Below are 72,089 nucleotides of genomic sequence, written 5' to 3' on the forward strand. Positions count from 1 at the left end.
CCTTTTTGGAAAGAGCATTCCAACTGGCAAGATTACCATAATGGTAATATATGGATTGGGATGACTGGAGATGAGCCTGGGAATATGTATAGGGAGGGGTTTGTGTGTGTGTGTGTGTGTGTGTGTGTGTGTGTGTGTGTGATTGTATGTATGTATGTTTATATGAACATTTTCTGAACCCAAGGCATAGGTGTAGGAACACTTTGTTGCCTTTAGTGGTTCAGCCTATGAAAAAGTTGTATAATACCACCTAAGTATGAACAGAGAGATATATAGCAGGATCAGAAGTTAGAGGTGGTGAAGACTGCAGTTGCTCATCCATTAGTGAACTGGAGGAGTCTGGGGGATTGATCCTTTTGAAAGAGACATCATGTCTTCCGAAGAGCCAACTCAATTTTAGAACAACCTGTCTGATTTTGTGATGATGTCTAGTGAGAAGTCATTTCATTGACTTGAGTGATATACCTGGTCCAGACTTGCAACATCCATGCCATGCCAGATAATGCCACCCTGGTAGGCAATCTATCTGTCCAGGCCAGCAGCAGACCACCTAAGTAGTCAAGATCAGCCCAACTCAGAAGTGGATCAACCCATTCAAGAGAGAGAGATGCTGTGCTCTTTGAGAAAAGTACAGATGAACTACTTCTCTGTGTGGAAATAGTCTAGCTGAGCTATGGAGATCCTTAATGAGTTCAAAGAAGACTCTGAGGAAAGAATGTACACTGAGGCCCCCCAGTTTCCAAGCTGAGCGTTGTTTTTACCTACATCCTTTTACATACTTGAACCTGGAGCTGTATTCAACATTTCTGGTTCTTGCAACTGCTCCATATGTGATACTGTCCTCTTTCCCTCTCTTTTATCATTTAAAGTTGTACTTCTTACATGTGTACCTCATTACCATTTCTATATTATATAACATCACAATATATAAAACTTATATAAAATATATAAAATTATATAACATCACAATTATAAAACATTAAACATCACATATAATAGAATTCTGTCTTACTATACATCACTTCATGTCCACTGTCAAACCCAAAAAATAAAGGACCCTTTAAAGAATTACAGAAGTTCTGAAACAACTGTTAACTCTGAAAATATCAGAGCTCACAGAAATTAGAATAAAATAAAACCAAAGAGCTAACACTGATTATAAAGAATAAGTCTTTTTTTTATTCTTTTGAAGGAGAGAAACTATCTACTTGTATCAGTGTCTGTTCTAGAACCCACAGCACTGAGTCTAAGCCTTGAGACATACAGTATAGCTAGACAAAGAACCAAGCGGTGAGGTGTAGCTTTGGCAAGGAGGGCTAAGAGCAACAATGGGACAAGTTTGATTTATATCAGGATTTCATGACCAGAACATGGTTCCTATAGATGCTTGTCCAAGCTCAGGGACCATTGGGATTAATGTGAACCAATTCTGTGATTTAACTGCAGCAGAGTTCACCCAGAAGGTAAGCCCAAAGGATTGGACTTGGCTTACTTGTTGGGCTTTACCTCTGGAAAAAAAGTATGTCTACTGATATTAAAAAAGAGAGGAGCAAAAAGAGAGTTTTCTTTTTTTGTGGGATTGTCTTATTGATGACAGAAAATTGATGAAGAAATTATGGTTTTTTTCCCCCACACTGACATTTATTATTTAGGACTAAATTTAGTTGCCATTTTAAATTTGAATTCTTTCTTCAAGTATTCTCAATTGACTATAAAATTTATGGTGTTGTGCTTAATAAATTATATAATTAACATTTCCGACTTTCTAAGTTTGTTCATGAAATTTTTTTTATCCTAGAATATTCCACTCATATGCAGAATACAACATCTGAAATGCCAGGCTGGATGAATCAAGAGCCAGAATTAAGGTTGCAGGAGAAATATAAACAATCTCAGATATGCAGATGATATCTTTCTGAAGGCAAAAAGGGAAGAAAAAATAAGAAGTACCTTGATGTGAAAGAGGAGAGTGTAAAAAGCGGACTGAAGCTTAACATTAAAAATACTGAGATCATAGCAATTAGTTCCATCACATCCTGGCAAATAGAGAGAAAAGAAATGAAAGCTGTGGCAGATTTTATATTCTTGGGCTCAAAAAATCACTGCAGATGGCAATTGCAGTCATCAAATTAAAATACACTTGCTCCTTGGAAAGAAACCTATGACAAATTTTGACAGCATATGAAAAAGTAGATATATCACCTTACCGGCAAAGATCCATATAGTCAGAGTTATGGTCTTTCGAATATTGAATTCCTTAGAATATTTTCAAGAATCCCTTGGTCAGTAAGGAGATCAAATCAGTCAATACCTAAAGAAATTAATTCAGACTCTTCAATGGAAGAACAAATATGAAAGCTGAAATTGAAATTTGGTCATGTAATGAAAAGACAGGATTCCTGGAAAAGACTCTGATGTTAGGGAAGATTGAAGGCAAAAACTAGAAAGGCAATGATTGAGGATGACATGGATAGATATTATCATGGAAGCAATGAAGATGAGCTTGGTTGGCCTTCAGGAGATAGTGGAGAGTAGAAGGCATGGTGTGCTATAATCTATGGGGTCATAAAGAGTCATATGTAATTGACTGAACAACAATAAGAGGATATGATCAATTCTGATAATGTGACATGCACTACCAAAAAAAATGTAAACTCTGTTTTGTTTCATTATTTACTAGGGAGTTTTGCTATCTAACTTTTGTTAAATCCTATCCAGATTCTTAACTTTTTTCTTTTTTTGTTAGATTTTTCTGGATCTGAAAAGGTTATATTGAAGTCTCCATTTATGATATTTTTATTATTTCTCCCTTAAATGTAATTAACTTCCGAAAAGGTTATATTGAAGTCTCCATTTATGATATTTTTATTATTTCTCCCTTAAATGTAATTAACTTCCGAAAAGGTTATATTGAAGTCTCCATTTATGATATTTTTATTATTTCTCCCTTAAATGTAATTAACTTCCTTTAAGCATTTAGATACTTCATTTAAGCATTTAGATCAATAAATAGATACTTTCTTTATCTTGTTTAATGGTTTAGTGGCTCCAAGCATCATGTAATTTTCCTGTTTTTCCTCTTAGACCTATTTTTCTCTTTTAATTTATTTTTAGTTGCTGTAATTTCTGAGATCAGATTGCTACCCATGCTTTTTAAAAAAAAGTTTATATATATATGTATATATATACATATATATACATATATATATATATACTTTTTCTTTTTCTTTGTCCTTTACTCCTCTTTATAAAAAGAAAAAGATGTCCTCCCTAAGTCCTGTTTTATCTACTTTATCTCCTTTATCATCTTCAATTGTGAAAATTAGTAACTTCCATCCTTTTTTTCCCCCGTTTTCTTTTGCTCTGTTCTTTTCTTCTCTTAAGATCATCAGAAAAGAACAAAAACATGCTTATCGCCTTTCTTTATCTTGTTTAGCTCCCCGTGTCCCTTGAAGTCATAATGATTCTGAATGGATGCATGCTTTCTTTTCCTTTTAGAATGTAAACTCTTCATCATCATTTAGTCCCTTTCTAGTTGTGCAATGATAGTATATTTATCTTAGTAGTTTCCTTTTAACTCCTATGTTGCATTTCAGACTCTTTTTTATTCTATTCTGGTATTTTCATCAGGGATGTTTGAAAGTCTTTTATTTCATTAAAACTTAATCTACACCCCCCCCATACCCCAATCAAATGATACTCAGTGTTGCAGCTAAGTCTTTTGGTTCTGTGGATTATCAAATTCTAAAATTTTCTCTTTTATAGTTGATGATAAGTTTTGTGTGGTCCCTATATGAAGTTCTTTCATGCTTGAACCCTTTATTTATGACTGCTTGCAATATTTTTTTACATGATCGTACTAAATATTGTTTATGCTATTCTTTTACATTTTTATTTTGAGGTATATTTCAGGAGGCAATCTGTGGATTCTTTCTATTTTTTGCTTTGTCTTTTGGTTCTAATGAATCTGTGCAAGTTGGTTTCATTTATGATTTCTTGAAATATATCATCCATTTTCTTTTCTTTTTTTAATTTTTAAAATAAATTTACTTATTTATTTTTGAATTTTACAATTTTCCCCCAAATATCACTTCCCTCACCCTACCCCCCCACAGAAGGCAGTCTGTTAGTCTTTACATTGTTTCCAGGCTACACATTGATCTAAATTGAATGTGTTGAGAGAGAAATCATATCCTTAAGAAATAAAATAAAATATAAGAGATAACAAGATTATATAATAAGATAATGGTTTTTAAAAAAAATAAATGTAATAGTCTTTGATCTTTGTTCAAACTCCACAATTCTTTCTCTGGATACAGATGATATTCTCCATCGCAGATACCCCCAAATTGTCCGTGATCATTGCACTTTATGAAATGAGCAAGTCCATTAAAGTTGATCATCAACCCATGTTGTTGTTAGGGTGTACAATGTACTTCTGATCCTGCTCATCTCATATAGCATCCATTTTCAAGGAATTCAATAATTTTGATTTTTTCCTATTTATACTATTTTTAAAATTGAGTTATGAATTTTCCTGATTAAGAATCATTTGTTTTCTCTCTTACCATCTCCTCCCATCAGTTCCACAGAAGGAAGCAAACCCTTGCAACAAATATAGTTAAGCAAAAAAAAAACTGAGTATATTGAACATATCCAAAAAACATTTGTCTCAGTCTGCATATTTAATTGATTATCTTTCTATTAATAGGTAAGTAGCATTCTTTACCATTGATCTTCTGGGGAAAATGGTTGATTTTTATAAGGTTGTGGTAAAATATTCCACTTCTTTTCATTTCACTAAACACCAGTTAACAAAAGTGTTCCCAGGTTTTTCTGAAACCATACCCTTCATAATTTCCTACAACAAAATAGTATTCCCTTATTTCAGAGGCAGCTAGGTGGTACAGTTGGACCAGAGTCAAGAGGACCGAAGTTTAAATTTATTCCCAGACACTAAATTAGCTATGAGGATAATATCTTGTGGGGTTGTGAGGATCAAATGAGACAGTATTTATAAAAATGTTTAATATAGTCTGGCCCATTGTAGGTTCTATGTGCTCATGCACTTTATATTTATATATCTTGAATATATAAATATTCAAAATATAAAATTTTGTTTAGTCATTCCCTAAATAATAGACACCTCCTTAGTTTTCACTTCTTTGCAACCTCAGAAAGAATTGCTACAAATAGTTTTGTGTAGCTAGGACCCTTCCCTTTTTTTGCTCTCTTTGGGATTTAGATCAAGTAGTAGGTATCACTAGATTAAAGGGTTTACCCAGTTTAGGAACATTTCCAAACTTCTTTCCAGAATAGAATTTCACATCAACCTGCCTATTCTCCCACAGGTCTTCCAAAATTTTTAATTTCCCTTTTTTTCCCCTCCTCAATTTTACCAGTTAAATGTGTATGAATTTTAATTTACATTTTTTCTAAATATTAAGGATCTGTAACATTATTTCATGCAGTTATAAATAGCTTGAATTTCTTCCCTTTCTCTCATCTATTAGTAAGGAAATGGTTCCTATTTTTATAAATTTGAATACATTTCCTTATATATCCAGAGAACTTATTTTTGACTATGTAATATGAGTGTATGCATTACAATGATTCATGGAAAAACACAAACTTTCTCAAAAATATAATAGGAGTTGTGATGTGGTGACATGATGCAACGTGATAACACCAGCAATGGCACACTATCAAGTTGTAGCCCTCTTTCATGGACCATATGATCATCAACTATAATCAAACCTGTCTTTCACCTAGTTCAGAGATAAACAACCACCACACAGTAGGTGCTCTGTTGTTTGCCTTCCAAGATATTTCCTTTCTTCTAAATTCTGTGTCACAAACTCTAGATGAACATGCTCACTCATGGTCCACACTACCCCACTTTTCTAGAATAGAATTTCTCCTATCTTTTCTATTTTTTTTGAAAAATGAAATTATCATTAAGACAAGTCAAGTAGCTATGTTTTTGTCAAAGAAAGAATTCACTATTGTATCAGGCTTCTATATCAGGTCTGTGATCTATTTCTCAAACTCCTCATCTTTTTTTCTTTATATTTAGGATCTATAGTAATATTTCAATGACAAAAACATTTCTATTTCTTCCTCCACTGATCTTCATTCAGATACTTTCTACCATGCTTCTTTCTTCTGGTCCCTGAATTTCCTACACACACACACACACACACACACACACACACACACACACACACACACACAAACAACCATATACTTTTTGTAAAAATAGCTTTTTAAAAAAAATTTAAGGTAATGGGGTTAAGTGACTTGCCCAAGGTCACACAGCCAGGCAATTATTTAGTGTCTGAGGCTGGATTTGAACTCAGGTCCTCCTGACTCCAGGGCCAGTGCTCTATCCACTGTGCCACCTAGCTGCCCCCAAACAGTTTTTTATTGGCATATTTTGTGTCTATATCATTAACCTTTCCTTTTATATTTTTAGAATTTATTTTGTCATTCATCACCATTTCCTACCTGATGGGCACCTTTTTTGTTTCTTTACCTGACAATGCTTTCCCACTCCCTTATAACTATATCTATCCTTTTTCTTTTGAATTAAAGTATTTCCATCCAGATGCAGATTATAAATTTTGTCCCTACAAGCTTTTGTCAGAACCCTTAGCTGCTTTTGCTTGTTGACAAAATTTGGGTTATTTTTATATGGACATTTGAGACCTTGGCTTTTATTATTGTCTCTTTTCTTGTATTTTGCCTTCTGTCAACATCTGGGGAACTCAGCTGCCAGTCCTCTTCCTTCATTGTAATTATTCTCTATGACATCCAACTAAGGGTGATATACACAGTCAGTTTCTTACTTTCTCGTATTTTTTAATTTGAAACTCTTTTTTGATCAGACTTGCAAAATACCTGGCAAATCCAATCTTATCAATCTTTGTTAAGTATATTGCACCGCTGGCCAGGAATCAGTCTTCCCTATATTTTAAGGTCCAGAAATGCAAGCCCAATTCTCAGATCATACTTCTTAGTCATCTCTTTATTTCCCTAATTAATTATGTTTCAGCTCCTGCCCAATGGATAATAATAAGGATAACAAAAAACTTGTCTCTCCATCACCTTTAATTTCTTGGCCAAGATTCCTTCTGGCAAGAAATACCATAGTCCTTGCCTACAAGTACTTTACATTTCTCCTAGGAGAAAGGTGCTCCGTTTATTACCTCCGATTTACAGATGAGGAAATGAGACTGATGGCGATTAAGTGATAGGCTGAAGGTCATATAACTTGGCTCAGAGATAATATTTAAATCCATCTCCAAGTTCTTGGTGTATACCACAATGTTTTTCACCAATAGATCATACGCTCCTTGAGTTTCATTCGAGGAAAGAGTTCTTTTTTTTCCTTTGTACTTCCAATATCTAACACATAATAATAAATTCTTGTAAATTTATTGATAGCCAAGTCACTGATGCTAAGCTACTTTAAATAATCTGAAGTATGTAGCTAAAAATTCAAGAATTTGTTGACATCAATATTCTCTCTTCTTCTCAGATAGCATGAATTTCTGATCATATGTAAGCTAAGGTATTCATTTTCCCTGCTCCTTTTCTCAGAACTACTTTGGAATTTTCTCTGGTTGGTTGCTCCATGCTGAAGCTTGCATCCCAGAATGACCTCAGGTGATTACAAAGTGTGCTCTGTGGTTACCTTTCAGGAAATTACTCCAGTTCCACTTTGCCTAGCTTCTTCTGATATGCATTGACTCAGGGAACAACGAGAGACAAACTGCTAAATAAAAACATCTGGCCACAGTCTCTGTTCCCCTGAGACCAAGAGATGCTCTTTTTACCCTCAGTTTTATAAAAATATGCCTGTTGGTTTACAAACACAGCTGACTGTTAATAAAGAGGCATGTACAAAAAGTCCCCATGCTCCAACCAACGTGGTCTGTGTCTTTTTCTTATTTTCCTGTTCGGAGCTTTTGGTTGCTGCCTCTCATAACTTTTTACTTGTGTGACATTGGGCAAGTGACTTAACCCTTGTAGGTCTCATTTGTCCTTAGCTGAAGATTGCCTGATTTATCCTTTGACAGCTAAATCCTACAATATCTTACGTTTGTTTAATTCAGCTGGAGAAGTTGTTCTGAACATTTTTTATTTGGCATCTTCAGTGCCACTTTATTGCTAAACATCTGAAAAAAATTCTCTAAAAAGTTTCTTTGATTCCCAATCTACTTAAAAGAAAAGGGAAACGAAGAGTGGTTTTGATAATAGGTTATTAAACACAGAGAAAGAAAAATATTAACTTGTTTCTCAAATGAAAAATTTTCAAGTTGAGCTGTTTCTGAGTTGTTCTACATAGACATGAAATGTGAATGGTGAGGAAGAGGAATGGAAGAAGGTTGCTGTCACTGCTGAGCTAAGAGAAGACTGAAGAGAGAGAAAAAGAAGCTCTTCAGTGCCTTTCCTGAATGGTAATGTTAAAAGGGAAATTCTACATTTGGGCTTTCACCCTCATTCAACAAGGCAAATTTAGGATGAAGAGAATTAAAGGAAGTTTATTCTAAGTACATCACAGCAGCAGTAGGTTTTGATGGACTAATCACTGGAGATCAGAGATTCCTTCAAGGTGGGACTAATTTTTACTGGTAACTTTTTAAAAAGATAAAGACAATTTAAATAGGTCCATGTCAATAAAAGAAGTTGGGTCCTTGAGTCTCAGTTCTTCCCCAAGGGAGAGATAAACACGGGGTGACTTGACTATGTGATAAATATCAGGTAACTGGATTCCCTGAATGCTGATGGATAAGCAGATCTGGGAACAATGGATCACTGAGTCAACATAGCTCATAATAATTCTCTCACTTGGTGATACATACATAAACCATACATATCCATATATCCATATATATATGTATATACACACACACACACACATATATATTATATATATATATGAAAATGAATTAACAACAAATCAAAATTTATATGGTTCAGCAACACATTCAGTCTTAGGTCAAATCCTTATTCTCAAATACATCAATCTGATCTCTGTACTCTGGTCAAATCAATTTGAGCAGGCATCAGTGGCTATAAACTAGGGGATTTAAACTCAAAACAGGAAATAAGTGTACTGTGGATGACTAATTATAGCCCCAAGTTTCTATCAGTGTTATAAAGTTGAATAAACTAAGAAATAGAGTCATAATCTCATGTAACCTGTGTGAAGTAGGTCTTGTATGTAAACTAAGGCATGGTACAGATCAAACCAGTTAGAGGGCATATCATGAACAAATTTTAGAGAGGAGATGTACATAAACCTCTGCTCTCAGAAGTGCTTTGAAAAATAGGAACATCTCTAAGTTTGCATGCATTTTAGGACATACTATATACACAGATTTTGATCCCAGATTAAATAAAACCCAGATTACTCAGATTTCTCATTAAGGTAATATAAGATAACTCATAAATTACTCTCCAATAAGCTAACTGATTGCACTCAACATCTGTTCTTTAAAGCAAAACCAGAAAAGATTCCTGACTTTAATCTCACAAATCAATAAATTTATATTTTTCTTTCATAGGTTCCTTCATCTTTGCCTAATTATACTCCTATCATTTTTTTTTAGTTTTTTTGCAAGGCAAATGGGGTTAAGTGGCTTGCCTAAGCCACACAGCTAGGTAATTATTAAGTGTCTGAGGCTGGATTTGAACTCAGGTCCACCTGACTCCAGGGCCAGTGCTCTATCCACTGTGGCACCTAGCCACCCCCCAAGAATGAGATACTTTAGGAATTTAATTTTATCCTTGTTTAAGTCACAGAATGACAACATCTTCAGATTGAAAACTGAAAGAGCAATCTTTCACTATTGCAATGACAAACTTTCACTGTTCACCTTCTCTGATAATAGAAATTTGAGATGAGAGGAAGAAGCAGGGAAATGATTATAATAGCATTAAGACTGGTTCCATCCTAAGGGTTCAGAATGACTAAACACAGCTATACCAGCATAAACATCCTTAGTTCTGTTTTAATGCAAGTAAAAGTCATAGTTAAGGTTCTGGCAAGGTTCCACTTCATTTATAGGGTGCCAAAATTAGGCTTAAGGTTTTAGCAGGTGGGAAAAATTCCTGTTCAAACAACAGGGAAACCGAGTCAAGAGGCTCTTACCTTAGAGCATTCCAAGGTCATCTTTTCAACTTTCCCAGGCAAATATATCTCACCTGTAATAGTTCCCACATTTTACTCTGTCTGGGAGCGAATGGCATCCCCCACCTTGAATACCAGATTAAAGTCCCTATCTATTTCTCTCATGGTGTCGCAATGACAAAAGTTTACCACACCTTTAACGATTTACTCAATAGTCTTTTCTTCCTTTTCTTTTTCTTCTTCTCTTAGAGTCTAAACTTATACTGGTATAAACATCTACCAATAGAAATGAGGAATATAATGATGTTTTGGAATGCCACATAGATAATGAATATATAACAGTTTACTCAAAACCCTAGAAAAAGAACACTGACCAGTTGCTGCAAACCTCCAGACTAACAGATATCCCTCTTTAAAGTTATTGCATCTTCACCCTTTAAAACAAAACTAAATTTTTAAGATTGGAATGTGTTAAAAACTAAGTTGGTTTAAGATTTAACTGAAATATATACTATTCCAGGTTTATCTTCATAACCTTTATAAGTGATAACAAATAAACCTTAGGTGAAACTATAAGCAAGTTTGAAAATTTCACCATTTTATGTAAAGTGTTTGTATCTTATTTATTTAATAGGAAATTTGCAACACAGCAAGCTGTTGCGCAATTTAGGACCAGATGTAAGATAAGACTGATAAGCTCTTGCCGTGCGACCCTCGGACCGGCAGGTCGTGCTTCTGGAAAAGACTCAGAGGCCCAGAGGGTTAAAGTGATGTGGCCAAACACAGCCATTAAGTAGTCCCCGACCCTACCTGCAGTCGAGTAAATTTCGTGTATTATCCCAGATTTAGTGTAGCCATGGTTCGTGGTCCCAAGAAACATCTGAAACGTGTAGCAGCTCCAAAGCACTGGATGCTGGATAAGTTAACAGGAGTATTTGCTCCAAGACCATCTACAGGTCCCCCCAAGTTGAGAGAATGTCTCCCCCTCATCATCTTCCTGAGAAACAGGCTCAAGTATGCCCTTACTGGAGATGAAGCAAAGAAGATCTGCATGCAGCGATTCATCAAGATCGATGGCAAGGTCCGCAATGATATCACATATCCTGCGGGTTTTACGGATGTCATTAGCATTGAGAAGACAGGAGAACATTTCCATTTGGTATGTGACACAAAGGGACGCTTTGCTGTTCATCGTATCACAGCTGAGGAGGCTAAATATGAGTTATGCAAAGTGAGAAAAATCTTTGTGGGTACAAAGGGTATTCCCCATCTGGTGACCCATGATGCCCATACTATCCGTTATCCAGATCCCCTCATCAAAGTGAATGATACAGTTCAGATTGATTTAGAAGCTGGCAAAAATCACTGATTTCATCAAGTTTGATACTGGAAAGCTATGTATGGTGACCGGTGGAGCCAACTTGGGTCGAATTGGTGTGATTACAAATAGGGAGAAACATCCTGGCTCTTTTGATGTTGTTCATGTAAAAGATGCCAATGGCAATAGTTTTGCTACTAGGCTTTCAAACGTTTTTGTTATTGGCAAAGGTAATAAGCCTTGGATCTCTCTTCCCAGAGGAAAGGGTGTCCATCTTACAATTGCTGAGGAGAGAGATAAGAGATTGGCAGCTAAGCAGAGCAGTGGCTAAATGATTGTAAATCATGAGAGAATTTGTAGGTTTTCAATCAAAGTAAGATTTTAAATTCAGTTTTTAAAATGATTATCCTACGAATATATAAATTACACCAAAAAAATAAGAATCTTAAACAGCTCATTTTTATAAAGCAAAATTGAACAAGCCATAATGCTTTTCTCTTCTTTCCTTGAATTACAGTACTTTGCGTATGACTGTTGCATAAAATGGCGTGGAAGATGTACCTCTATTGGTTTTGCTTAACTTCTTTGTTACATGGGAAGTCTCATTGTGATTGGAGGATGGGGAGAGGAATATTGCAAAATGGCTGATGTTAAAACAAAAGATATTAATAAAACTTAAAGAAAAAAAAAAGATAGAGTTTATGATGGTGCCAAGCAACCTTGTAAGTTTACAAATAATGAGATTTTACAAGGTCTTTGTACCTTTTCCTGCAGAATAATCAATGATCAATTTTCCCTTTTAAAATATGCTTATGGAAATACATGATAAGTCTTTAACATTATGATAATTGCCTCAAATAACTTAATCAACAATTTCATAATTCTCTTAAGTGATAGTCAAATAGTTTTAGGTGAAACTTCCTCTTACTGGCAAACCTGGAAATTTCTACTTTCTTAACGATATTGTGAATTTGAAACAAAACCAAACCAATTAGTAGTCAAATAGCCTCAATTCAGTTGAATGTATTTCCAAATTTCCTTACACAGAAGATCATTCATTTTATCACTATTGTTACTGATCACATAGAAAACCGTGAATTAAGCCAGCAAGTATGTAGCAATTCCATATAATTAATAAATAATAATAAAAACAGTTTACATTTATAGAGTACTTGTCATATGCCAGATCCTGTGAAAAATACTTTACAATTCTCTGGTCCTCACAGAAGTCCCCCCTTGAAATGCAGGTGTACTCACATAGCTATTAAATTTCCATTACTGTTTTTAATTTTATTTCCTTGCTTTTTTTTTTTTTTGTTGCAAGACAATGGGTTTAAGGGACTTGCCCAAGGCCACACAGCTAGGTAATTATTAAGTGTCTGAGACCTGATTTGAGCTCAGGTCCTCCTGACTTCATGGTGGTTCTCTATCCACTGCACCACCTAGCTACTCCTAACACTATATTTCAATTTGGTTTCTCTGATCTATGTATTTTCCAGCAGTTTCATGCTTTAATTCCAAAGAGCAAATGTATTTCTGCATTGCATTCTACTTTATCACAATTATCCTAATAGAGAAGTACTCTTCCCCCCCCCCCCGACTTTGACAATTTCTTTATTACATAAATATTTTATTTTCTTTCCAATTATATACATTAGTTGTTTCTATCTATCATTTTTTGGTAAGGTTTTGAATTTTACACATTTCCCCTCCCCTCCTTTCCCTCCCCACCAGAAGGCAGTCTGATAATCTTTACATTGTTTCCATGCTATACATTGATCAAAATTGAATGTGTTGAGAGAAAAATCATATCTTTGAGCAAAAATAAAATATCAGGGATAGCAAAATTATGTAGTACACAAGACAACTTTTTTTTTTTTTTAAGATTGAAGGTCTTTGATCTTTGTTTAAACTCCACAGTTGTTTCTCTGGATACGGATAGTATTCTCCATTGCAGTTACCCTAAAATTACCACTGATCGCTGCACTGATGGAATGAGCAAGTCCATTAAGGCTGATCATCGCCCCCATGTTGCTGTTAAGGGTGTACAATGTTCTTGTGGTTCTGAACATTAGAGGAGCACTCAGCATTTTGATTTAGTTCAGGACAGATTTCAATGAAATCAAATCAGGATTTATAATCATTAAAGGTTAACATTTATCCATGGACCATTTACTATTAGCACTTCAAAAAAGAGCACATTTTTATCTGGAAACTCATTAAAAAAGACTCAAGGTAGTAGCATTCCCAGTTTCCTATAATCTTTTTCCCAATTTCCTCCAAGAACTGGATCAGGATAGTGATCAGCCTCATTTATATCTCTCTAGTTTTCCAGCTAAGGATAAGCAGCAGCTTCCCATTCCCATCTCCCAGCATAGGAGTCTAGGAATTTCAAGCTGCATATCACAAAGAATAATCATATAAAATTTCCCCTATCCAAATTTACCAAAACCATTTACTCAGATTATACAACTTTCTTTAAAATATTCATTTCCCCTTTTTTCTGACTCCCTTAAATAGTTCTTGCTTTCTTTGAGACAGCTAATTCTTTACCCTACCCACTCAAAGAAAATAGTTAACTATATCCATCTTGTTTCTTTAACATCCTGATTGGATAGTTCCCTTCCCAGTCACATGCTAGATTATTCCTTACTGCATGCACTGAATTCCTCAGTTCTTAGTTACCTCCCCTCCCTCCTCATTATTCACAAAGGGGTTAGGCAATGGTGGGGGTGGGATGGGTTGGATCCCCTAGGAAATTTCAAATTTTCCTTTTCATTCCTTCTGTTTTCACCCTGTGTAATACTGAAGAACACTGGGGAATGAGTGAAATGGAACATAAATGACCATTAGGCAAATGAGGGGGGGGCAAGGTAGTCACTGTTATATTTGTATTTCCAGACCTTAGTAAATGAATAGCTCATTGTTGCTGTTCAGTTTGACTCTGCATGACCCCATAGACATAGCAAACCAGTAGGCCTTTCTATCCTCCACTCTTTTGAAATCTGTCCAAGTTCATGTTTATTGTTTCCATGACACTATCTTTCCATCTCTTCCTCTACCACTTCTTTTCCTTCTACCATCAATTTTTTCCCAGCATCAGGGCCTTTTCAATAGTTCTGTCTTCTCATTAAATCGCCATAGTATTTAAGCTTTGGCTTCAATATTTGACCCTTCAGTGAATAACTTGAATTAACTTTTTTTTTAACCTTTAAATTTATTTATTTTGAATTTTACAATTTTTCACCTAATCTCACTTCCCTCCCCCCCCCATCTACCACCCCCACAGAAGTCAGTCTGTTAGTCTTTACATTGTTTCCATGGTATACATTGATCCCAGTTGAATGTGATGAGAGAGAAATTATATTTTTTTATAGGGTTTTTTTTGGGTGAGGCAATGGGGTTAAGTGACTTGCCCAAGGCCACACAGCTAGGTAATTATTAAATGTCTGAGGCTGGATTTGAACCCAGGTACTCCTGACTCCACGGCTGGTGCTCTATCCACTGTACCACCTAGCCACCCTGAGAAATATTCTTTTTTTAAAAAGAGTTTTAACAGTTTATTTACGCTTTGATGAAAAATTCAAATCATCTTCACAGATAAACATCCACAGTGTCTTTTAGTCCTTTTTACCAGCACCAACATTTGCCTTTGCAGTGCCCCTCACTTTCTTCATTCTGTTCTTGCGTCCCTTTCGCTGCTTTCTTGATGTCTTTTTCTTCTCGTGAAGATTATGCCTTGCAAATCTGTACTTTGGCTCATTTTTCTTTGCATAGTCAAGGGAATCATAAATCATGCCAAAGCCTGTTGTTTTGCCACCACCAAAATGGGCTCTGAATCCAAAGACAAAAATGACATCTGGAGTTGTCTTATACATCTTGGCCAGTTTTTCTCGAATTTCAGTCTTAGGTACGGTGGCCTTGCCAGGATGAAGGACATCTACAATCACCTGTTTTTGCTGAAGTCTGTTTGTCATGAACTTCCTTGTTCTGATGATTACTGTGTCATTCATGGTAGTGGCCAGCTCCTCGAGCAGCAGGAGAGGGCCCTGAGAAATATTTTTAAGGAAGAAAAATAAAGTATAAGAGATAGCAAAATTACATAATAAGATAATGGTTTTTTTTTTTTTTAATTAAAGGTAAGGGGCTGCTAGGTGGTGTAGTGGATAGAGCACCGGCCTTGGATTCAGGAGTGCCTGGGTTCAAATCCATCCTCAGACACTTAATAATTACCTAGCTGTGTGGCCTTGGGCAAGCCACTTAACCCCATTTGCCTTGCAAAAAAAAACCCTAAAAAAAAATTAAAGGTAACAGTCTTTGGTCTTTGTTCAAACTCCACAATTCTTTCTCTGGATACAGATGATATTCTCCATCGCAGATACCCCCAAATTGTGCCTGATTGTTGCTCTGATGGAATGAGTGAGTCCATGATCATCGCCCCCATGTTGTTGTTAGGGTGTACTTGAATTAACTGTTTAAAGTTATTTGTCCTTTGTTCTTGAAGAGGAGCAATGACATCAGGAGGGTGATGTCTTGACTAGCAAGTGAATTGGATTTAAGTGAAACAGAGTTGTGTAAGGTGACCAGTCCCATTCTCACCTCCAGAATTAGGAGAGTCCAGTGGCAAGACCCAAGTCAAGATGACTGGTGATGGCCCCAATTTCTCGATCTCCTTGCTTTCCAAAGAGCTCTCAAAACTCTTCTCTAAAACCACAATTCAAAAGTGTCGATTCTGTAGTTCTGTTTTTCTTATAGTCCAACTCTCCCAAGTAGGCATTGCTATTGGAAAACCATAGTTTTGATTGGGTGGATATTTGCTGGTAAGATGTTTCTGCGCTTTAGCATGCTGTCTGGGTTTGCCAAAACTTTACTTCCAAGGATTAATTGTTGTTTATTCATTAAAAGTAAATTATTCAGTCTTGTCTTACTCTTCTTGGCCCTGTGAACCTTACTGATCATGGGATTTTCTTGCCAAAGATAGTGGAGTAGTTTTCCATTTCCTTCTCCAGTGGTTAAGACAAACAGAAGTAAAGTGATTTGCCCAGGCCCACACAGCTAATAAGGGTCTGAGGCCTACTTTGAATTCAAGTCTTCCTGACTCCAAGTCTAATACTCTATCCATTGAGCATCTAGCTACTCCTGTATACTACTTTAGCAAGAATTTAATAAACACCTTTGGACTTTGTGACAATGGACTAAGTTGTTAATTTTCTTTTCAAGTTTCTCTTCCATAGCTCTTATTTATTTTCCAATTCTTTCTTCTAGCACTATCATTTATTATATAGTAGCACCTACATAAAAAAAAAATCTTCTTGGAACTCTAATGTTTGTTATGACTAAGCTATGATTTTCTTGCAGACTTTGCTTGTATGTGTTTTGGAATTATTTTCATCTTCTGGGTTTGTGTTTTGGGAATCCCTGGCACTATAATAGAAAATGTTTTGTCTATCCATTCTTCCAGTCTAAGTGGAAGATTGTGATTTTGTGTTAGGGCAGGCTCTGAACATTTGTGTAAACTCTAAGTGATCTTATATGTCCTGGCCTGCTTTACCTGGTTTCCTGCTGCTGGGATTAGGATGATAATGCCTGTTCTGTTTCCAAAACACCTTCTACTAAAATATCTTTGAGATGGTGATTGGGGGATTTTTTTTTCCTAATTCTGTTTGGCCTTCTTGTTCTAGAACTTCAGAGCAATTTTCCTTGATAATTTCTTGTAATATTCTATCAAGAGTCTTTTTAAAAATTTATTGTAATTTTCAGATAGTTCAAATATTATCATATTATTTTTCCTCAATCTGTTCTCAAGATCAGTTGTTTTTCTGATGAGATGTTTCACTCTTTTTATCTTTTCTTTTTGATTTTGTTTTTTATGATTTCTTGATATCTTAGAATATCACTAGCCTTCCATCGCCTAATTCTAGTTTTCAAAGAATTATTTTCTCCCCTAAGTTTTTGATTCTCTAATTCAAGTTGGTTGACTCTTTTCATAATTTTCTTGCTCTTATTTTTTTCTAATTTTCCCTCAATCTCTCTTATTTGATTTTTAAAGTCCTTTTAAAGTTCTTCTAAAAACTCTTTTTGTACTTGGGATCATTTGACATATCTCACCAAAATTGGAGGCTAGGGACCCTAGTCACCTTGTCCCACAAATGATTTTGCTACTTTCAGTCTCTTTGGTGGCTGCACACTACAGCTGTTCTCTTTGCTCTGGAACTAAAACTAAATACTCTGTTCTACCACAAGTGTCCAATGCCAATAGGGTCCCTGAGCTTCTGACTTATGGACTTTGCCACTGTAACTCAGCTGCTCAATAACCTTGGAACTTCCCTTAGGGCTTGGGCCCTTTCCACCCTGCAATGCCCTTCTGCCATGCTGACCCCCTCCTCCCACTGGTGAGTTCTTTTGGGAACCTCCATTTTTGGAGTGAGCCCCTGGATGGCCATATTTTATTCCCCTCTTGGCTATACTTCTGACTTTAAGGACTTTGACATCATCCCCCAGCACCCCAGAGGTGCTCCATATTCCATTCTTCTCTTCCCCCACTAAGGTAGGTGATAGGGAGTCACTGTATTTTTATGACTAGGGGCATGATATGGTCACTCTTGGAAGACCACTTTGACATCTAAATGAAGAATGAAGTGGAGTGGGAAGAGATTTGTGGCATGGACCCTAATCATTGGGCTATTGCAATAGCGTAGGTATGACATGGCAATAGCCTACACCAGGGCATCAGAGGAGAATTGTCATCCAACTCACCTATGGCTCCAAGAAGATATAGCATGTGCAGCAGCCAGACTCAGTAAAACCTTTTCAGCAGAACTCACCAGTGGGAGGAGGGAGTCAACCTAGCAGAAGGGCATTGCAGGGTGAAAAGGCCCCAGACACTGAGAGAATTTCCAAGGACACTGAGCAGCTGAATCATGGTGGTGAAGTCCACAGAGTCAGAAGCTCATCCTGAAAGATAATGAAAAATGGATTACCTAAAAAGTTCTAGCCCCGCCCCCCCAAATTCTTGCTTGGGTAGTAGATGACAATTTCTCTTTTAAAATTTTAAATATTTTATTTTATTTTCCCTATCACATATATCACACATACATTAATTTTTAAAACTTTGAGGACTAAATTCTCTCCTCTTCCCACCCCCATTGAGAAAGCAAGTTATTTGATGTAACATATATAATGATAAATATATATATGATATATAAGTTAAAAATGTGTAGTCATGCAAAACTTTACTATACTAGTCATACAATGAAAGTAAATATAGCACTCCCTCCCAAAAGAAACCTCAAGAAAAATAAAACTTAAAAAAGGATGCTTCAATCTGTATTCAGACATCATTAGTTGTCTTTGGAATGTGTAGTATTCTCTATCATAAGTCATTCAGAGTTGTCTTGAATCACAGAATTGCTGAGAAAAGGCAAGTCAATCCCAGTCAATCAGTCTACAATATTGCTGTTACTTTGTATATGGTATATTTTCCATTGGATCTTCTCATGTTGTCTTTCCAGGTTTTACTGAGAGCATCCCGCTCATCATTTCTTATAGCAGAATAGCATTCTATCATAACCATATAACACAATTTGTTCAATCATTCCCCAACTGATGGATATCCCCTTAATTTCCAGTTTCTTGTCACCACAAAAGAAATATCCTTATACATATAGATCCTGTTTCTTCCATCTCATCTGGAATATAGATCTGGTAGAGTCATGGATGAGTATTTCTAAGTAATTATTATTGTTGCAATATCAATAGGACTTATGATCTATAATTAATGAATTCCTATATATGCAATCCTGTGTTTATAAGTTATTTAATTAAATGATTGCATAAACTTTCACAAAATCATAAAATGATATACCATGAATAGTATATATATAATGATCTCTTTATAGCTTAGTCTCTTTCAGATGGACAGCAAAATGACTTTTCTATGAATAACAAAGTCCTTTGACCTGTTTTGCTTCCTTTTTAATGATTTGACTGCCACAACAAAAAAACTTTATATTTTGAAGTTATTTCTTTTATATTTTTCTGAAGACCATCAACATCAACAGTTGGTTTTTGGGTAGACGGTTTTGTTTTTTATTTTTTGGTGTATGGTTCATGCCTTATTGTTCCTTTAGAACAGAAAGACTTCTCTACACAACTATTTATAGCTTTTCTAAGGTCCCTCAGGCAGAGTCAGTGCCACTGATTGAATTATAGCACAGTAACTTAAATATCCACCTCAGGAATGATAGGGGTCTTAAATAGACAGTCATATTTACTTCAGAAACCTAGAGTTTTCTTAGATTGCCATCCCTAACAGGAAAAGAAATGTTGGGGTGATAGAGCTTAAGTGGTGCTCTGGGTGCTGTGCCGTGCTGATTCTCTATACTTAAGATACTAAACCGGCCTGGTAGGAGCTATTTAATTAAGTAAAAGTTAGTCTAGTCACTTTGTAACCAAGGATTTCAGGGAGCAAATATATAGCAGTATGTGGGAAGTTAATAGGAGCCTCATGGTCACAGCCACACCTCACAACTTTATAACAGGTGGGCTTCCAGATGGTGATTGGTGGACATAATTGTCAAACAGAGTTTAAATTTCAGTAGCTACACAACAGTCATACAAAAATACAGTACAACACCTCATTACCACTGTTCTTCAAAGAAAAAGATCAATTCTGGATTTTCAAAGTTCCTTTGAAGACTGTCAAGGTAAGACCAGAAATGTTCCTAATATTGAACAATAGCATTTCAAAGATAATTTGCATTTCAGTCAAAGAGCAAATTTGAAGTTTAGACATGTTTTAAACTTTGGGGTATTCTTCCCCTAGTATAAAATAACTTATCAAATAAGAGAACATAATGGAAAAATCATGCAAAACTCTTGGAGAATGAATGCTAAATTTATCTAGGTACCTTAAAAAACTCTAGTGTCTTGATTAAGCATAGTTAGAGATGAATTTGTGACGAATCAATAAAGATGACTGGTGCTTCCAGAAATCTGAGAAAATAATCCTTCTCTGTTCAATAGATTGGTATTCTCATGTAGATGAAGCTAGGATAGTAAATAGATTTTCTATCACATCTAGCATCTTTTATGTCATTAGAATTTAAGAGTTCAATAAAGTTGAAAAGCCCTTTTAGTGTTAATAACAAAACGATGAGGTAAATACCTAACTCTATTGATTTTATCAGTATTTGATACAACTAAACTCATAGAGGAATCATGACTAAGATATAATTGGATTTCATGATTTTGGAGGTACAGATAGGATGGGGTGAGGGAATTCAGAATCTTTTCTTTCTTCTGTTCATAGTAATTTTTGTGGGACCTTGTTCTCTACACATCACACCGGAAATGTGCTGCAGGGTAATACAATACAAAGAACATTGTGAGCTCCTTTTGCCTTTTTTGGGGGGGTATTCCCAGTGTCTGGCACACAGAAGGGTTTAATAAAGATTACCTGATCAACTTACTGACAGACTGGAAATGGATATCAGAAAAACTGGGTTCAAATACAACTTCTGTCACTTAACCACATGTGGGACTTCAGGAAAACCATGAATTCCTTTAGCCTATTTCCACATCTTTTAAATCTTAGATTAGATGATCTTTAATCAGCTAACATACATTTACATACATACTGTGTTTCATAATCACATTAGTATCTAGACTTTTCTAGAAATCTGTTTTACAAATTTCAGTGAGGCCAATTTCTCTCTTAGTATAAGCAAACAGATAGGTATTTTGGTTCTAAGTTTGGTGGATATGTCACAATCTTCCCTTGACTTCCTGACCATTTTTCCTGCCATGTTTAAAAAGCAACCAGATTAATATGAAGTTGGTTTTGTGCCCAATGAAAGTACCAAATTCTGATCAGGGTTTATGCTGCTTTATAATTAAAATTGTACTATGCTCTTTTTTTTTTTTTAAAACAGTCTACTGCTGCCAACAAAGAATATGAAGACTATCTTATTTTTCTTCATCTTGGCAACAACAGAGGCCATTCCTGTAAGTATTTTGGCCCCTCCCCAACCCTATCCCTATCAGGAAACTTCATAATAAGGTTCTTTACGTTAAAGGTTTCCTTAAAATATTCAACTCCTTTTATAGGGAAAAATAAAATCTAAACCTTTACAACTGTAAAATATTTAGTGTAGTGTTTGGCATATGTGGATCTCATTATTACCATTCAAGATATTGTAAAATATCTTGAACTACCTTTTTAATAATTGAGGATTCAAAATCATGCAATCTTAGAAGTCAGAAGCTATATCTGAATATGTAGTAATCCACTTTGCACATATTTATTATATCAGGTCTTGGTGACGATCTAATGAACCCCTCATTGCATTTCTCTTTCTGAACAGATGATCTATAAAATGCCCAAAAGACAATATGCTGTTTCTGTCTCCACTAAGTCCTTTGTTATCAAATCTTTGGTCAAATTTACCATTTTGTGTTAGGGCCTCTAGTTCATTTTAATTCTTAGCCTTAAATTGGATCCTTTGTGTATGAACACCTAGGCTATCTTCTGCAAACTGATGTGGATGGACCTAGTAGTGGAATTGCTTGGTCAAAGGGTTTGCCCTTAAGACTCAACATTCATTTTTAAAAATGTTGATTTCTTGATTCTTGTTTTGCCACACCCATTGAAAGGCATGCAATATGCTGTCATTTATAGGTATGGAGTTATTAGAAGTGCTTTCTAAGTTTTCTCAGGAAGTAATATTTATGCCTTTGTGAATTTCCAGAAGTGAGTTGCAATTATTCATTTTGACAAGTCTTGGAAAGTTTTCTGTCACACTTTAGATAAATGACCTGAGAAGAGTCAAATTATCCTTTATTGTTTTCATGTGAACAAAAGAATGTCTTAACATTTTTCATCTGGAAGTCACCAATATCATTATTTGTTTCTTCTTCTTCTGACTTTTACTGGATGACTTTTCACCTGGAATCTCCTATGAAAGTATTTGATCATTTCTGGGAGTTCAAGAAAATATTTCTGTTAGTGTTAAATATCCTCTTTGGGAAGAGGCTCATTTCTTAGTTCAAAGTATTCTATAATTTTTATTTCCCCTTTTCCTCTTTGTGACATCATTCTAGCCTCCAATCTCCTGACACAGGTCAGGATTCTCCTTTCCCTCTAGATCATGTGTGTGTGTGTGTGTGTGTGTGTGTGTGTGTGTGTGTGTGTGTGTGTGTGTGTTTTAAGGAATATTATCAATTTTTCTTGATAATCTAGTGTAAAGAGATGGTTCATAAACCTCTTTCAGCAGGGTGATCAACCAACTTTTTAAGCCAATTGATATTTAATTGTGGCAAAAACATAAATACTGCACATTCTAAGGAGGGAATAATGGTAAACTTCTTTTAGTTGCTCCCCTAAACTTAAACTAGATTCTCTCTTTTCTGCCCTTTGTATTTGTTAGAAGGTCCATCAAAATGATTCATTCCTAATCATTTGTTTGCTACTCTTGTGCCCATCCTTTGCTTTTTACTAGATAATTCAGATTGTAAAATCTGATTAAGATTCTTAACATTTATGGCAAATACAGGAAGTAATAATAGTGACAGCTGTATTTTATTCATCATCTCTTATGAAAGAAAAAAAATTGATTGCTTTAGCGAGTGAGGAGGAAAAACCCAGAGAATCTTGAAGTAGTTGACTCACAGGATTATAGGAATATAGGTTTAGACCAAGGTCCACATTTTATAGATGAAAAAACTGAAGTAAGGTGAAGTGTCCCACAGGGACATATGAGGGGAAAAGACATTTGAGCTATTTTCAGATATCTGAATATTTGAATACAGGTCCTGGGATTCCAAAGCACTCTAAGATATTTTGAATCATATCTTATTCTATCCCTGGCTACACCTTTGTGAGTCAGTATGCTTTGCTCCTATGGTGTATCATGAGGCTCAGTTGGTAACCAATGTCTTCTTCATGCTTTTATGAAACATTAAACATTTTTTTTTAATTTAAGGCAATGGGGTTAAGTGACTTGCCCAAGGTCACACAGCCAGGCAATTATTAAATGTCTGAGACCAGATTTGAACTCAGTTACTCCTGATTCCAGGACCAGTGCTCTATCCAATGTGCCACCTAGCTGCCCTTATGAAACATTTTGTACCTCTTAACCATCATGTCCCAATGAAAACACTTTTGTAACCTGTAGTGTTTTTGGGGGGAGGGACTTTGTTTCTTGTGGATGATCTAAATTTGATTGATATGCCTTAAGGCAGTGAAATGAGGACCACTATGTGGACTGGCAATCCCTGCCAAAATATTATGTAGGTTCATTTTAGAAGAATATGATCCATGAAACTGGTAAATCTTTCTCTTACTGTGTTGGTCTGCTCATCTGAAAACAATCAAAGTATCCTTGGGGGCCTCAGGGTGTACTCAGAATCTCGCCTAGATTCTATTCAACCAAAGCAATGGAATGAAGAATTCTAAACTAAATAGTGGCATTAAAAAGGAAGGTGGCTTGGTAGATAGAACACTAGGTTTGGTGTCAGGAAAATCCAAGTTCAAATTTGACCTCAGACACTTACTAAGGGATCTTGGGCAAATCACTTCATCAGTATTTGTCTTAATTTCCTCAATTGTAAAATGTGGATTAATAATAGCATCTAACAGCCAGGGATCAAATGAAATAAGATTGTAAAGAATTTAGCACAATGACTGAATGTAAGTATTATATAAATCCCAACTACTATTATTCTTATCCCTAAGACTGGAGAAGATTCTAAAGATGAAGAGAATAGCAAAGGGGAGCAGTGACATTGGAGAATACAGATAATAATAAAAAAGATTTTTTTCCTCAACTACCCATTCACTCTTCTCCACCCTGGACTATCATCAGGAAAAGACAAGGGTATGCTCTACAGAAAATAGTGTCAAAAATAGAAACAGGGACCACTAATCCTTACATAAGGATCCATTCAAAAATGTATGTTTTGCTGCATTTTTACTTATTTTGTTAAATATTTCTCAATTATATTTGAATCCAGTTTTAGCAGCACTCTGGAGAATTAGGAACCACATGGTCAAAGACCACAAATTTATCACCTCTACTTTAGAGAGTAGCTTTAGAAGAGATGGTGGTTGCATTTTTGAAGGAAGACACCATAGGGCTTCTCCTTTCTGTAGGCTTCTGCATGTCTAGGCACTATGTGGGTTTGAAAATAGAAGATCATAATGAGAAGACAATGGATGATAACATGCAGAAGACTAGGAGGGAGAGTCTTGTGAAAAATAGGGAGGAAACTTGGGTATTGAATGTCACTTTACCCAAGAATATCAGAGGAAGACAATACAACAAAGGCAAACCATGGGCTATGATAAAGTGTTATGATAGAAGGGAAGTAGAACATTGGGAAAGTGCCAGTAAACAGAGGTAAATAATGCTAAGAGTACATTCTCATTATGAGAAGATTATCACAAAAATGGGCACCAACTGTGTTTTAGATTATTGAATGACTACACTTATCTCTGGAGATGAGTAGTGAAAATACTTCCTTCTTTGTGGATGCAGGGATGAGTGTGGACTATAACGTACATGATTAATTTGTTGTTTGATCTTGGTGAAATGCTTTAAATTTTTTTTTGTAATAAAGGATAACTCACTGGGTAGGGAAAGGGGAAGGGATATAGTCAGAAATGAAGGCTGTATTAAAAATGTATCAATAATATACTATTAAAATTATCTGTTGGGGTGGCTAGGTGGCGTAGTGGATAAAGCACCGGCCTTGGAGTCAGGAGTACCTAGGTTCTAATGCGGTCTCAGACATTTAATAATTACCTAGCTGTGTGGCCTTGGGCAAGCCACTTAACCCCATTTGCCTTGCAAAAAAAAAACCCTAAAAAATTATCTGTCAATGATTTTTGGATATTTGCAAATTTGGATAACCTGAAGAGGATATTTTCCAAGGATTGTGTGTGTGTGTGTGTGTGTGTGTGTGTGTGTGTGTGTGTACTGTCCAAGAGAGATGATAAGTTCCCAGAAAACATCCCAGACCCTTTTTGTCACAGGCATTCCCAACACAAGGATTTTACTTAGTTTGAACACTATATCAATACAATTTGGAACTGTATAATTTTTCCTAAAGTTTATACCTGGTTTAAACTTTTTGTACTTGCTAATCTAAGAGAAAAATAAAATGCTTGTCTTCTATGTGTTTAACTATTGTTTTAATGTTTTTCACAAAATCATTTGAGAAAATTAAGAATATTTCAAACATAAATATTTTAATATTCTCTTTTTAATTTTACAGATTTCTCAGATCAGACCCCAAGAAAGATATGTTTTTAATAGATCAGTGGATTTAAATTGTCCAGGAAAACCAGAAGTGACCCAACAGGTATCATATCTTTAGAAAGTATTTTCTTTTTCTTTTTTAGTTCTGTGTGTATTCCACTTGAAAATTATTATTTGAAGAAGCTGAAGTTGACTCACTTTGGCCTCTCCCAAATTCCTTTTCCTACTTCCTATTTCCACCATCATCATCAATGACAGACCAGAACTATAACTAGCTATTGTACCTGGGGTAAGAAGTATCATATGAATAGATCATTGGTCCTATAGTCAGCAGGACCTGAGTTCAAATGCGACCTCAGACACTTATGAATTGCCTAGCTGTGTAATCTTGGGCAAGTCACTTAACCCCATTGCCTTAAGTAAGTAAATAAATAAATAAATAAGTCCAACAGAAAAAAAAAATAATCCAGACAGAGTAGTGTGAGCAAAGATAAAGAGGTAGGAATGTACAGAGCACATTGTGGGTTCCACATGCGTGGCTCCACATAAGGGGGCAAGATCATGTGGGTTTTGCCTTTTTTGAGAGAGGAAGTACACTTTGGGAAACCATTAGGTTTTTAAACTGATGAAAAGGACATGCTCTGAGGTGAGAGTAGCAAGGAAGGAACTGAATCCTGGGACAGGGTTATCCACATCCTCTAATTTTCCCCCTTTTTGCAAAGCTCCATCGAACCTGTCCTATTTATGGTTGTTGTTTATGTTCTCACTAATACCCATCTAGACTATATAAATAGACTCTTAATAGGCATTCTCACCTCTAATTTCCCCCCTTTCTAATACATACTTTATGTCACTGCCAGAATAATCTTTCTTTTGCATAAATGTTGTCTTTAGTGACTTTCTTTTGCTTCTGAAGTAAAATTTTAAATGCTCCTTTATCTCCTATTCAAGACCTCCACAATCTGGCAACAAATCAACGGTATTTGATATTGCTCTGCACATTCCTACCTCTTTACCTTTGCTCACATCACTCTGCCTGGATTATTTTTTTTTTCTGTTGGATTTATTTATTTACTTAAGGCAAGGGGGTTAAGTGACTTGCCCAAGGTTCCACAGCTAGGTAATTCATAAGTGTTTGAAGTGGGATTTGAACTCAGGTCCTCCTGACTATAGGACCAATGCTCTATCCACTGCATCACCTATCTGCCCCTTCTGTTGAACTTCTACCAATCATTTAAAGTTCAGATCCCATGAAGTCTTGCCGAGTCTTTGTATTGGAAGCAGCCCTCTGTCATATAATTTTTTTTATATTTCCTTTGAGTTCTTGTGTATTATTGTCCATTAGAGTTTTTATTTGTGACAATACTTTACCTCCAGAGATGAGTATAATGCTTTTTTATTCAGTAGGCTCTTAATATAAGCTTTTTAAATTCAGTTCAATTGAATTGTGGTGAAATTATCATCTATATTTTGAACTTATGCTTCTAGGTATTTGAAATACCTTTTCCACAATGAGGCACTTTTCTCCCTTGATATCTAAATAACAGTAAAAGGAAGGAAATAGGGTTTAGTTGATACCATTAACATTTCCCCTCAACTAGCTTTTTGCAAATGAATATGATCAACCATATCTACTCTGCTTCCACTGAGGTATGAGTTTTGGATAGCCAATCTGTTTCTTAGCCAAGCATAGTGATTAAATATAATACAACCAAAATGCATTTTTTGCAACTGGTTGCTTGAGTTTGTCTTTGCTTAACAGACAATGAGTTGGTGGCAGTCATGAACAGATTATTTTTTATTCATAAAATCTTAAAAGCTAATAGAAAAGTTACATGGAATCTTAAAATACATTTGGCAGTGAGAAAAATTCATTTGCTTAATTATCAAAAACCAACATGATTGTAAGTGTTATTCTAAATGAGGGAGTCAGAGGACTCAGTTTGAATTTTGACTTGACCTCTAACAACCTATGTGACCTTGGGGCTTCACTTCTCTGGAATTCACTTTCATCATTCATAAAATGAGAGATGACTTCTAAGGTGTCTTCTAGACTTACAATCCTATGACCTTGGTCAAATCATCCCTTCACTCTGGATTTCATTTTCCTCATCAATAAAGTCCAAACTATGATGGAAATTTCTTTTATTCTACATAGCCAGAAACATATAGCATGAGCACACTTTCCAAAGGAGCATATAATGCACTTGCCTTCTAAAAGGAAACTTTCTAAAACTTCTCTTAGAGCATATATACATACTAAGTATATTGCTATAAATACTTTGTATATATAAAGTATCTTTAAATGTTATTATATATTTTATAGACAATATAGCCATAATATTTGTTACCATAAAACATTCTTTAACTATTAATAGTTGCAGTAATTCAATAAGAACATATCTGTTGGGGACATTTGAATGATCTTTTAAAAGTAATTTTTTATTCCTTTAAGAAATATACTCTTTTAAAATTTTTTATAGCTGATTTGTCTACTTTAAAACCTATTTTCACATTCCCTGTAACTAATGATAGCTTTTGATTTTTTGGATAGCTTTTGATTTTAAATTAAATTTATAAAAAAAGACCAAAAAACTATAAATGTGTCTATGTGGGTATGTACACACACATATGGATATGCATACACACATACTCACAACGGATGATAACCCTCTTCCTCTATCATGTTAGAAAGCAAATGTTTTGAGAAGTGTATTCACTTACATATTTCTGATAACTTAGAATATAGAAATTTAACATAGATGTAACCTTAGAGATAATTTCAATCAGAGTTCTAATTTTGCAGATGAGGAAAATGAGGTTAAGCTAGAAGAAGTGATTTGACTAAAATAATAGGGTCATAGAATCTAGAGCTAGGAGGAAGCTTAGCATTCATTTAGTCCAATTTTATTTTATCACTCTAGTGTTTTATAGCTCCCATAACCTTCAGGATCAAATTCAAAATCCTCTCTTTGATCCTCACAGTCCATCTAAGCCTAGCTCTCTCCTTTTCAGTATTCTTATACCTTACTACCCAACATAAACTCTTTGATTCAATGACACTGGTCTCCTGGCTGTTCTATGAATAAAACATTCCATTTTTTTGGCTCCAGGCATTTTCTTTGGCATTTTTCATGCTTAGAATGCTCTCCTTTCTTAGATCTTCCAATTGCATTCTCTGATTTCCTTTAAGTCCCAAATAAAATCCAGTTCTCTACAGAACACTTTTTCTTATCTCCTCCTAATTGTAGTGCCTCCCCTCTTTTCCTATTTTATTACCTCTAAAAGAATGCAGATTTGAATAGGATGTTTAAAATTTAACTCCCTTTTGGGGGCTAATAGTCCCTAGAGAGTGGCTATTACTATTACAAGAAGAAGTACTTTATAAGCACAGTCCTGGCTGTGTTTCTCCCTTCTCCCATTGCATTCAGGGCCATCTCCTGTCATCTTGACCCATATCTGGCCACTAGACTCAGATAGCTTCAGAGGAAAAAGTGAGAATCAAGACTTTGCCTAGCCCTTTCTCACTTCTTGCATGTCATGGCATTATCTGCTTTGTGTCATAGTCCTCTTCTAGAACAAAGGATAAATAACAACAACGTTTCTACATATATGTTTTTGGTTATTTTCTCCCCCATTGTGAGTTTCTTGAGGGAAGGAACTATCTTTTACTTCTTTTTTTTGTATCCTTCCTGATTATTATAGTGTCTAGCAAATATTAAGTGTGGGGTTTTTTTTGTTTTTTGTTTTTTGCAAGCCAATGGGGTTAAGTGACTTGCCCACACAGCGAGGCAATTATTAAGTGTCTGAGGCCAGATTTGAACTCAGATCCCTCCATACTCCAGGGCCAGTGCTCTATCTACTGAGACACCTAGCTACCCCAAGTGTTTAGAAATGTTTATCAACTAACAGATGAAGAAACTGAAGCCTAAGGAAATTAAGTAACTCGCCAGTATAGCAGGTAGTAAGTGAAAGAGTCAGTATTAGAACCAAGACTCCTCTCACTTTGAAATCAATTCTCCTTCCAATACTGTGCATTGTTTCCTTCATATAGATAAATCACTGACCAAAAAAAATATTAGATTTAGAATTATTAATTACTACCTAGGATGGTAGTTGGCATAGCTCTTATTTAAATATAATCAAATGATCAAGATATTAAAATTTTTCTTATTTATTGCCCCCCCTTTAGGATCAGATAACTGTTGATGGCACAATCAAAGAAAAAAATGAAACAAATGAAGGCCTCACATATCAAGACCAGAAGGGTGTACAACTATATAATGACAGTAGCAAAGGAGAAGAGAATGCTGTTGAGAATGCAAAAACAGGAGATAAGGGGTCTTATACCAGTCTTAGATTAGCTAAAGGAGAGAGAGATTTTGGAGATAAGAATGGGCAAATAATATATCCAGAAATATTAGCAAGAGATGGGAATGGAGAAAATGACACAACAAATGGTTTTGAAGTCATCATTTACAAGGCAGGAAATGTAACAAATAATAATAATAATAATGAAACCACTAGTGGAAATGTCAAAGAAGGGAATGTTACCCACAGAAACCAAACTGAAATTATCAATGTTCAGCTAGGGAGTATAAATAAGAATAGAAGCAATGAAGATGAAGGAAATGGAAATACTGATAAAAATGAGGATGGTCTAAATGAAGAAATTCCTTTCAGAGGAGATGGAAACAGGATCAATCAAACTGAAGTTCCAACAGAAAAAAGAGAAGCTAAAAATGGCACTGGAGAAAATGAAAGTTGGAATGATATTGAAGGTGGTGCTAGTGGAAATGGGGCTGGTACTTTTGAAGACGATGGTTCGGGTGATGAAGGGGGAGAAAAAGCAGAGGAGAAAAATGAAAGCACTGTTGATAATAGGGATTCAAGCTTTCCTAGTGATGAGGTTCAGGAAAATGGAAATGAAGATGATAGTGATAACAACTCAAGCAAAAATTCAAGTAATGCCAATGAAGATGATGACAGTGGAGACAAAGATGATGTCCTCAATGGAGAAAATACTTCAAAGAGTGATGAAGATCATGATAATACAGCAGGAGCTACTATGGAGTTGCTTTCACCCCTTCAAGGTGTCCAAAATGGATTCAATGAAAAATCAGGTCTCAATGACATTAATGGAGACCAAGAAAAGGTAAGTTTTAGAAGTTTTTTTCTCTGTCTAATCAGCTTAAATAGAAACTTTTTTTCTCCATTTTTTCAAACAAATTTAAAAACCACATTCTTCTACATTAATTTTCTATACTACTTAAATAAAAAGACATAGAATCCTTGATGCATTGGTATGATGCCACTTTGGGAATTAAGACTTATAAAAGTTTACTGACAATCTCTTTAAAGCTTACCTCAAACATTAACAAGGTAGGAAATGTAACAAATAATAATAATGAAAGCACTAGTGGAAATGTCAAAGAAGGGAATATGACCCACAGAAACCAAATTGAAATTATCAATGTTCAGCAAGAGAATATAAACAAGAATAGAAGCAATGAATTTAGACAATCCATTTACCAAGGCATTGCTTGCAGAATTTCATAGAATTTAGAATTGAAGGGAGCTTAGAGTAATCCTGTCCAATGACATCAGATTTTACGAATGAAGAAAATGCAGGCAGATGAATAGCAGGTAGATCAAGTGACTTGCCCACAATTACTGAAGTCATGGCCTTAGATTTCACATCCAACTACTGTTAATCACAATTTGACTCTCTTTTGTTTCTGCCAAACTCCCTCAGAGTTCCTCTGGGGGCACAAAATTTGAAAGGCCTATTGAGGAATCCTAAGAGTGAAGATCCTTCAGGTTTAAACAAAGTAAAAATGTCACAAATAGCAACTTTTAAAACATAAGCTGACATTGTATCAGATTAATCGATGCATTCCAATTTTCATAATTTTATGATAGTGTTGCTGCTTTATTTACACTTTTTTCCCCTTTGCCATTTCATAGCAGGTAGAAAACAATGGGAGCAACAACAGCAATGATATGGAAACCACTAAAGAAGCTGAGAAAATAAAGAATGCTCTTAGAAGTAAAGGAGATGACATTATTTCTGACAAAGGATCTCATGATGCAACAGGGAAGGTTGACAATGAACCTCTTGGAAACAACCTGAAAACAAAACTTGGAGGCAAAGTTGGACCCAGCAACACTGGCAGTGAAAGCAGTAGCGATGGATATGATGAGAGCTATGATTTTGACAATGAATCTATGCAAGGAGATGACCCTAATAACGGTAATGATGATGCCAAGTCTGAAAGTGAAGATATCAGTAATAGTGAGGGCAATGATTCTAATGAACCTGATGAATCAACAAGTGATAGCAATGGTAGTGACTCACCAGAAGGAGGAGATGAGGATAGTGATAGTGTTTCAGACACTGAAGATGATGATAGTGACAGTACTCAGAATGGCAGCGATAGTGGTGATGACAGTGAGGGAAACATTTCAAATGGCAATGACAGTGACAGTAAATCTGAGAGTGATAGTGGTGATAGTGATAGCAAATCTGAAAGCAGTGATAGTAGTGACAGTAGTGATAGCAGTGATAGTAGTGACAGTGATAGCAAATCTGATAGTAGTGACAGTAGTGACAGCAGTGATAGTAGTGACAGTAGTGATAGTAGTGACAGTGATAGCAAATCTGATAGCAGTGACAGCAGTGACAGTAGTGACAGTAGTGACAGCAGTGATAGTAGCGACAGCAGTGATAGTAGTGATAGCAGTGACAGTAGTGACAGTGATAGCAAATCTGATAGCAGTGACAGCAGTGATAGTAGTGACAGTAGTGACAGCAGTGATAGTAGTGACAGTGATAGAAAATCTGATAGTAATAACAGTAGTGACAGCAGTGATAGCAGTGATAGTGATAGCAAATCTGATAGTAGTGACAGTAGTGACAGCAGTGACAGTGATAGCAAATCTGATAGTAGTGACAGCAGTGATAGTAGTGACAGTAGTGACAGCAGTGATAGTGATAACAAATCTGATAGCAGTGACAATAGTGACAGCAGTGATAGTGATAGTAAATCTGATAGTAGTGACAGTAGTGACAGCAGTGATAGTGATAGCAAATCTGATAACAGTGACAGTAGTGACAGCAGTGATAGTGATAGCAAATCTGACAGTAGTGACAGCAGTGACAGTAACGATAGCAGTGATAGCAGTGATAGTAGTGACAGCAGTGACAGTAGTGACAGCAGTGACAGTAGTGACAGCAGTGATAGTAGTGACAGTAGTGACAGCAGTGATAGTAGTGAAAGTGATAGCAAATCTGACAGCAGTGACAGCAGTGATGGTGATAGCAAATCTGACAGCAGTGACAGCAGTGATAGTAGTGACAGCAGTGACAGCAGTGATAGTAGTGACAGCAGTGATAGTAGTGACAGCAGTGACAGTAGTGAAAGTGATAGCAAATCTGATAGCAGTGACAGCAGTGAAAGTCACAGTAATGAAAACAACCATCAAGGCAAATCTAAAAATAATAGAAATCATGGAAAGGACAGTGACAGTGACAGTGACAGTGATAGTGAAGGCAGTGATAGTAACCATCTAACAAGTGATGATTAATTAGAACACAGGTCAGGAAGTGGAAAGTTCTTCCTGTGAGAAGTTCAAGTAATGTCTAAGAAGAAAAAATTTCTGTAACCAATGTGAAAATGAAATGAAAGTCAAGCATCTCCTCAGACACAACTGTAGACATTGGCAAGCTGTCAGATTTGGAGCCAAAGAAAAGCTCATCCAGCTATATTCTGATATATATCAGATACATTGATCTGTATGCATTTTAAGTTAGTAGGTGAAAATGTTACATAAATATAGATGTGTTTAACTGTATTGACATTTCTTTGTGCTTTAAACTTAAGTTCAAATGAAAAGTAAAATGTGAAACAACAGTGGAACAATACTGGTTAGGTTGACCATGCCTAAAAGGTTGAATCTTCACTGACTTGCCAAAAGGCAAGCTTGACTTCATGAATTAAATGCTCTAAAAGTTTTATAGAATGCTTTCCATAAGCAATAGCAAAGAGTTACTAACAAGTATGTGGCATTGTCATAGAAAACATGGATTCTGGGGGGCTGCACTCAGAGTTAATGAAGAATTGTTTGATGATCTTTAGCTCTGATAGTGACACCATTATTTGATATAATAAGAGCCTTCATTATTAAAGGAAAATGGAGCAAGGATTAATATCTATAAAGGATATATACAATGTGGATTATAGAGAATTACTTTGACAGGTGCTTTTGATTCTAAATATTGACAAAATTGAAGAAATCTGTTGAAAAAGAAAATTATAGCTGCAAACCACCATAAATTTAGCCTAATGTCCCTAAAGCAGACTTGATCAAGTATCTTCTATGATGCCTTGCTCATGGAGCTCAGTACTGGATTGGACTCAGGGAGACTCACATTCTAAATCTAGTGCTGTGATCTCCATGTATGACTTTTAAAATTAGTCACACTATATTATATGGACTTGAATGTTATAATGGTAACTGGTTGTGTGGATAAACATGGGATGATTTAGGATAAACTCATCTTTTAAGGTCTAAAACTCACTCAAGAATTGCATCTACTTCTTAGAAGTTTCCTTGGTCTTTAACTAAACCATTAGCAGTTTAAAAATTACCTGAAGAGTTTCTTTTTTACTTTGGGTCATTTTGCAATCAAAGGTCTCCTCTCTTTAACTGTAATTTTCAGTAATTTCAGAGTCAAGGATGTATCTACCCCCAAACCCATTCAAATTAGAGAAACACTACAGCCTCAAAAGCTCTTTAGAAGAGATAAAACCAACAGATACAATTAAAGATTTAATTATGCACTATAAAATAAAATATGGGGGGGCATCTTTTCCTTTATTTTATTTTAGATTTGGACTTGAGAATTCATCCTGATAGAGAACTCCCAATGTAGAAACTCCCTTCATTAATGTAGACCACCAACTTATTACAGACTTAGAAAGTTGCCAAGTTAGACTTGCTGATGGTCTCCCAACTGTGTCAGAGGTGATATGTGAATCTAGGTCTTCCTGATTTCAAGTCCAGTACTCTACCAACTCTACCACACTGCCTCCATTGTACAATTATTTTATTTAGCTCAGCTCTTAGATTTTTTTTTGTTCTAATGCAGACGTCTTGGAATTGTTTGTTTGATTGTTTCTATAACTCAAAGAGGTGGTTTGTTAGTTACATGCATTGAGATTTGGAGTGTGAAACAATTCTATTTTACATATGAAAAAATTGAGGCTTTTAGACAGAAAATGGCTTGGTGAGTCTTCAGTAGTGTCATAAGTATCACACCTCACATTTGAACCAGACTTTCAAAATTCATTGCCCTTGCCAATAAGCTAGGCTAACATAGAGCTGAATTTTGCCTTGTTTGTGCATTGATTTCATTTGCTTATTAAATCTAATGAAGTCTTACTCTGATGCCTTCAAGTGCTATGGAGTTGACCCTAGTTTCTCAAAGGCTATGCCAGGGAATATAAGTTTAGTCTGACCAAGCTGGAAAAATTACAGATATAGATTGGGATTTGAGAGTGCCTCAGAGTTGATATAGCTCAGTGGATGATGTGACCCTCTTCTTTAATCCAGGAAATTAGTTTTGTTTGGAGAGAGTGGGTGCTTCTGGAGGCCTTGTTCTCCAAAGAGGGATAATATTTCTTGGGACTTTTTCCTATCCAAGCAGAGAGTATCTGGGTTCTAGGGGAAGAAGCAGTATAGTCCTCAGGCAATCAATTTGATAGAGAATGAGAGAAAATTAGTTAAAGTAAATTCAATGAATAAGGAACTGGTCAGGGCAATGCAAGTGAGTGAAATGAGGGTAGAGACTATAGAAGCCAGATACAATAATCAGATTACTGAAAGTAATAGAAACTGCAAGGACTAAGTAAGAATGGATTCAATTCCCCTATAAAATAAAAGAGAATGGATTAATGAAAAAACCAAAAACCAAAACAAAACCACAATAAACTGTGTATACAAAAAACACATGTAAAACACAAAGATAGAATTTTTTATATATGTTGTCTCATCATTATCATTGTTTTTAATGCAGTTATTAATTGTTTTTAGTCATCTATAAGTCTCTATTTAGCTTTGTATTTTTTGCTTGTGCTTTTTGTATTAATTAAGATTTTTATTACATTATGGTCTCTAAAGGATATGGTTAATATTTTTGCTTTTTTGCATAATTTATAATTACTTTATGCTATATTTTGTGTCATATAATTTCTGTGCCCTATTCTCTATGTCTATTTTGAAAAAGTATCATGTGGTGCTGAGAAACATATATATATATATATATATATATATATATATATATTCTATAATATTGCCATTCAGAAAATTCTATCTTTCAAACTGTTTGTTTACTTCTATTTCCATATTTTTCTTTTTTGTTAATCTTTCTGATATATTTATTCATGTCTGAGCGAGGAACATTAAAGTCTTGCTATTATGCTCCTTTTTTTTTTGGAGTACATATTTTCCTTGAGTAGGGTGAATTTTATAGGGTAGGCTATTTGGAGTTTAAATTTGAGTTCCTTTGTTTTGTTTTCAGCATACTGTTCTATTTCCTTTTGTGATTTTTTTTCATGGCTATGGAAAAATCTCTTATTATTCAAGTTTCCTGTCCTTTCTATGTGAAAGTCTTTTCCCTAGTCATTTTCAAAATTTGTTGTTTAATATTGAAAATGTGAAATTTCACTATATGTCTTGCATGCAATTAAAGTAGCTCTCAGAGGAAAAAGTATATTCCTAATTACAAAAAAAGAGAAAATTAAGTGAATATGCAATTATAATTTAGAAAATCAAATCTGGAATTAGAACAAATGAGGAAATCTTGAAAATTAGAAGAAAGTAAAATGGATAATAAGAGATCTATAGAAATTATTTAAAAAAAATTAAAAATTGGTGCTTTGAGAAGATTTACAAATGAAATAAACCTTCAGATATTCTGATTTAAAATAGGAGGTAGAATCAGATTAGTAAAAATTTAAGATAGAATACAGTGAAATAATAGGTAAAATGAAAAGAATTAATCAGAGCCTAATCTGATTTTGAAATACAACCACCATGCAGCAAAATTAGGAATTCAGAAGGAATAGATTATACTAAAAAATATAATTCTCAAATTAACAAAGCACTATGTAAAGATCTTAAATAATTTCAGAAATGCCCATTGAACCACTTATAAATGAACTACTATTAAAAAATCCCCAAACAAAAGCCTCTGATCTGGATAGACTTGTAGGACCCTTATGTTCTTCACAAATTGTTCTCTAAATTTAAGAAAGAAAACATTACCAAATTCTTTTCATGAGACAAATAGATTCCTAAGATCTGACTCACACAAAGCTAAAGCACAAATAGAGAACTTTAGACCACTTGTCACTAATTTATAGAAATCTTTGCCCCCCCACCCCAGCAATTTACCAAAAGCTATTTTTCCTCTCTCTCTCTCACTATGATCAAGTCAGATTTATTGCAGGTATTCAACAATGATTGCATATTAGGAAAAGATGATTAATCATTAAAAATAAGAAAATCTTAAACCATGATTATATACAGATAAATACATTAGTATACAAGTACATACAATGTATTATATAATATAATGTGTATTGTATATAGATAAGTCCAGAAAGAAGCCTTTGACAAAGTATAACACTAGCTTTTTGATAAAATACATTTGTGCTAAAATTCTTAGAAAACATAAATATAAGAAATATTTTTTTAAGGTTTTTGCAAGGCAAATGGGGTTAAGTGGCTTGCCCAAGGCCACACAGCTAAGTAATTATTAAGTGTCTAAGGCCGGATTTGAACTCAGGTACCAGTGCCCTATCCACTGCACCACCTAGCCGCCCCAAAAGACATTTTTAATATAAGGAAACTATCTAAAACACAAAGCTCACATACATGTGGTGAGGAACCATGAAAAGTTTTCTCAATAAATTCCAGAGTAGAATGAGAATATTCCTTCTCTCCTTTCTCCCCATATTTGCCATAGTTCTATAAATGCTGGCAATATCAATGACGAGAGAAATAAATTTAAGGCAAAGATGAGTCAAAAACTGATAGTTTACTTAGAAAATTGTAGAGAACTAACAAAGAAACAGAAGGAAACAGAAAAAAATCCATAGAAAATAAGCAACAATTCTATATGGCATTAACAAAATATAAAAAAATATCAAATGAAGTGCCTTTAAAATAACTATAATATTCATAAAATACATGAATTAATCTACCAGATTATATAAATGACTTTCATATATAAAATTATAAAATGTTCCTTAAACCTGACTGGAAAATTTTTCATCGCTCATGGATGGATCATCTCAACATAATAAAAATGTCATTTCTAACTAAATGAATTTACAGGTTTAATTATATAATAATAAATAGAGAGTTGCAATGCAATTATTTGGATTCACAATTGGTAGAATATTTGAACTCAAAGAGTACATATAATAATAACAATAGCTAATATTGGTAGAATTCTTTTTCAAAATTTATTTTCATTTAAGGCAATAGAGTTAAGCAACTTTCCCAAGGTCACTCAGCTAGGCTATTATTAAGTATCTGATGTCAAATTTGAACTCAGGTCCTCCTGACTCCAGGGCCATTTGCGCTATCCACTACATCACCTAGCTGCTCCGATAGAATTTGTTGATGTTCATACAACATCTTACATGTCTTATCTCAATTCTTCCTCACAATGACACCGAGATGTTATTATTCCCATTTTACAGATAAGAGAACTAAGGCACAAAGAAGTTGAATGACTTAACCAGGGTCATAAATCTACTATACTCTAGGGATGTCTGCTTGTCTCCTATGTTGTTTAACATTTTTTTTTTCGATGATTTGAATAATGGTGCGGATATATAGGACTCATGAAATTTTCAGCCAGTACAAAACTAGGAGGGATATCTAACACTCTGAATAACAAACACGGGATCTAAAAGAATCCTGTTAGGTCAAGACATTGGACTGGATCAAATGTATTAAAATTCAAAAGGGATAAATGTAAAGTCTCACATTTACAAAGTAAAAAAGTCTTGAAAAATCCAAGATGGGGAAAGTATATTTAGATTATGATTATGAAAAATGTTTGGGGATTTTAGTGGATTACAGGCTCAAAAATATGATATGGTCACCAAAAAATGAATGCAATTTTGTGCTGAATTAAAATAAACAGAATAGCTTCTAGGAATAAGTAAGTGGATAGCACCCTTATATTCTGACTTTGTCATACCTTATCCAGATTACTGTATTCAGTTCTGGACACCTCTGGTTTAACAAGAAGAAATAGAATATTCATAAGCTAAAGAGTGTCCAGAAGAGTCATACAGAATGGTGAAGGGACTATGTCTCGTAATATTGTCGTGCTAAGCCTAGTAAAGAGAAGTCTTAAAAGTATTGGGTAATGTGGAGGGAGGGAACAAGATAACCATTCTCAATTATCTGAGCAGTTGTGACATGGAGGAAGGATTAGACTTCTCTTTGACTCTAGAGGACAGAATCAGGAGCTCTGGGGAAGAGTTTCAATAAGGCTATTTTAGGTTAGATATAAAGAAAAAATTCCTAAAGATTAGAGCTCCTAAAAGTGGAATGAATTGTCCAGAGAAGTGATGAGTACTCCTACTCTGGATATCTTCAAACAGTGTAGGGGTTGGTTCCTACTCTTTAAGTCTCACACAACTCTCAAATTCAATGATTTTATGAAGTGAACCAGGAGGGGGAAGAATGAAGGAGCATCTGATGAATTTATTAGCATCCATACTTTATCAAGAATCTTAGAGGTAGACCTTTAACATGTCAAGTAGGTAGACCCTCTGTAAATACTTATAGGAGGGAAATAATAGTCCAACAGAATAAGAAGGCATGGATTGACTGAGACCTGCATCCCTGGAGGGAGTATCCATATCAGAGAATTGAAGTCTATGATTAGAATGATTTTAAGGATACTGATCAGTCAAAAGATCTATCAATTTGTGTGAATTTAATCAATCAATCTATCTGTCTGTCTGTCTATCTATCCATCCATATTTTGGTATATGTATATATATATAATATATACATATATATATATGAAGTTCAGCATTAACATTGAACTTTAAGACTGACTAAAGCAAATGACTAGATTTTATATACTATAACATTCTAATATTTCTACATCATCTTTCTGGGTACCTCATAGCTATAATATATATGATATATATATCATATATATATAAATACCATCAAAATGCAAGTTGTTACTATGACACGTAATTTTCTAACGTCTGTGTCTATCACCCATGGCCTGGAAAGGGGGAGCATTTCTCACAAAAAAAGAATTCTTCTGGCTCAAACCCAAGGTTCAGTCCTAGTTCCTGATTCCAAAAAAGAGAATGAGTCTTTTCTCCTAACATCTTGGTCATTATGCCCTTATTCCAGAGTTCTGGGGAAAATCTCTTTTCAAAAGTAAGTTTGAAAATCTTTTAAAAATACTATTTTTTGTTCTGAATTAAACACTGTACAAAGATCATTCCCATGTGCATAGTAGAACACAAAAGAGGATTCCATATGAATTCCATAAAAGCTCCATTTCATGTCCCTTATTTTTTATTTTAAAAAGTATAGAATAAATTCTGTACAGCACTTTGAAAATTCTTCTATGGATTTTTTGCCCGTTTATAGTCTTCTGTCCTTTTTTTAAAAAAGTTACAATAACATCTATTTTTGAGCAATTATTACTAGTCCCCTTTACACCAAAACTGACTCCTTTACTTTCTCACTAAAAATCCATAGAAAGGGGAGTAAAAACCCTTGTAACAATTAAGCAGAGTTAAGAAAAAAATTCACACAGTGACCAACTCCAAAAATGTGTTTCTATACTTCGTAGTCATCTCTTCTTTATTGTTTGTCCTTTGAAAACATTAGAGTTCACTGTATTGATCAGAGTTCTTAAATCTTTAAAAATTAATTTTCTTTTTAAAGATGTCCTTAAATGAATTTTTCTCTTGTCTTGGTTTTATTCACTTCCCTCTGCATCATTTCATACTATCCATGATTTCCAAAATAATCTCTTTCATCATTTCCTTTCCAGGACTTTTTTTTTTCCCTCGAGGATTGACTTTTGTTTTTGTATTTCAAAGTCCCCACTCAGCTCAACTCATTTAATCAGAAGGGCCTGATAGTTTTCTATTCCATTAACTATCCAGTTTCCTCCTTCCCTCATTAGGATTATATTCAGCTTTTCAGGATAAGCTATTTCTGATTTCTAGCATATATTACCTCTTAGAATGCAAATATTTCAAGATTTGTTGTAGGAGATGAGAAGTATGATCCCAGCTGGTTCTTTTGTACTTGAAATGCTTCTTGTGGGATTAATACATCATTTTTCTTTGACATCAGAAGTCTGGGTTTTGAGGTCTCTCATTGATCTCCATATTCCAGTAAAGGGAAGTGTATATTTTCTACAATTCTCATGGTCTACTGAGGGGGTGGTTTCTCCTGGTTCAGCTGCCAAGCATTTTCAACATACTTCCAGTAAAAGGATACACCCAGATCAATCAGGAGCCTATGGTTCATATGTATTTTTTGGTAAGGAGTCAGAGTACAGTCCTAATTCCTTGCATGCTCCCTGGGATGGGACAGAAGCCCCCAAACCTCATTGTTCCAGACCAACTTGATTCCAAATAGAGTTCCTTCTCCTTTCACTTCCTTTACCCTTTGCTCTTTTTTTTTTTTTTTTTTTTTTGCCCTTTGCTCTTTTGATTGTATCAACCTCAGATAATTCTTACAACCCTCTTTGGCTTAACCTCTGGTCCATGTCACTGTCTTCGTAATGAAGTTAGGCATTCCAGAAATCCCTGTTGTATAGGTCTTTGGAACGTGATATTTGTTATCCAATTAATAGATTAGATTGATATCTTTTGTTTTTATATTTCCTAGATTTTCCTCAGTATCTTTCTCCCTCCCTCTCAGAGTGATCTATTCCTTATAACAATTTGTTTTTTTAAAAAAAGCAAAAGAAGCAAAAGAATACTCCACCCCTAAATCTTGCAAAACTGATTGATAGCTTGAAAAAAAATACTTTTATTATATGCTGTGTCCCACTTCTATTAACCCTTTCTTGGGAACTACTTTTTTTGTAAATTTGCAATATTTATTTTCCTTTGTTTTGTGGTAGTTATTTCCAATTTCCAATTATTTGCAATAATTCTGTATTTTTTTTCTCTGCTAACCACTTTGCATCAATTTATATTAAACCAATTTACTTTTCTAAAAGTCCTTTGGGGTCTTAGAGATACAACACGGAGGCAGAAAGAACTTAATGTTGAATCTTATTACATGGGTTTGAGTATTTGATCTTAGACAAGTGGTTCTGTATCTGTAAAGGAATAATAATATTCTCTTATCTCATAGTATTTCAAAGATTAAAAGTAATTAAGCAGATAAAACTTTTAACTGAGATGTGCTATTAGATGTCTGATCGATTATTATTCTATGAATTTCTTAGGCCATAACCCTAGTTTGAGGGATGATGCCATGTCAGACAAATTCTTTCTGGTAGTAATTAAAGGTTTTTGTGGGTGGATGGAGGTGATGGGTAGGTATTGAAACTATTAGAGGCTACTAGGAGACCACGGCGAGTTAATCACCTATGAAATCTCCAGTTATTTCCCTGTGTTTGGATTAAATAAAGGCTAGGCATTCTAAGCACTGATAGCTGGAAGACGTCTACTATTTTCAACCATATTTCAAAGCCCAAACATAGAGCTTCCTTCGTGTACAACCTGGAAATGTACATTAACAGGAAACCTTCCCTCCTACCCTCCCTCATGTCTGACAGGATCTGTCAGTGCGTGGGTGACACTGTCATTGCTTATGATACTCAAAAACCTTCTTGGATGTGAATGACATATATTTAGAAATCAAAACAAAGCTTTGGTAAGATATTCAATTTAATGGAAACTAGTCTAGTCATTTGGGAACCACAAGAGCTTTTTAGGGAAAATCTGCCCCTGCAGGATAGAGGAAGCGTGGGTGTACTGGAGTCCCGGTGACACTTTGTGACATCAGATACCAAGTTGATTGGCTACTGAGGAGCTGAAGCAGGGTTTAAATTCTTGTGCCATCAGTGTAATTTTCAAAAAAAAATCAGCTAAAAAATATCTTCATTGGTTCCACAATTCTCTGGTGAGATCAACAGTCCAATATTTGGTGAATTTTCTGGATACAGAATTTTTGAAGTGAAGAAGGGACAAAGGTAGAGTATTTGGATGTCCTTTTAAAATTTATTTCAGATCTATTGAAATAATGAAATGAATGTATTTGTACATTGAAACTATTTAATCTGTGCTTTGTGACAAGTTTACAGGTCAGGAAGAAGAAGAAAAGAAAAATGACGATAGAGTTATTTTTCTACGAAGACATCTCCATATGTCATCTCTGTTGCTCTTGCACTGAATATATATATAAATTCAACAAGACCATATTTGAGGATAGATGCACATTTTTCTTCCTATGATATATATATCCAATCTCCACAGAATACTTGAATGTGGAGTCTATCAATTTCAAGGAGTCAGGGCTTCTAAATAAGTCGTTTGGTATTTGGAGGGAAGGCCTACTGAAAAGGAGGTCAAGGTAAGATTGGGATTTAGTTTGAATTAACTCAGCAAAGGAAACTCCTGAATTCAAGTTTGGATAACAGATATTAGATATTGAAATCAGATATTGAAAATCTTGTTCTAGAATAAATAAGGATGATTTGACCTTCAAAGAAAGTTCTTTAATTAGATACTGTGCAACCAAAGGATTATCAATAATCATTTATTATAGAATGAGTAATACTGAGAAACCTGAAGAAAAAAAGGAAGATTAATAAAATTTTTGTTATTGTTGTTTACCTGAAAATTTGAAGGAAAAGGACTTGTCTACTGACTGAGAAATGCTTTGTTTTCCATTTTTGTTTTGGTTTAATAATATTTGTGCCTGTCTTTCAGGAAAAGGAAAAAGGGAGCTAAGATTGAAAAGGCAGTAGGTTATAGGATATAAAGGAGACATAATTTCAAATACCATCTCTGATACACAGTAAATAATCATGAGCAAGACCCTTGATCTCTCAGTGTCCCAGGCAAAATTAAATTTTAAATAAATCGTGATTTATCAGTGGAGTTCCCTACAATTGATGAAATCACTGGACAAGTATACCCACCCTTCCCTTTTCTCCCAAATGTCCTGTAACAATTCATAAGATTTAGAGCTGAAAGAGACCTTAGAGATAACCTAAATGGGAAAGTAGAGGCCCAGAGAGTTTGTGACTCAGACAGATACGTCTATGTCAGTATCATGTTTTCATAAACCTTGTCTTCCAGATATTATTCAACAGCTCCAGGTGAAAGAGGCACAATTCAGAAAAACCTTAATTCTCAGGGAGGTCTATGTTCTGTTAACTGAGGAATAACTAGAAACCTTTTTTTTCCCAACCTTTATAACTTTTTTAAAGTTTAGTACAGGGACGGCTAGGTGGCGCAGTGAACAGAGCAACAGCTCTGGAGTCAGGAGGACCTGAATTCAAATATGACCTCAGACACTTAATAATTACCTAGCTGTGTGGTCTTGGGCAAGCCATGTAACCCCATTTGTCTTGCAAAAACCTAAAAAAAATTTTTAAAAAATATTTAGTATAAATGTTCAGTATACTACCTGCTAGATGCTGAACAAAATTTAATCTAAAGAACCTCCAAGGTCATAAATCCAAGCATAGAATACATTCAGATGTATAAAGTACAGGAGACTGGATAGATTTTTATGGGTCTTGAGACAAACATAGGCAATTGTGTTTTAGAGTATTAGAGTAAATGCCTCATATGAAATTTGAATTCTTTTAACTTGACACAGTTGCAAGTTCTTCCAAATGTAGATTTTACTTTTATCTTTACTTCTTTTTAAATCAAGGATCCAAGATTACATGAGTAGTGTAACTGCTAGTCCTGGTGATGCAAATTAAACCTCTAGGTTAGTACAGGGCCTTTCCAATTCAATTCAATAAACGACTAGGTGCTGGTCTTTGAGAATTGGATGTGGCTAAACAAACCAGCACCTGCTGCTAATCCGATAAAAAGTCTCTCTGAATACAGCTCTGAACAGGGCTGTTCCCTTGATGTGACCTTCTGCTCAGGACCCAGACTTTCCAGTCTGGTAGCATCTTCTAGAGCTTGCCCTCACCTGGCACAGTCCAGTTTCACAGCTTTGAATGGCGTTTGGAGGATGATGTTAAAAACCATTTCCTGTACAAGTGTGGCTCCAAACACTAAATTTGCATAGAAGATTATATATTGATTCATATCAACAGGAATGAAAAGAATTTCTTTTTTTCCTTTTATTTGCTCCCTTTGGATTATTTCTTTTCTTATAAATGAACAAGGGAGAAATATTGTATGATAGCAACGATCTAGGTTTGACTCTTACCTCAGATAATTCTTTGAGCAATTCTTCTCTGAGTTATAAAGGAATGATAATTATCTTCATTATGAAGACCCATTGTGATAATGAGAGCAAGTCTGATGTATACAAAATTATATAAATGTCTCATGCTATCATCTTGCAATTGAATCTTGATTTTATGGAATATCTGACACAATTTGAACACCTGAGCAACGGAGGTGAGATAGCATGGCAAAGTGGATAGAGAACAAACTGGAAGTCAGAAAGACTTCTAGACTCCACCATACCAACATCCCTCTAAGGCTATCTATAAATGACAGAGCAGATGACAAATCTGTATTAGAAACTTTCTTCATAAAAATTTCCCCATAAGAATTAAATAAAAAAATCTAGCCCTAAATAGAATCTAGTGATGTTTTATGGTTTGAAATTCTTTTCTTGCCTAGAACCTCTTAAATTTTTTTTAGTTCTGTGAAAGAATTGAAAAAATGTCATCTAATCTAGTATAGATTATTTTATAAAAAGTCTATCTTGCACATAAATTAATATTAAATATTAAAATATAATTATTAATACGGAATAAGAATATAAAGTTAAAATATTTGATTCTTAACTCTTTTCTAGTGTTTTCTGACATCACTATAAAATGGGACTATCATTTGCTGGTGACAAAGATCTGTAAGGCAGGCCTCCCATTAGTGTGTCAGTGACTTTTCCCGTCTCTATGACTTACTCTTTCCAGGTACAGAACAAAATCCTTCTTTACCTAGTTTGAGTCTATTTCATTATGATAGTTAATGTTTATTTTTAATTTTTTATTTAGAAATCTGTAACACTAGAAAATTCGAATTCTAAAAAACTAAAGTTAAAACAGAACATGATGGTCATACTAGTGCTTGCCAAGATTACCACACTCTTAGCAAAGTATTGCTTTAGTATATTAAATATCCCCAGTGGTTAAAGGGAGTAAATTAATAGTCCTGAAGTTGCCAGGAAGTAGCTTATAAGGGAGTAAAATATAACTTTCTGAACCATGTCATTTTCAACCCACCCCCATCTCCCACTTCAAATTTAATGCAAAATGCTTCCTCTTATTTATGGATAAGGAAGTAGAGAATGAGGGCAAGAGGAAACCCACATTTTCATCACCTTTTAGTGTGTACTACAACAGTTGCTGGTTCCCAGTTTCACTAATATAATTTCACCAATGATCTCTCTGCTTCTTCCTTTAAAAGTTCACCAGAGCTCCATTTAAACTCCAGAGGAAGTCATTAGCATTTGAAATTTTGAGAAATTTTCCTCTAAATTTTTATCATCCTCTTTTTTCCTCTAGCTGTAGATAAACCACAACATGGCTATAAGGAACACTTCGAATTTCCATTTGCATGTGTGAATGTTTGATTTCCCTGGGTCTTGGTTTCTTCATCTTTATAAAGAAAGGTTTAGATTAGATGACCTCTAAGATGACCTGCGAGCTCTTAGTTCATGGTCCTACTATATAACTACAACTATATAACATTGAGGAGGAGCTCCTGGGGTACCCACAGGTGTTGGTATTACACCATTTCTTCTTCCTAAAAGGTCCCCAGCTCTAGAGTCAGGGATGCTTTCTAGCCTGGGGTTCAGTATTAAAGAAACTTGACCTCTAAGGAGATGCAGGTTAAGTTTCTTTTTTGTTATATAATTTGACTTGTTAAAACTCCAAGACACATTACTTAAGGTTTATGAGTAGGTTTTGCTCAGAAGGGAAAGTAGAAATTTACTATAAGAACCAGGTATTTATTCACACAGAAGAAGTGGTAAAAGACAAACAACTCTCATTAGTGAAAGGGAAGGCTTAAAACAGGATTCAACATCTCAACTTCTAATTATAATTATGCTCTTTCAGAAGACTGGTTCTTAAACCTTATCAGAACATGAAGTAGTATGCAATACCGCTAATTTGGTATCTTGATCCCAAAGGTCTTAACTCTGCAAACCAACGTATCTGTCAGGCTTGGACCTATCCTTTTTTGATGCAGAAACTTTTCCTGTCAACAGTCAGATTTGTTCATTGGACCTGGGATCTATGAATTAATCTTGATTGATCCAAGTTTGGACTCTTCCACCTTGAGCCTATTATTTGGTTAGTTACTTGGGAAAATCAACAAAATTGAAAATACAGCCTGGGGTCAAGGCATAGGTTCGCTAAATTGAATCAATCCTCCAGGTGGTAGCACTAATCTGATATGTATAAAGAGCGCAGATGATTCATTCACCTTCGTCATGAGCATAACTGAGCCATAGCATAAAAATTGTCTCATCAAACAAAGTAAGAGACTAAATTATAAGCTGTCCTTTCTTTTAAGGTCTCCTGAGTTTTGATCTTCCTTTCCTCCGTCTTCTCCCCTTCCCTCCCTTTTCTTCCCTTCTTTTTCTTTTTTCCCTCCCTTTTCTTTCCCCTCTCCTTTTCTTCTCCATCTCCTCCTTTTGTTTCCCCTTTGCTCCTCTTTCCCCCTTTCCTTCCTCTCCCTTCCTTTCCTTTCCCATACTTCATTTCCATAAATTGAATTATCATAATAATTCAGTTGACTTGTTTTATTAATATTTTTATTTTGAACTTTTCCCTTTCCCATAATTCAACTCCCATAAACTGAATTATCAAATCAATATAATTTCCAAATTTCTATAACAGATATTTACATTGTTTTATTAATATTTGATCTCAACTTATTTTGAACTAACAAGCAAATTTTAGATCATTACTTTATTTTTCATGTCCCTCATATCTTGAATTGTTAGTGAAGTCATCTTGGGGGGAAATGGTCAAATTTTACTATAGTTCTAATACATATTTGTAAGATATGGAAAAACAGTAATGATTCTTAGATTTTTTTCAGTAATCTGGAAAACATTTACCAGTAATTATCATAGTATAACTTGCACACCAAAATAAACATTAAAACTTGCTAGAGCTGGAATATTTTACATAAGTCTGTTTGATAGACCTTATAAATTTGGAAATATCATCTAGTTTGTAATAACAAAGTGCATGGAAACCTGATTCCAAATAATAATAGAAACTTTTGTCTGTAAATTATTTCTGGGGTTTCTAATTCTTTCTAAAATTGGAGTCTGGAGTACCAGTGGTTTTTATGTGAAGAATAATGGCATTAAACTTATTAAGACTGGAATGAATTAGTTAAGAATTTGATATAATTTTCCTTGGTTGCACCATCCTCAAGTAAGAGAAGAATCTTGAATTTCTTATTTCCCACTTATTTATTTGAAAGAAAATGAAAACAGTAAGTTGTGGCACTTATTTCAAAGTGTTCAGATTTTGAAACTTTTAAAATCTGTCAAGTCTTTTTAAAGAGGATATGTTCAGAATGTTAACAGCTTTGATGTGATGATATATCTTATTAGCCTATGACATTATTTCACTTACATTCTTCTTTATAGGTTGAAAGTATCTTGATTTTCAACTATGAAGACCCCTGTCCTGCTAATTTTCTTCTGGGGGTTATCTTGTGCTCTTCCTGTAAGTACTGATTTACTGGCAATTTCTTCTTTTGTATTTTTTGCAAGGCAATGGGGTTCAGTGGCTTGCCCAAGGTTACACAGTTAGGTAATTATGAAGGTCTGAGGCTGGATTTAAACTCAGGTCCTCCTGACTCCAGGGCTGGTGCTCTATCCACTGTGCCATAGCTGCCCCTATCCTGGCAATTTCTGAATAAAACCTTCAGACACACAATCCCCAAATTTTCATCAATCTGAACACAGACCACCATACTCACTCCATGATTAATGAAAAACTTCTGTGGGTGATGATTTCTTATTTTTAGGTACTGGTGCCATGTAGACATCTGTAGTTTAGTAGAACGAGAGTCGACCTTGGAATCCCCCAAAACTGGGTTCAATTGTCTCTGATAGATTCCAGCTGACAAAATCTGGGCAAGACACTAAAACAAATCACAGGTCTAATTTATATTCATTGAAATTCCTTCCCTGATTATTCCCATTTCAATAAAATCATGGATCCAATAACTATATGTATAAAATATTATATTAAATCTTTATATCATGCAATATTTGTAAATTATATGTAATGCAATTAAAGTACTATGTATTTACATATATATGTATATAAACACATGTATGTGTGTGTATAGCATTATCTATCCTGATCTTGCTGGAAGACCATATATGTTGCATTTCACCCTTTCTCCAAGGTTTTTCAGTCCTTTAAAGGGGGTTTAGGCTCTCTGACACTTGCACCAGCCTCTACCCATGGTGTTTCCTCAATTGTAGGGAAGGACCCCCCTGTACACCAATTCCATTTATACACTAACAGTCAAATAGTTTCTTTTGTAATTCTTACAAAAGAATATTTATTTCAAAGCTATAACCACAAAGATATGGAATCACTCTCCTGGTTCATGAAGTTTAATCCCTTTTCTGGTGGTATCATCTTAGGCTCTTGGAAGGGATTAGGTTCTTAGCTTAGTTCAATTTCTATAGAGCAAATATAGATATATATCTATAGTCCCAAATTCCAAAACCCTTCTTGGGTTTGAGTCTTAGGCATGCTGGTCTCTCAGGGCTTCTCTGCTGGCCTGGCTATAATTTCCCAGTTGAATTCCTGGCCTAAAAGTCTTTTACTTAGGCTCAAACTCACAGCTCTCGTGGGTAAAACTACTTGCACCTGAAATTGAGAAGGATAAGAGAAACAGAACAGAAATAGCCCAGGTCCTTTTCTCTGAGCCATGGGGTGAAAGGAAAATAGGGGAGAAAGTGTTTCTCTCCTTCAGCTTAGTTCATAACTCCCTTGCTCTAGGTGAACTCTGTGTGATTGTCACCTTTTGGACATAATAGGAAAAAGCAAACAGCAAAGAAAGCAAGACTGTCCCAATACGGAAGCTTTTAAGAAGTAGCATCTACAGAGCCAGTGGAAGGAGGCTTATTCATCCCCAAATGGTAGGGGGATGCAAGGAAATAGTATGCCTCTAGGATAGGTGGTTTGAGTAACCGCGTCCTTGAAAACTGTTCTGAATGTTTAACTGTGGGTTTTCCATTGATCTAGGTCGCCCAATATCTAAACACAAATTCTGAGAGTTCTGAAGAATTGAAGGTAAGTTGAGCAGGGTATATTTCTAAATGATAATTATAAACATAATAGTAATAATAATAATTAATATCTACTATGTGGCAGTCACAGTGCTAAGTACTTTATAAATATTATTTCATTTGAGCCTCACAACAATCCTGGGAGGAGTAGATGTTATTTCTATTTTTACAGAAAAGGAAACTGAGACAAACAGAACTTAAGTGGGGTCATACAATTATGAAGTCTTTGGGATATTTGAATTTAACTAGCATGAAAGCTATTCTATAGATGGTGACCAAATTGATGGTTTATTGAACAGAAATTATAGTAAGAGAAACAAAATTGGTTTGGCATATCAAGAGAGTCTAAAGTCAGAAAATCAGGGTTCAATTAATGACTTTGTCATATAATGATTATATGACTTTGGACAAGTCAAGCTCTCAGTGTCAATGAGAATACTAATATCTATTTTTAGAGTAAGTTTTCTTAATAAAAAGTCTTCATGTTTGTGGTCTTCAAAGTAGGTACCTAAGGGATCATGGTTTGACCCCCCCCCAAAAAAAAACCCAATGATCTAACCCCAAGGAATGTGTCATCAGCCAAAGAATAGGAATATGAACCTCATCTGAAATTCCCAGTGATACACAATTAATTATGGGACATGTCTCTGAAGAAATTCACCCATCTATCCTGCCAAAGCCCCCACTCCTTGATCTATTCTTTCACTCTATAAGCTCCCATCTCACTCTTTCTGAATTGTATATAGTCCTTTAAGGCGCTTATATTCAACAGCAGCAGTTATCTAGTGTCACTGGGGGAATCATCTCTCCCCTTCCCTCGGCATAGTCATCTTTTGTTCTCCAGATTGTCTGGTAGTTTTTGTAGGTATCCTTTGGAGATGAAGTCTATGCTTTGGAGTCTTATTGGCCAGTAAGTGATAAATTCCATTCCTCCTTTTCATTTTGTGTGGTGTGTCTCACAGGAGTCGCATAGATATATAAACATAGATGGGTTCATTCCAGATTTAATTATATTATCTTTCCCTCCAAACCCACCCCTCTTCCAAACTTTCTTAATTCTTCTGAGGACACCATCATCCTTTTAATTTATAAGATTGATAATATCTTCAACTATTCATTCTCACTCATCTGATGTGTCCAATCAGTTGGCAAATTACTTTGATTCCACCCATACAGCACCCCTTGCAGTTATCCTTGTCTCTTTAGGCTCACATTCCCTTTTGCTTGGATGATTGTTATAGCTTCCTAATTATTTCTGTTCCTCAAGTCCAACCTCTAGTTAGATGCCAAAGTGAGTTTTCCTAAAGTACAGGTTTGACAATGTTACTTTGCTTCCCTATTCAGCAAAATCTAATGTCTTCTGCAAATGTTATTTTTTTCTTTATCTCATCTTTTAAAAATTTATCTTTTGGGTAAATTTTATAATTATAGTTATTGACATAGTACCACACTTAAAATTTACAATCATTTATTTATTATAAAATATTTTATTTCCCCAATTACATGTTAAAATAACTTTTTAAATAAAAGTTTAAAATTTCAAATTCTATCTCTCCCTCTCTCCCTCTCTTCCCCCCTCTCTGAAATGGTAACCAGTGCAATATATTTTATATGTGCAGTCATGTAAAAAACATTTCTATACTAGTCATTTTGTACAAGAGAAAGAAATAAGACAGGAAGGAAGGAAGAATGAATGAAAAAGAAGGAAAAAAAAAAGAGGGACAGCTATGTGGTGCAGTGGGATAGAGCATGGCCCTGGAGTCAGGAGGACCTGAGTTCAAACCTGACCTCAGACACTTAATAATTACCTAGTTGTGTGACCTTGGGCTTAACTCCATGCTTTGCAAAAAATGCAAAACCAAACCAAAACAAAAAAAAAAACCCAGAAAAATAGAAAGAGAAAGAAAGAGAGGGAGAAAAAAAATAGTATGCTTCAGTCTCTATTGACAGAATCAGTTCTTTTCCTGGAGATGGATAGCATGCTTCATCATGAGTCCTTTGGTATAGTCCTGGATCATAATATTGATGAAAATAGCTAAATCATACACAGTTCTTTACTATACAATATTGCTATTACTGTGTATAACATTCTCCTACTTTGCTTCAATTCATGTAAATTTTCCAGGTTTTCCTGAAATCATCCTTCTTGTCATTTTTTATAGCATAATAATATTTCATTGCAGTCACATACTGCAATTTGTTCAGCTATTCCCCAATTGATGGACATCCTCTTCTATTCTTAGCCACCAAAAATAAATATTTTTGTATTAATCAGTCCTTCCTATAAAGCTAATTTATAAGTAAAAATAATCATATTGGGACACATAAGTAAAAAAAAAAATAATTAAGGGATTTAGGTGTGTAATCAATTTAGTTTGGAGACAACTTTCCTATACCAATGAAATCAATGATCCAGACCGCCCCAACTCCCAAAATACTATGTCCTAGGTAATGAGGACACAAAGATGAGGCAATAAAATAATTTCCAGCCCCCAAGGCACTTATGTTCTATTGAGGGATACAACATATGGTTCCAGGAAAAGAGTGTTGAATTTCAATTCCGAGGACCTTGATTCGCGTTCCAATTCTTCCATTTACTACCTATGATCTTAGGTAACCACTTAACCCCTCTGGACCTCAGTTTCTTCATATGCAAAATGAAAAGCTTAGACTAGATGACCTTAAAGTCTCTCTGAGTTCTAAATCTATGGTTCTATGGTCAAATAAAAAGATGAACAACAGACATACAAGAATCAACCAATAAGCATTTATTAGTGTGTTCCCAGCCTTATGTAAAAAAATGAAATAGTTCTTGGCCTCAAAGAGTTTATATTTTATTTTGTTATCTAAATATTTTATATAACAATTATACTAATTATATACCAATTTTTTTCAAGGTTTTTAGTTTTACAATTTTCTCTCCCTCCCTCCCTTCCCTCTCCCCAACAAAAGGCAATCTCATATAGGTTTTACATTTGCATCCATGATAAGCATAGATCGAAAATGAATGTGCTGCGAGAGAAGAATCAGATCCTAAAGGAAAAAGAAAACATTAGAGATAGCAAAATTGCATGTCATTTAAGACAATTTTTAAAAACTGAGAGCTTATATTTTATTGAGGGAGATAATCTACCAAGTGTTTGTTGTTGTTCAGTCATGACCAACTTTCATGGAAACATTTGGAATTTTCTTGGTGGAGATACTAGAGTGGTTTGTCATTTCCTTTTCCAGCTCATTTTACAGATGAGGAAACTGAGGCAAACAACATGAAGTGACTCATCCAAGGGTCACACAGTCACACACTGAAGATGAGTCTTCCTCATGCCAGTTCTGGTCCTCTATCACTGTATCACCCAGTTGTCCAAATCTATAAAGTTACAGTATCTATAATCTCTGTAGGACAGCCAAGTAAAAGCAGGTGTTATGGAAATAAATATGTAAAAAATAAATCCAACATGATTTTTTTATGGGAAAACTCTTATGGAGAAGGTGGTACTTCAGTTGAATTTTGAAGGAATTCAGGAGAGAGAACATTCTTAGATGTGAGGAAATGTTAACTAAAAAGCATGGTGATGGACAAAAAAGTGCTTTATAGGAAAAATAGCAAAAAGACCAGAGATCATGAAGGGCAGTAGCAGATAAGCAGATATAATAAAGTTGGAAAGGTAAGTTGGTGTGGGTTGTGAAAAAGATTTAAATGTCAGAGTTTATAGTTCATCCTAGAGGTGAAAGAAAACCAAAATAATTTGCTGAGTTAGGGAAAGTGATTTGCTTAAACCTTCAATCTAGGAAAATAATTTTGGGGAGGATGGATTGGAAAGGAGAGAGATGAGGCAAGAAGATCAATTATGAGATTATTGTCCAAAAAAGAGATGAGGCATGTCTGAATTTGATTAAAATTCATTTGTAGAGAAATGCTTACATATATGCAGGCTATTGCTGATTTCTTCCTATCACTGTCATTCAAAAATTATTTTAAGAGCAGAATAAATAAACACAGCCTTCTCCTTATTCTTCCTCTCAATTTCTTCCTCTCAATTCTCACTATAATTGATTAGAATCCTGTTCTGCCAGATTGTTCATACTCTCAGTGTAACATGGCTTAAGCCAATCAATGCCTTTCCCTTAGACAGGTGCAGTCTTGGAGGTTCTTCCAAGGAAGCACACTACAGCCATTCAGAGAATGGTTACTTCTGCCACACTTCAACAAATATCTGGAAAACAACTTTGTTTCTTCAGGATGACAATGTCAGACAATGATCATGGGATATGCTTAATAATGACTTGTTGAACTTAATTTATGCCTAAGAGGATCCTTATGTATCCTCACCAGAGTCCTCAAAAGTTTTTCTTTCTGCCAGTGCCCAAACAGATTTGGTGATGCTCTGAATTCAATAGTATACTATTAAAATTTATGTTGGAAATGGCTGCTTTTTTTAAGATTACATATCTTAGTTGGATTTATCCTTGTTTCTTGTTCCATTGTTTATTCAGTCCCTTAGGGAATCTTTGTTTTAAAACCATGATATAAAAATATTTCCAGATTATTTATTAATATATGTTTTACATCTAAGAATGCAACTTATCTAAAATTATTCTAAATCTTTGTATTTAATCTTTCTATAAAAGTAACTTGCCTTTTTCTTCCTTTTTTTTTTTTCAGATTCATTTGGCCCCAACACCAGTTCTATCCTTGGTAATTATCTCCTTCCTGTTATATTGACTCATGTTCCCCTAGAAGCAATCTTTAGCATACCTTAAACCATCTCATGCCACTGGGAAATATAATGCATCTGAACTTTAAACAATGGACATGAGGCCCCTTTTCTATTTCCTATGACTGCTAAAAGGATTAAAAAAGTAACTTGGAATTTATTTCCCTTTTTTTCAGGAAAGTAGTGAGTCATCAGAAGAAAGTAAAGATAGCTCAAAGGAACAGGTAATTAAATCTTTCCTAACATTTAAGCTATTTATGCATTGAGGGAAATGATGATGACTTAAATTATATGGAAACAGTTCTAAAAATAATTTTTAAACCATGAAAAGTCAATAGTTCTGAGGACCAAAAAGGGGAAAACAAACTGTTTCTGTCATTCTAATACATTTTAGTATTTTATTTTGAATATTAGGTTGAGGATGGGGGTAAGAACCTATAGACTTTTGAGAGCCAGAAGTTTCCTCTGATTAAAATTTTTTAACAAATTAAAAATATTTAAAAACTTATCTAGCCATGGCAATATAATAGATGAGCTCAGGAAAGTGATGAAACATTGGAACCTAAAATTGTTTCTTATAATTGGGGACAGGTCAAGTAAGAAAAGCCTTCCTGGTCAATGTGGAATAACTTCTCAGAGAGGAAAATAGTAGAAACCATGATGATGATGATAAAGGCAATCATGGGGAGACATTTAGTGAAACAACATCATTGGAAATAAAATGTCATTCTTTTAGAGGAGGGATTCTATGCTCTGGGAGTCAGGATTGTTGATCTGCCAAGAATATTTTTAACATGAGAGGGAGAAATGTGCAATCTAGGATTCAGTCTTGGCTTTACCATTAACTTCTTGTGCTATCTTTGTTTTTCTTTTTGCAAGACAATGGGTTTAAATGACTTGCCCAAAGTCAAAACAGTTAGGTAATTATTATGTGCCTGAGGTCGAATTTGAACTCAGGTCCTCCTGACTTCAGGGCCGATGCTCTATCCACTGCGCCACCTAGCAGCCGCTTTCTTGTGCTATCTTGAGTGCTCAATCAATCAACAAATAATCATTGTGCATTAATTATTTGAAAGCATGAAAAAAAGCATTTACTAAATTTTTCCTTTGAATCAAATACTATATTAAGAGCTAGGGGATATGAATTCAAAAGAAAATATGGTCTGTACCTTCAAGGAACTTATATTCTAAAGCACCCATAGGGAAGTGGCCAGGAAGAGACTCTTTTGTTGGAAAGTTAAAATGATAATGAGTGAGGCCAAAGGATAGTAGACTGACACATTAATTCGATGAAAAATGTTAGTCAAGATTTATTGTTCCAGAGATGAGGGTGGGGTATGGGGAGGAGGAGAGAGGGGAATAGAAAAGTTAAAGAAAGCACCAAACAATTGGTGAAGCTGTAAAGGAAATCATCTAAGAGCAGGGGGTGATGCAAGGCTTCAACTTTCCTCCAGGAGAGGCAGTCACGCAATAGGACAATGGAAAACCAGGGCAAAATTTCTTGTAGAAGAAAACTGTCAGAGAATGGTCTCTGGTGTGGGCAGCAAGGTTTTGGAGGCTATGACTAAAGAAGTAAATAATAATGAGTTCTATCAGGGAGGAATTCTATGCATTGTGTAAAAAGATAGAAATGAAATAATCCCTGTTCTCAGGGACTTATATTTTATTTCTGTACAATGCAATTTTTTTTTATCAGACCCATCATTTCACTGGTGTTATAAAGAATACCCAATGAGGCAATCCTCTTTATTAATATTTATTTGCACCTGCTCTATAACTCAAAATCTTAATGATTTTGTACAACACTTAACAAGGGAAGCCACTTGGAAGAAACCTCAGAGACCCCTTAGTTTTACAGGTGAAGAAACTGAGGCCCAGGGAGGGATAAATTACTTACTGAGGGTCACAAAATTAAGATAAATCCAGTTTTATATCTACAATGTTAGACAAAATATAAATACGAATTAAATAAATGAAGTAACTTCTGGGGTGAGGTAATTGCAGTCAGGGGCTAAGGACAGGCTTCATGGCACTAAGTAAAAATAATGAAGACAGAAAGAGGCTAGGTGGCATAGTGAATAAAAGCACCAGCTCTGGAGTTAGGTGTACCTGGGTTCAAATCCAATCTCAGACACTTAATAATTACCTAGCTGTGTGGCCTTGGGAAGTCCACTTAACCCCGTTTGCCTTGCAAAAACCTAAAAAAAAAAAGACAGAGGAGTAGTGGTCTAGCAAATCTAATTGAATCTAATTAGATGATTGTAAACTAACTGTCTCTTTTGATTCCTACTTGCAGACGAATGAAGATAAGAGGGACTACAGTGATAGTGCTGAATCGGGGGAAGGCTCAAACCTTAATGATCAAGAGGCTGTTTATAGACTTTCTGACAGTTCCTTGAAGAGTGGAATAACAGACGATGACAAGAATGATGATGAAGACGACAGTGGAGATGACACTTTTGTTGATGTAGACAATGGGCAGGGGTCCATGGAAAGGCATCAACAAGAACACAATGAAAATAGTGCTGGGGGAGATGTCATTCATGATGCTACCAGTGATGAAAGCAGTCAGAGTGAGAGTAGAAGCCTCGAAGAAGAGGAGAATGATAGTCAAAAGGTGGGCGACGATGGCAGTGACAGTGATGAGTACACCATGGAAGGAGGAAGTAAACAAAGTCACAGCAATTCCAGAGATGATTCTTCATTTGATGATGAAGGGATGCAAGGCGATGATGCAGACACTATTGGGAGCAGGGCAAGCCATTCCAGAATGAACCATTACAGTGTCCACTCAAAGAAAAAGATTCACAAACCAAGAGGTCAGAATGGGAATGGACAAGATTCTGAGGAGAGCCAACTGGTGGGGCAGCTAGGCAGGAAATCCTTCCAAAAGGTCCGCATCTCAGAGGAGGATGGCTGGGATGAAAACAATGATAGCAACACCATGGAAGAGGCCATGAGTGACTCCACAGAAAAGAGTCAGTCCACTGAAAATAGTCAATCCCAAGAAGACAGCAACAGTCAGTCTCAGGAAGACAGCCAAAATGTGCTGGATCTCAGCAGTGAGTCCAGATCAGATGACGATGATGATGATTCTCGTGAAAGACAAAGTAAATCACAGGAAGAGAATGAAAATGTTTCACGGGGTGATAACCCTGACTCTGATGGAAAGAGCGTCGGCCTATCTGAGGTTAATAAGGAAAATAGCAGCAATTCCTCCGAAGAGAGCAATCTAACCAAGTCAGAGAGTGAATCTAGAGAGGAACAAAGTGACAGTGAATCTAATGAGAGTGTGAAGACCTCAGAGGAAAGCAGGGAGTCAACACAGGAGAAAGACAGTTCTAGCCAGGAGAGCTTGCAGTCTCAGAGCTCATCAACAGAGAGCCAAAGTGTCTCCAAGGAGAACAGTGCGGAAAGCAGTTCTGAACAACTGCAAGGGGAGGAAGACAGTCAATCCGAAGAAGGTACCAGAGCATTTCAGGAAAACAGTAGGCTGAAAGAAAATGTGAATTCTAATGAAAGTAAATCTGATAGCAATGAAGCCAGCCTGTCCAGAAGCATTGAGGTGGAAAGTAGAAAGCTGGTGGTTGACAGTTATCATAACCGACCCACTGGAGACCACGATGACAATGACTGCCAAGATGGCTATTAGCATGAGCTCAAAGGTCTATTGTAAAAGGAAGGGAGAAGGAGGAAATGGGGGTGCTTTGATTTATACATCCTACCAAGTTTAGGATGACCTGGATTTACTTCTTTTGGAAAATAATTAATGGAACACCATAGTCATTTGTAGGCAATTGCTCTTCCATAGAAGTTTACAGGATGTGAAATGGCTCAAGAATGCACTATCCATGATAGTGGAAACAAAAAAGGATTTTGTGTTATAGCTTTTATCACTTGGGTTTTGAAGAAATGCCATAAAATGAGGATTCTTTCATAAGTGAGTTTTAAGTGATTAAATATTTGGTTGGAGAAAACATTAAAAAATTCTAGGATAGCTGTGTTTTGGTTTAATGAACAAGACTTCTTTCTGTTGACCATTTTATCCTTTTCAATGGGTTCTCTGTAAAACATCAATGCTATAAAAGGAGTTATTTTTGGACCCCTGGTGTGTGGGAATGGATTATGAGAGTTGCTAAGATTCTCTTTTATTTGTCAAATTATGTGTTTAACATAATTTGAGCTTCAGTTCCTTAATTTGGCTTATGTGCAATGCCAGAATTGAAACTCTTGTGAAAGCTGTAAATTTTGCTCATAGCAAATAAAAGCTGTGTGTATATAGACTTCCCCTGAACTTGTTATGCACACTTTGGAATGTTACCTCAACACAGGATATATTTAATGTTTTGTAATAAAGGTAATAATATCCAGAAAAGGTATATGCTGTACTTTTTTATACTCTGATGTTTTTAATTTAATGAAACTCTGTTTCTCTTCCTTTTCAACCAAATAATAGTTACTAATTGCTAATAAAAACGATTGTAACTCCCTGTAATTAATAACAGTCGTTTCTAATTGTTCTCATACAAAAACTTTCACTTAAATTCAGGTAATAATTTTTTGGTTTTACTTCACAAACAATTAGGCCTTTTCACTCATTTTTAAATAACTTCCATTTTATTGCTGTCAAATTAAATAATAAAATAAAATATTAACATATTTGATATCAGAGCATTTAGGTTGATATAGGGATAGATTTCCAACCCATAGTTCCTAATTTCATTTGTAGTGTATCTCTGACCTACGTCCTTTACTTTTATTTATTTTTTTTCAAATCTCTTTGGAGATTAACACCCCCACCAACATTTCAGTTTTAAAAAATATTCCAAACTTATTTTTATGATCACATCACTATCATTATAACCCATGATACAGAATATAAAATTTCAGGGAAATCCAGATTTAGAACTTAATTACATCACCTTGACTACATTCTCTTAATAGGAAGTAGTACTTTCCTAAAGAAGTATCAAAATTGAAGATTTAAAATAGAGGAAAAGAGTTTGGAAACAAAACATCATGATCTTCCAAAGTCTAATTCTTTCCACTAATCCCTAAAACCAAAAGGTTATAATGAATCAAATCCTCTCAGAATGTATTAGAAACGAGAAATTTTTTTTCCCCCTTTGATTTCTCTTCTCTCTGGTTAAATATGACCTGTCTCTTATGGTTTTGCCCTTAAGCTTTTTTCCCCTCTATATTCTCTCCCTTAGGCAAAGTGAGATAGTGGATAGTGTTAGACTTGAAATAAGAAAGACCTCTATTCCAGTTCCTTCTTGGACTCTCCCAGGCTATGTGATTATAAGTGAGTCTATTAACTTTGAGCTTGGAGACTCATCCGTAAAATGGGGAGAAGCATGCCTGGCACTCTCCAGAGCTTCTGTGAAATTAAAATGAGATCATGTATGTAAAGTGCTTCACAAATTTCAAAGTACTAATTAAATACCAATAATTATTACTGATAATTTCATCTACTCCCCCAAAGATTTGAGAATATCAATTCCCTTTGAATATTTTAGAACATCTGATCCTAAGGAAACAACCATACTTTCATTTTTGGTCCTATATTCTCTCTCTCTGTCCATATCGGAGCAGTTAATGCTTTCTTGACATGTCCTAATGATAACACCATTCAATAAACATGGGAATTACTTGGCATATTATTATCTGAATTTTTATTTTGTATTTTTTATTCTGAGTTAAGGATGCAAAAAGAATTTCTCTAACACAGTAACATGAATTTTAATATTAATTACGTACTTTTTGCAGGGAAGAGGAAGGTCAAGACCTGTGATTTTGTTGATTTAGGAAATATCTATTAAGGAAACCAGTTCCTGGGTATTCTAAGAGGTTGAGTAACTTATTCAGGTTCACACATTTAGGATGTGGAGTACAGAGGCAGGATTCAAACTCAGATCTCTGAAGTTAACTTGCTAGCTACTAATATGTTAATATTACCTCTTAAATATGTGTGTGTGTATAAAGTATATTAATATCAGAATATAGCTATATAGGATGTATATTGCATATTTATATAGGAATATAAATTCATGTATATACATGTATGCATACACATTATATAGACATCCATAACTATGTAAATATAGGTATATATTTAAATGTGTCATGTGTTTAGAAAGATATTGCATGTGTATATACACACATATCCAATACCAACTCTAAACCAGAGTACCAGCCCTCTATTTCCAAACATATGCTGCATTTCTAATACCATAAACTCAATATGCCCCCAAATGAATTCTTTATACTGTCTCCTAAAAAGTCTTGACATTCTACCTATTTTTTTGACCAGGTTTGAAATCTTGGAGACCATATTTTACTCTTACTGTTCAATTACTTTCCACATCTCATTTGCCAGGTTCTTTCAATGCTGCCCCTGAATTTTCTTACATTAATATCTTCTCTACTCTCATTGTATCTTGGTTCAAGTACTCTTCTCTTTTTGTCTACTGGTATGATTTCCTACTTCTTGCCCTTATTCTTCTCTCTAATAAAAATGAATAAGACATAATCCTTGCCCTCATGGAGGGTATAATTTCTATTTATTTATATATTAATTTCTATTTATATTATTTACATATAATAATTTTTATATAGTTATATAATTTGTTAAATTGCACAATGCACTTTCCTCAAAACCACCTTTACTAGAACGAATATTATTTTACCCCTGATGTTTAATTATACAGCTATGAAAAAAGCTGAGTTTCAGATCTGGGTCTTCTGAATCCAAGATCAGTCTTTTTTCTCTACCTCATCATGAGAATCAATGAAGTCTTGCATAAAGATGGAAGGGATTTTGGAGATCACCGAGTCCAAAGTCCTACTTTTACAGAAGAAAAACTGAGGCCCAGAGGGAGTAACAATTTTCCAAAAATTATGCAGAAAGCAAAAGTGATTTAGCCGTCCTCAAATTTCTCATAATACTTTTGCTGCATCTCTCTTTTGCACTTGTTTTTCTTTGCAGCAAAGTTATTTGTGTGCAAATTTTCTCTTCCTATTATTATTACATTTTATATTGCAATATATTATATTGTAAGGTCCTTGAGACTTGGTTCCATCTCATGATATTTCATGTCATTAGCATCATCTGCACCACCACCATTACCTTCACCATTCATTGTCATCTAATGTCAACAGTAGATCTCTCTAATATGGTGGTAGACCAAATGGGAGACTTGATGGAATGGTGTTTCTCCTCTTGTCTGTAAGAGAAGAATTCAGAGATGGATGGAAATGTTTCTCCTCTTCTCCAGGGAGGTTGGAGACCAGGCAGGAGACCTAGACTGATGCAGTAATCTGTAAGGAATCTTATTTGATTCACCCCTTACTAAAAGGGAGGAAAGAAAAGTCTTCTCCAGTCAAATCTTACCCTTCTATGTCAACAGCTGTTGTTAATTATTAAAAAAAAAATTATCGTGGAGGCTGATACATGGGTGGCACAGTGGATGGAACCTCAGACACAGTCTGGGTAACCCTGGAGATCATTCTCCAGTATTGTGAAAATCAAATGAAGTCATATTTGCAAAGAATCTGGCCTTCAATAGGTCCTATATGGATGCCTATTTCAGTCCACTCCAATCCCTTCTCAACTCGAAAATTTACAGTCTCATATGAATTATTGCATACTAATTAGATATTATTAAATTCAATTATTAGAGTAAGAACTAAATTCTAATTTACTAATAAAACAGGAAATGTATACCCCATAGTATGATACAAATTAGAACATGATAAAGGCAGCAAGGAGGTCCAGAAAAAATGCCTAGGAATATCTGACAACGAAGAGATCATCTTCAGCTGCAGGGATCGCAGCTCCCATGTCGGCAGGGGCCAGGCCGGCCAAGCCCTGCCGAGGGATTAGCTTTCAAATCACAATGAAAGGAGAAAATCATGGTCACTTCACCGCTGGAGAAGGCTCAAGAAAGCTGTGGAGCACAGCCCGGCCCCGGGCCCCGGGGTCCTCTTGGAGGAACAACTGGGCCCCCTCCCCCCCGCGCTCCCCTCCGAGGGGAAGGCGTGGGGTCAGGGTTACGCAGCTGGCGGGGCCGCGAGGGTTGGGTCGCATTCGGAGGGGCACGGCCTCCCCGGCTCGGGCGGCTCCTGGCACCGCCTGGCCCTGTGGGGCGGCCAGTCCGGCTGGGAGGCCGGCGGGCCCCGGGCTCGGGCGGGCCTCCACCCGCGCACACGAAGACGCCCTGGTCTCCTCTCCGGCCCTAAGACTGCACCGAGCACTCAGCCGGGGGCTGGCGGAGGGGGCGGGGGTTCGGCCGGGGAGCCCGGCTGGGCCGCACCCTGGGGGCAGCTCCCCGGCCTGCGCCCACTGCGGACACTGGGGCCTTGGCGCGCCTTGGTGGCACGCACGTGCTTCGTCCCTTCCCCGCCCCCCGCGCGGCCCCGCCTCCTCCCCTCCCTCCCCCGCGGCCCCGCCTCCTCCCCTCGCGCGGCCCCGCCTCCTCCCCTCCGCGCGGCCCCGCCTCCTCCCCTCCGCGCGGCCCCGCCTCCTCCCCTCCGCGCGGCCCCGCCTCCTCCCCTCCCTCCCCGCGGCCCCGCCTCCTCCCCCCGCGCGGCCCCGCCTGCTCTCCTCCCCCCGCGCGGCCCCGCCTCCTCCCCCCGCGCGGCCCCGCCTCCTCCCCTCCCCGCGGCCCCGCCTCCTCCCCCCCCCGCGCGGCCCCGCCTCCTCCCCTCCCCGCCTCCTCCCCGGCGGCCCCGCCTCCTCCCCTCCCCTCGCGGCCCCGCCTCCTCCCCTCCCCGATCCTCCCCGCCCCGAGGCCCCGCCTCCTCCCCTCCCCGCGGCCCCGCCTCCTCCCCCCGAGGCCCCGCCTCCTCCCCCCGCGCGGCCCCGCCTCCTCCCCTCCCCCCCCGCGGCCCCGGCCCCGCCTCCTCCCCTCCCCGCGGCCCCGCCTCCTCCCCTCCCCCGCGGCCCCGCCTCCTCCCCTCCTCGCGGCCCCGCCTCCTCCCCGCCCCGCGGCCCCCGCCTCCCCTCCTCCCCGAGGCCCCGCCTCCCCTCCCCGCGGCCCCGCTTCCTCCCCCCGCGCGGCCCCGCCTCCTCCTCCCCGAGGCCCCGCCTCCTCCCCCCGCGGCCCCGCCTCCTCCCCCCGCGGCCCCGCCTCCTCCCCCCGCGCGGCCCCGCCTCCTCCCCCCCCGCGGCCCCCGCCTCCTCCCCCCCCCGGCCCCGCCTCCTCCCCCCGCGGCCCCGCCTCCTCCCCCGCGGCCCCGCCTCCCCCCCGCGGCCCCGCCTCCTCCCCGCCCCGGCCGGGCCGTGTTTCCGGCCAGTGACGAGATGGCGGTAAAAGGCCGTGGTTCCTCCTTCGGACAAGCCCGCGAGCCGGGGCGCGCGGCGGGAGGGGCCGCCCGGGTCCTGCGGGCCCGGCTGGGCGCCCCCCTCCCCGGACGAGGCCTCGCCGCCCCCCGGCGGGCCCCGGGGCTCTACCTCTCAGGCGCCCCGCCCCCCGCATCCACCGAACGCCCCGGCGGGGGCCTCGGGGCGGCGGCCCGGCCTGGCGGGCAGTGGGCACTGCCCGGGCCGCCCCGCGCCGGCCGGCTCGGGCACGTTGCCCCCTTCTGTGGCTCGAGCCGGCGCTCTGGGTGAAGCTCCTCCCAACGAAAGCAGACGAGGCGTTCGCGTCCGCGCCACGGGGGTGGGAGCCCCCCCGCGCCAGCGCCCACCGGGGCACGCGGCGTGTGTCCGCGCGGGGGCCGAGCCGCCCACGCAGCACCGCGTGACGGGGCCCCGCGCCTCCGCTCCCCCACCCCCACCCCCACGCGCGGCGCCTTGCCGTGGCCCTCCTCTCCTGCCTCCCGGCCCCCCACGCTTCCTTCCACCCTACCTTCCTGCCCATCCCCTTCCTTCCCATCTTCCTCCCCCCACTTCCTTCCTTCCTTTCTTCTTTTGTTCTTCCTTCCTCCTATTCTTCCTTTCTTCTTCCTTTATCCTTCCTTCCTCCATCTTTCCTTCCTTCTTTCTTCCCACCCTTTCTTCCTCCATCCTTTCTCCTTCCTCCCCCTTTCTTAGTTCCTCCCTCCCACCCTTCCTTTTCCACATTTCCTTTCCTTCTTCTACCCTACCTTCCTCCCAATCTACCTCCTTCCCTTCCTACTTCCTTCCTTTCTTCCTTCTTCCCACCCTTCCCTTCTCCTTTCCTTCTTTTATTCTTCCTCCTATCCTGCCTTCCTTTTTTCTTTTCCTTCCTTTCCTTTCCTTTCCTTTCCTTTCCTCCCCCTCCCTTTCCTTCCTTCCTTCCCCCTCTCACTGTCCATCCTAAAGCATCAGTCTGATCATGTCATTCTGCCTACTCAGTGGCCCTGTTATATGCAGGATCAAATTTAAAGTCCTCCACTTGCCTTTTAAAGGCCTTCACAACCCACCCTTCCTTCCAGTTTCCACTCTTCTTGTACTTTGCCCCCCTCAGGTATTCTTCAGTCTATTGTCACCAGCATTTTTGCTGTTACCTGACACTCTCTCTCCTACTTTGTTCATGTCCACTTTGTCCCCCAAGTCTAGAATGATCAGACTAACAGGAAAGCAATTGCAACACTCCAAATGTGAAATAACACCTGTGTGAGTGGAGAATCCAGTATGTGTATGAGAAATGTTGCAAGACTAGAATTGGCAATAGCTAGACTACAAATATTTTTTCCCAGTTGTTGGTTTTTTATAATAGTGTTACTGTATAAATTATACTGCTGATTCTACTTACTTCACTTTGCATTGGTTCATACAAGTCTTCCCAGTTTTCTCTGAAATAATTCCCTTCTTCATTTCTCATGCCACAACAATATTTCTTTACATTTATAGACCATAATTTGTTCAGCCATTCCCCAATTTGGAATCCCTTCAGACTCTAGTTCTTGGCGCTCGCTCTCTCTCTCTCTCTCTCTCTCTCTCTCTGGCTCTGTTTTCTAAATGTGTACCTTTTCCCTCTCTTTGATTTCTTTAGAGAATAGGTTCTTGGTTTTAGTGGGTCAAAAAGCACGTGCAACTTTGCAAATTTTTGGTATAATTCCAAATTGATTTATAAAATAACTAGAACAATTAATTTGTTGAAAGGAAAATTATATAATTGGGCTTTTACCTCAATCAATGAGGCAAAATTCAGGACAAAGAGAATTAAAAATTTGCTAGAAGTACATTGAGAGAGCAACATGTTGATGGACTGATTATTTGAAGACCAGTGATGATTTCAAGGTAGGACCAACTTTTTAGTGGCAACTTTCATAATGAAATAAAGACAATTCAGGCGAATTGTCAGCAAAAGTGCTGAATAGGTAAATTAGTAATGAAAAAATAAATTAATTTGTATTGAATAGGTAAATTAATTTATGACCCAAAACTTCATATGGACAATGGAATTACTAAACAGGGACCTATGCTCAGTGTCAGCTCAGAGTCCCCTGTAATCTTTTTCTGACCATTTGCACAATCTGCTTATTATCTCTGGGTTGAGAGCTTCTGTTGCTGCTCCTGCTGCTGCTGCTGCCTCCTCCAGGACCCACCACTACTGCTACCTATATGTGTGCCAGTCCCGCCTACATCCCAATGTCATGGTCTTCTAACAATATCCTAAATTGTCCTGGGCTAGAAAAATGTTCCACCCCTATCTTTTGTTGGCTTTGCCATTCCAGAATTTGATGTGATGCATGATTTTAAAGTTATTTGGAGGAGAATGTTGGGATAATTCAGATGGGATTCTGCCTCTACTCTGCCATTTTGCTCCACTGATTTCTTTTTGTTTGATCTTATTGGAAAGGGCTATAGTTTCCCCCATTTGATACAATGCTGGCTCTTGTACATATGGTAATGTTTGTATACTAGGTATATACTATTTACCATGTTGTGTATGTAATATAATCAATTATGTTTATTGCTGTATTCATGGTATAATTCCATTATGGTCCTAGTATAACATCTTTGAAATAGATTACTGTAGCTTCTTTGCCAATATTTCATTTAAACATTTTTACTTTAACATGAATTAATGTTTTATTATGTTCTTTCTCTGTTTTAGATATCAAGACCATATTTGTATTTTACAAAGAATTTAGTGGTGTCTTTCTTATTGCATAATACTTTCCCCATTCTCCCTTTTTTCTTTTTCTTTTTAATCAAATAAGTTAAGGGTTTTCTCTATTTGAAAATAGATCTTTGTTTTATTTATTGATTCTATTTTTTTCTTTTAATTTTTTTTAATCTCTTTGAGATTTTTAAAAATTTTTAATTTTTTTTTATTTATTTAAGGCACTGGGGTTAAATGACTTGCCTAGAGTCACACAGCTAGGCAATTATTAAGTATTTGAGGCTGGATTTGAACTCAGGTTCTCCTGACTCCAGGGCCAGTGCTCTATCCATTGTACCTCCTAGCTGCCTTCTTCTTTGATTTTTAAGATTTCTCTTTTGGTATTTAATTACCATTTAAATATTTTTGTTTTCTAGTTTTTCTAGTTTATGCTTAATTTATTTTTCTTTATTTTATAGATGAAAGTGTTTACAAATATAAATATTACCTTAAGTACTACTTTGGCTGTATCTCAAAAATAGACTGTCTCGTCATTACCTTCATGAAGGTATCTTTTATTTCTATGATTAGTTCTATATACCACCAATTCTTTTTGTGACTCAGTATTTCTTCTGCTTGTACAAAAGGCTGAATAATTATAACTTGACTGACAAAAATATAATGGTTTAAGGTTTAAAAAAGTTCTTTTGTCTTGGAGCATTGAAGTATCACTCCTGAATGCTTAAGACAAGTAGTCTGAGACCCAGAATCTGGTGGATTTAGCTGACAAGGTAATTGGATTTAGGCTTGGAATCACTTGATTCAGACTAGGTAACTTTGACTTCAGACTTTGTGGCTGTGGGATTGACTTGGTGACTTTGGTATCTCTGTGTCAGTAGGCTAGTACTGTTTGGTTCAGACATGGACAACAAAAATTGATTAAATTCTGTCAATAAATTCAGAAAATGCTTCTGACAAAACACTATATCTATTTCTGTTTAAAATAAATTTTAAAACATAGGAATAAATGGTAAGTTAACTCATTTAGTCTCAGAATCACTTTACCTGAAAGTAAATGGCATATTTAGGATATTGAATTATCAAGAATTATCCAATTTTATTTTCATTAATCCATTCATCCTTTCCCTATCCATTATTCTACTTTATTTCATCTCCATTTGAAAGAAATAAAATCTGAAGCTAGCAATTCACACATAACCTGTTAATACTGATTTTTCTTAATAATGCTTCACATTTACATAACACATTAATAGAAATGAAGTAATTTTTTGCAACAACTTTGTGTCATTTTTTTCCTAATTCCTATAATATGTTCTCATTATGGATTTCTTTAACCAGTTTGTGGAAGGAAATTTCCTCAAACTATGAATTTCCAGGGAAATTTGTAAGGAAACTTTTTACTAAGGAAATTAAATCAGAGAGATGCATTACTGAAATTGGGAAGAAATTTATGGAAAAAGAAATCAAATGCCAGAGATAGTATCAAATTGGCCAATTCAACAAAGAGTTTAAATTAGAAAATATGAAATGATATATAAACAGGAGCCTTATATAAAGAGAGTCTCTTCCCTGAAACTGCTTAGTGTTTATTTACTGTACTTATACTTTTGTTGATTTATGTAACCAGAGCCTCAAAGTTCATTAATATGGGACTCTTTCCTGATTGGTGGAGAACAATGCTTCATTCCTGCATGAAGGACAAGGTGAAGTTGGAGAGAAAGAAAGAGAGGAGAAAGTTTCTTTCTTCAGACTCTTCAAGTCTTTGACCAACTTTGAATCTCTTTAGGTCTTTTCAATCTCTTTGGGTTGCAGTCTCTTTGGTTGCTTCTGTCTTCTTGGATCAAGAGAAAAAATGTATGGTGCCAGCACCACTTCAAGTGGCTGAAGGAGAAGACTGGGAAAAAGCTGACAGGAGATGGCAGTCTGCATTATGTTCCTAATCCCCAGCTTGCTAATTAGATACATTGGGGAATTTCTCCTTGGGTGAGCTCTAGAACTCTTATGTCTTGGTTGGACTGAGCTACTTCACTCCCCATAGAGAGCTGCTTCAATCTGTATGGTATATTTTTTCTAATTTCCTTTTTTTGCTATTCAACTTGGATAAATGTGTTTCTTTATAATTGCTACTTTCTGAATGTTCATTATGGAACTGGTATTTGAAACAAAGAGAATTAAACCTTAGAAATGAAGGGTTCTGCTTCTTCAGTTAATGCAACAGCAATCAGAGGTTAGCTTGAAATGAATACCTTTGACTGATAATATTAAAGGGAATAGATAATGTATTCTACCCTGATATCCTCTATCTCTCAGAAAAGCAAAGTAAAGTGGCCAAGTGTCTGGTCCCAACTTCTTCCTTCTCCTCCTGATAGAAATTAAATTAAAATGTTCCTTGGGGAAGTGGGCATGGGGCGGGGTGAGGAAAGAAGTGGTTAGAGATCTTTATTCTAACTCTTTTTGAGCTATAAAATGACACTTCCATGTTACATGAGGGAAAATTATTGTTGCACTTATTTTTTATCTTATTGGTTTCCCTAGTGAAATATCAGCTTTCTGAGGACTTTTCAGTCTTTGTAATCCCAGTACTTAGTGTTTGTAGCATAAAGTATATATAATATATTATTTTACTGAATCAAACACCCTGAAACATTATATGTTATCTATTTGTATCATATGTGACAAATGTGGATTTGGGGTTTCTCAATTTAAGACAGAGATAGAACATACGAAAAGACTCTGATCTTAGGAAGGAGAGGCAATGAGAAAATTCAGAGAAGTCAACAAGAGGAACATAGGAGCTTGCCCCACTGAGAAGCCTAGGAAAAGAGAAGCATTCAAAGGGGGCAGAACTCAATGAGACTGAGAGGCTAACAGGAGCTGAGAGTAGCTGACTGGGAATGTAGATTCTGAAGTGAATACGGGGAGTTCATCTGAAAGTGCTGATACTCAGAACTGGTTGGGTTAAAACAGCATCCCAAGTTGTGATGAGAATAGACTGGTTCAAGCTTCCTGGTGCTCTTGGGCCATCCATGGCTTAAGAAAAATAATACTATTTTGTGGGAGAAGTGGACTAAGTTCTCCCCCTCCCCCCATGCAAGGTAGGCATGCATTTCCTAAAAATGTATTGAAACTATGCTCAAGACTTGGTTGGCTCAGAGAACCCAAGATTTAGGCTGTCAATACTACTTCCTTGTCATTTGTCTTCAAAGTGGCCATGAGTAATTCTCCGAGCTCTTTTTGTGGCTTGTTTATCTAGAAAATGATGTATACCCTAGTTTTAGTTGCTTGGATCAGTTTAAAGTTTCCTCAGTGCTTGTGTTTGTTGAATATCCTGCCTCTGCATCCTACTCCTAAGTAAATCTTAGAAAAAAGTTTCCTGCAAAATGATCTTCATATAGTTCATTTTTTTCAGTATTGAACCAAAACTAACAGGGGATTGGTCTGAGTTGAGCCCAATCCAGAAGATATGAAGCATGCCTGTTTAGTCTTTTCGATCTGATGGTGAAGAGCTTTGCTGATTTTAAGCAAAAAAGAGCATTGCTTTTCACTGTCATGATACCTCACAGCCTTGTGAAGGGAGTAGGCCTAGGAAGGACTCTGGCTCTTGGTTGCTGTTATTTAAAAGAATTTGGCCTTGCATCAGAACCAGTGAAATGAAGCTTTGTACAACAGAAATGGAGAAAGCCTGGAAGGGATGAAGGACTATCATCTGTCTATCTATCTATCTATCTTGTATGTATATATGAATCTATGTATTTATGTATGTATATTTATCCATCTATTTATGTTGTGTGTATGCATGTATCCATCTATGTATGCATGTTGTATGTGTGTATGTATGTATTTATCCATCCATCTATATATCTCTCTGAATATATCAGTATATCTATAGTTATAAACTATAGACTATAGATGAAGGAGACAAGTCCATACACATCATCCTATAACATAATTTCTGTAATTCTCTCACCTCCTCAGATCCTCTCTGCTTTGGTGAGAAATGTGATCCAAGATTTTGGGTAGATTGGGATGGGTTAGTTATTTCTAGTTTGCCTTCTATTTAGTGTTATGTTATGATTGTTATTGATTTTGTCTCCTTGTGTAGTAAATTAATGTGCTATTTTAACTATTTTATGTAAGTAGGAAACATGCTAGTGGGGCTCTGGAGCTATAACTGTGAGTGTAGACATCGATTTCCCTTATTCCAGATTACTTCTGTGACCTAGACACAACCATCATGGCCATATCTGGGCCTCCATCTCTGAAAATTCAGTTCAATAGTTGTGCATACAGGTTGGGGTGACTGAAGAAACCTGGAAAGAGAGCAAAGGAAATGATTGTCCCACTCCTTATGCACATTAACCAAAAAGTACATCATACCCCCAAAGGACACTTTTTCGCTCACAGGGCTGTGTCCCCCATAACCTCCCTTAGCTGCCACAAAACTGAGAATGACAGGTTAAGTAAAACAGATGGTTTGGTTTAGTTTCCCACAGAGTTCAGTTTGTTTGAGGGTGGGAGACCATGGGCTCTGTGATCTTGGAACTGACTTTCCCACATTTCTCTATGACATGAGGGGAGTGGAGGTGGTTTGGTTAATCTTTTGAAGTCCAAATATGTACTAAATTCAGTGTACAATTCTGCCACCAGGGAATTAGTTTTTGGAGTCCATATCTGAATCTTAGGATTTTGAAGAGAAAGGCTCAGGAGAAGCCCTGGAGGTAAGAAGTGATATAGATATATTTTCCCCTCACTGGAGAAAACAACCCTGTTGTAAGATTCTATTCTTCTTCACTGGAAGAATGTATGTATGTCTATCTGTTACAAAATATTCTAGAAAAAGCAATGTGTTTTCATACCTAAAATTTTACTACTTAATATAGAGACAGGTCATGTACCATTTATTTATAAATGTACCACTTTCCTTCTTAAAGGTTACTGTTCATCATGAGAAGACTGGTTTGATATTTGTATCCACATTATTTGACAGCAGGATTTAGCAGGTTGCATTGGTTGCAAATGACTATTTTTTTCAGTGGAATTTCATGTGTTTAT

General features: G+C 36.5%; 2 protein-coding genes and 2 pseudogenes across 2 annotated transcripts; 3 read left to right on the plus strand and 1 right to left on the minus strand.

Moving 5' to 3' along the window:
* The first annotated feature begins 10,994 nt into the window (after positions 1-10,994).
* LOC141515968 (small ribosomal subunit protein eS4-like) lies at positions 10,995-11,842 on the plus strand (annotated as a pseudogene).
* A 3,234-nt stretch (positions 11,843-15,076) lies between these two features.
* LOC141515969 (small ribosomal subunit protein eS24 pseudogene) lies at positions 15,077-15,469 on the minus strand (annotated as a pseudogene).
* A 9,485-nt stretch (positions 15,470-24,954) lies between these two features.
* LOC141517218 (uncharacterized) lies at positions 24,955-33,301 on the plus strand. The gene is made up of 3 exons (XM_074228048.1): positions 24,955-25,011; positions 29,907-30,869; positions 31,682-33,301. Exons 1-3 carry the CDS (start codon positions 24,955-24,957, stop codon positions 33,299-33,301), a joined length of 2,640 nt encoding a protein of 879 aa, XP_074084149.1.
* Positions 33,302-48,644: 15,343 nt separating this feature from the next.
* DMP1 (dentin matrix acidic phosphoprotein 1) lies at positions 48,645-58,687 on the plus strand. Its single transcript, XM_074228049.1, has 5 exons — positions 48,645-48,698; positions 50,241-50,288; positions 54,359-54,532; positions 55,176-55,223; positions 57,296-58,687. Exons 1-5 carry the CDS (start codon positions 48,645-48,647, stop codon positions 58,649-58,651), a joined length of 1,680 nt encoding a protein of 559 aa, XP_074084150.1. The 3' UTR covers positions 58,652-58,687.
* Positions 58,688-72,089: the final 13,402 nt, after the last annotated feature.

This window comes from Macrotis lagotis, chromosome 3 (assembly GCF_037893015.1).
Source record: "Macrotis lagotis isolate mMagLag1 chromosome 3, bilby.v1.9.chrom.fasta, whole genome shotgun sequence".
In the NCBI taxonomy this organism is placed as follows: domain Eukaryota; kingdom Metazoa; phylum Chordata; class Mammalia; order Peramelemorphia; family Peramelidae; genus Macrotis; species Macrotis lagotis.

Excerpts from the sequence above, each read along its gene's own strand:
- LOC141517218 (XM_074228048.1), top strand. The coding sequence starts at position 24,955 with ATGAGTAGTGAAAATACTTCCTTCTTTGTGGATGCAGGGATGAGTGTG. Across the intron at positions 25,012-29,906 it reads GGATGAGTGTGGACTATAAC|GATCAGATAACTGTTGATGG; the intron begins GTACATGATTAA and ends CCCCCCCTTTAG. Across the intron at positions 30,870-31,681 it reads TTAATGGAGACCAAGAAAAG|CAGGTAGAAAACAATGGGAG; the intron begins GTAAGTTTTAGA and ends GCCATTTCATAG.
- DMP1 (XM_074228049.1), top strand. The coding sequence starts at position 48,645 with ATGAAGACCCCTGTCCTGCTAATTTTCTTCTGGGGGTTATCTTGTGCT. Across the intron at positions 48,699-50,240 it reads GGTTATCTTGTGCTCTTCCT|GTCGCCCAATATCTAAACAC; the intron begins GTAAGTACTGAT and ends CCATTGATCTAG. Across the intron at positions 50,289-54,358 it reads AGAGTTCTGAAGAATTGAAG|ATTGTTCATACTCTCAGTGT; the intron begins GTAAGTTGAGCA and ends CTGTTCTGCCAG.